The following is a 72,089-nucleotide window of genomic DNA, read 5'->3' on the forward strand; positions in this document are numbered from 1 at the left end:
TTTAAAAATAAGATACAAGATTTTATTTAATTGAAATAGTATAATTTTTTCGAATAAAACATGAATGAAATGATGCTCCTAATTCATCCAAGAATTTCTTTGATCAGTGTATCACATAATAATATTAGCAATTGAATGGTATTCTTTTTGTTTAATTGGCAGAATACGAAAGACAGCATAATCATTATAATGCAATGAAAAAATAATTCTCTTTTATAATAAGAGAAGTACACGTAGAAAATCGTTTATTGAGACTTGCAATAGAAAGAAATTACTTGTATTGGAAGGTTCCGTCTCTATTGATGCTGACTTGAGTATTGTTTCATTTATTTAGTCAAGCAGGCAGAGGACTTAGAAATAGTCATGTCCTCATTATTCAACATTTCACATTTCACTTCAAATACTATCTCTAATCTTAATTAAGATCTCCACAAGACATGTTTCTTTTACTTTTCGACACTGCAGACACTATAAATATCGTCTTTCTCTTCTTCCCTCAGACCATCCCAAGCAAACCAATATCTCTTTACAATAGAGATTATATATTCACACCCATAGACATGGTTTCTGCTAAAGCTTCTCTCTTGTTACTACCACTTTTGGTCATATCTTCCTTCATTGAGCAATCTTCGGCGGCCGGAATCGCCGTTTACTGGGGCCAAAACGGCAATGAAGGCTCCCTCGCCAACGCATGCAACACCGGCAACTACCAATTTATTAATGTTGCTTTCTTGGCTGCCTTCGGCAATTGGCCAATCATGACTAGCCATATAGGGAAATGGAGCTTGGCCTTGACAAAATTTTTTTTTTTAATATTTTTGTCTCAAAAATTAGTGAAGGGCCAAGCATTAGCAAACTTCTTGGCTGACCATCCCTCAGTCGAGCTCCCTGAAAATGAGCAAGAACTACTTGTGTTCTTAATAGATCTGGGGTCCTAAGTACTTAAGTTTGACGAATCTAGTACTGAACAGGCATTTAGGGTTGGTATAGTAAGAACCTCTCCTACGAGGATAAAAACAATATTATTTCTTCAATTAAGTTTTGAGTGCACTAACAACTAGGCGGAATATGAAGCACTACTCACAAAGCTTGAGATTCTTCAAGAAATAAAAGCCCATGATGTGGTTATAAAAGGGGATTCTCAGTTACCCATCAAACAATTAACTGGCCGGTACAAGTATACGAGCCCGACTCTAGTGATGTATTATGCTGGGGCTTGCCAAATTCTAGAAGGGTTTGAAACAGTAACACTGGCTCATGTTCCTCGAGCTCAAAATTGGGAAGCTAATGAACTGGCTCAAATAGCATTAAGGCTAAGGCTGTCACCTGAACTCACCAAAAAGGTAATTGTGGTGGAACAAAAAGAACATCCCTTAATCACTCAGCGTGGCTTGATAGTACAACACATGTGGTCTCACAAGGTTTAAGTAGGGATTGGCGAGATAATTTTAAAAGTTACTTACAAGATCCCAATCAATGATACCCTTACAGAACAAGGATACATGCTCAATACTTCATTTTATTTGGAGATAAGTTATATAGAAAGGGCCTTGATAGGTTATTACTTAGGTGTTTGGCCTTTATTGATTATGTGGAGGTTTTAAGACAGGTACATGAGGGAGTCTACGGGGTTCATTAGTCAGGGCCAAAGATGCAATGGCTAGTGCATAGGCATGGATACTATTGGCCATCGATGACAAGAGACTGTATCGAATATGCTAGGAGGTGCAAGAAATGTCAGACTTACGAGCCAACACAAGTGCCAACATCAGACATGCATCCGATCATCAAACCATGGTCTTTTTGAGGATGAGCTATAGATATAATAGGGAAAATCTATCCAACCTCATCCAAGAGCTACTCATTCATCTTAGTAGCCACAGATTATTTCACTAAGTGGGTCGAGGCCATCCTTATAAAGAAAGTAGAATAGGGTGATGTTATTAACTTCATCCATAAACAAATCGTGTTTTGGTTTGGAATTCCTCAAACAATTACAACAGACCAAGGGACAATGTTCACCAAAAGTGAATTCAAAGCCTTTGCTGAGGAAAGTAGGATTAAGTTATTGACATCCTCACCATATTACCCTTGTAACCTTCCTGAGGTTAAATTACACTTAACTCCAAATTATGGTAATCCAGAGCTTAACTCACAATAATTACCAAACTATAGGGTTTATAAATGAATTTCTCAAAATCTATTTTAAAGGAATCCTATTTGCCATTTCAAATCTCAAATATAATTTAAGGACTTTAAATCAGAGTTTTAAAAACAAAGCAAAAGTTTGAAAACCAATTGGGACCCAAAAAGTGAGTTTTAAAACTCAAAACAAATTTTCACACAAAATTTGATATGTGCACCGCGGTGTGTCTCCTCTGTGCCATGTGTTGTGGTGTGAGGTGCCATTCATCGTGATGCATTGCACAAAATTTGATAGATTAGTGCTATCATTTGACACACAGGTAGCAAACTTCTAATGCATCCCAAATCTCCATCCGACATCTGATTGAGGTAGTTTTAGTGTCTACACGGAGCTTTCTCCTAGCTCTAGCTAATGGTATTAGTTTCACACTTAAATTTATTTTCTATCAAAAGTTAGACACTAAAACCCATTTTGACACATTTTCATAAAATTTTCCCAAATAGGATGCCCAACTCAACCACACATGCCAATAGCCTACACCAACCCTCCGACCATACTCAATGGGCTCTTGTAGACTCGTGCAACACACCACACACAACCAAAAATGATTTTTTCACAAAATCACTACTCAACCTCAATTTTCATAAAATATAGAGGAGGAGCGTTCTCAAGGCAATACCAAGCGATGTGCCAAGCCTTGTGGAACTTGAAACATGTCTAACACTCCCTGATATTTGCTACACTACAAGGCTATAATCGGTCTAGTTACAATAGGAATAGAATCCTGTGTCGAAGCTTGACCCTCCCTACCCATACTCCTAGGGGCATTACTTTTCATCTAGGAACCTCTAGAATATGAACCCCTCTAGAAACTTCTCTTCTTACTACACTGCTACCCAATCCAGATGGTCCAAAGCTATAACTAGCTCTCTTACCAACACCTTTAATAGGACCCGTATATGTAGAGAAATGGCCCCTACCACTCTCCTCTGGCTATCCTCAGCCTCATGACCTCGCCTGGCCACTACTCTTAACTCATTGCACATGTTACTGTATGAGACAATATTGAAGGGTGCTAGGTACTGTTTGTAATCAAGCCGCATCTTTTCAAGTAATTGCTCTGCCTTCCAATACTCATCATCATGGTTCCTTAAGTAGGTTGAGTATTTGGATAACTAGTTGAACTTAGCTATGAATTCTTCTTTATTCATGTTCCCTTATTGCAACCGGTAGAACTCAACCTCTCTCTCAACTTTGAAGGAGATAGGAAAATAGTAGGAGAAGAATCTCCTCTTAAACTCATTTCATGATAATAGAGACCCATTCGTTGGTCTCACACTCTCCCACTACTACTTGGCAGCATCCTCAAGCAGGAATGTAGTAAGTAGTACTCGCTACTCAGATGTGCAAGTCATAACAGAAAAAATCATCTCCAACCGATCTATCCACCTCTTAGCCGCTTTATTCTTTATGAAACCCTCAAATGATGGAGGATTCAACCTTATGATCTTCTTTAAAGCTAAATCAATAAAGCTCTCTTACTCTCTTTCTCTAGGCTTTACTGGTTCAGACCTCCTCAATCCACTCTCTTCATAATAATCCTCTTCTTATCCCCTCTCAAGTCTTTCTCCACCATGACCGCTAACTCTCTCTACGGTCTTGCTTGACTCTTTTAGTCTTTTCTTTAAAATCTCATCATGTTCATCTATTCTCTGTTCAATTCTTTCCATCATGCTCTTCAACTCGAACAATATATTCTCATTGCCTGTTGTAGGCCTCGGTTGCTCTCTTGCTTGACCCGAGCCTTGTCCCATCTTAACATGCTCACTAGGGACAATATTCTTCTCTTGTACCAAGACTTCTTGTACTTGTCTAGATACATTTGCCAAAATGTTGCCGGCAGTATTTCATGTTTGCACCATTCTTCCCTCCTAAAGATGGAAGTTATCCCACAAAAGAAAAATAGTTAACACTAGATCAAAGGGAAAAACATGTATATTATGTCAATTGTCAACTTTCTATATGCAAATGTACCATTCACAAAACAAATTCTCACTTAGTTCACAAGTCCACGATCTAGTTCTCAAAACCAAAGAAACTGATACCAAACTGTAACCTCCCTGAGGTTAAATCACACTTAATTCTAAATTATGGTAATCTAGGGCTTAACTCACAAGAATTACCAAAATGTAGGGTTTGTAAATGAATTTCTCAAAATCTATTTCAAAGAAATCGCAATTTTTCATTTCAAATTTAAGGACTTTAAATCAAAGTTTTAAAAACAAAGCGAAAGCTTAGAAGCTAATTGGCACCCAAAAAGTGAGTTTTAAAACTCAAAACGAATTTTCACATAAAATTTGACATGTGCACTGCGGCGTGTCTCCTTTGTGCCATGCACCGTGGCGTATTGCACAAAATTTGACAGATCAGTGTTGTCATTTGACAGCACAGGGAGCAAACTTCTAACGCGTCCTAAATCTCCATCCAATGTTCAATTGAGGTGGTTTCGGTGTCTACACAGAGCTTTCTCCTAGCTCTACCTAATAGCATCGATATCATGCTCAAATTTATTTTCTATCAAAAGTCAGACACTAAAACCTATTTTGACACATTTTCATAAAATTTTCCCAAATTGGGTGTCCCAACTCAACCACACGTGCCAATAGCCTACACCAACCCTCCAACCATACTCAATGGGCTCTTGCAGACTCGTACAACACACCACACACAACCAAAAATGCTTGTTTTACAAAATCACTACTTAACCGCAATTTATACAAAATATAGAGGGGGAGGAAAAGTTGCACAAAATCAACCATTTCATTCATATTTCTCAAAAATACATATGTTCCTACTTGTACAAGTATTTTGGCCTTTTCCTCAAGTTCACAATAAAAACTCACTAACGCAGGGCACAAAATACACTAGTTAAACATAAAATCATACAAGTAGTATACCAATCATGACAATTAATCCTAGTTGGCAATTACATTAACAAATACACATGTAAACAACTAAAGAGAGACATAAAGAGGATTTACTCCATAAATCCTAAGTCTCTGTGTATTTTTCCCGACTTGGATCCAATGAGTTAGTCCCTAAAATTATTGAGAATTGAGGGGTGAGTACAACCACTCAATAACCAAGTTTCATTTAACCCTTACAGGACTACATCTTAATTGTAAATAGATGCAAATAGGCATATAACACATATATCACATAGTATTGGACCACGGTTTAAGAAACTAACAAGCATGTGATTGGGCTTGCCACAAAACACTATATCATGTTGTTTTCAAAACATAACTCAAGGTCACAAAAATAACAACCATACGCCCTTAACATGCGCCTGACCATAAAACTAACAACCATGTGGCTGGGACTTATATACATGATCATATGTCAACCTTATATCCTCCTGTTACCTCTGACACAAAATCGGTGGCTATCACGTGGCTACGTCCTTCACGAACTAACCTAACCTTCCACTTGTGAGGAGCTACCGGGCCAGAGTTAACTCACTCCCTTATATAATCCAGTTTCCCCTAATAATAACAACCATGGGGTGTCGTGCCCCTAATCTAGCCTCCTCATAAACTAGTAGAGACTAGTTAAGTTTGAGTCCCTTGTACAATAAGTGGGACAGTCCCGAATCAACCATGGGACAAGGGCTACCTCTCGATTCCAATGGTCGGTGCCAAGGCTAGTTCTCGATTCCAACGGTCATTACTAATACCACATGGATTTTAACTAATCTACTCTTCTCCCTAGGTAAACTCCCGTCAATGATCATGCTATGTATATTTCACACATAATATGCATTTCAACATTTATTACTCAACACATAATCTCACATAATATGTATGCTCCACATTTTAACACATAACTCATCACAATTCTCCACCCATAATAATAAATCACAAATTAATTTTATAAAACATCAAGGGTGGCATAATTAAGGTTTTTCTTTCTCAAAACCATTTCATACTCAAGCATTTGCCAATACGCATGATCAAATTAACCCACAAATCACATTTTACAACACAATCAATATTTAACTATAAAAATTAAGTTTCTCTCAGTTACCTCAAACCTTTAAAAGGTCAAAAGTTTACCCCTTGCTATATCAACTTTCAAAGCTTCAACAAGCTCGAAAGGTGTCAAGATGAACCTTTCTATAACCAAATCACAAGGATATCATCATCATCTAGCTCTTCAAGCTCTACAAATATAAAACTCCTCATACACTATTTTACCAACTTATAACCACTACCCATTCATACCCAATAGACTCATTAGATTTCATTAATGCACATTATCATTAATAACACCTCAAACCATCATTAATGCACATTAACCTCTCCCAACTACCTCGTAAATACTAATTTTCAGATATTAAATGCTCCTATGGACCAACCACTTCTAAAATCATCAATGTGGTGTTCCAATACATTAAATCACTCCCATTAATCTCATTTTAACTAATAAAATTGGACCTATACTGTTATGGACAAAAAATCCATCTCCCAACTCAAACCCTACCATAAATAATCATAAATAAGGGAGAGAAAGGAAGAAGAAAGCACCATGATCTTACCTTAGGTGTTTGGGAGCTCCAATCTATCAACAATGGGGCTAAATATTGTGCCCTAGCAGAGTCAAAACTAAGCTCTTTGTTTTCCTCCTCTTTCTCTCTTCTATTTTCACGCATCTCACGAGCTAATTTATCAGATTAGCGACGTATGGCACAAAGGAGGCCGTTACATTTAAATTATATCTATGCACCATGGTAGACTTACAGCGTGTGGCACAGAACACAACTCTGTACTTTTTCATCCTCTTCCTTGTTCGGGTAGCCCGCCATCAATCCGGACCTACTTTTAAAGCTGAAATCACAACAATTATGTCAAGTTAAGCCCATTTGGCCACACACCTCATTAACTCACTAACTACCTTAATTAAGTTAGTAAATCAGGGTTAAAATTTTTCAGATGTTACAACTCTCAGGAAAATGGACAGGCCAAAGCTTCCAACAAGATCATTCTCAAAATCTAAAAGAAAATAATTGAAGAGAATCCTTGAGATTGGCACATACGATTGCCCAAGACATTATAAGCATACTAAAAATCTAAGAGAGAAGCTATGGGCATGAGGCCATTTTGACTATAGAAATAGCAGTCCCTTTACTACGCGTTGCAAGTAGTCTAGGAAGACCATTTGATGACTATAACAAAGCCATAATGAACGAGTTAATTTAGTTAGATGAAATTTGCTTACAAGCACTCGACCACATGATCGCCCAGAAGAAGGAAGTTTTAAGAATATATAATAAGCGGATAAGAAGGAAACACTTTCGGGCGGGCGAGATCGTGTGAAAAATTGTGTTACCACCTGGTTCTAAAGATTGGACACTTGGTAAGTTTTCACTTAATTAGGAAGGAACATTCAAGGTAGAGGAAGTACTTAAAGGGAACACATACATGTTAACTAGCATCGACAGGATTCCACACAGACAGGCCATAAACTAGAAATATTTGAAGAAATATTGGCTATTATTATAATAAGAAAGCGATAAAGGACCTGAGGCCTAAAACGGGCTCCGGGCATACAAAAGTCGCATAATGAGAAAAATCGTTTATTCTTTATTATTATGTTTGAATCATGTTACAAAGAATAAACAATAAACAATAAAAAAAATGTGTGTATATATACATATATACATTATTTACACAGATTGCACATGATCTCCCACATCCCCAAAGCCAAGTCTAGATCCACAAAAAAGGTCTAATGGCACGTAAGGGCCATCTCGAACTCAATCATAGACTAAAGTTTAGCATCCAAAATGGCCCGTGCCTCGCCCAAAACCTTGGTGGTGACCTCTAGCTCAGGTTTAGCTGGACCATCTTTAGTTTCAACTCTCGCCAACTCTTTTTCAACTGTTATAAGCTGGCGCTTTAAGTCCACCACCTTAGCACATAGTACCTGGAGGTGATCCACGCGAGGGGCAATTTCTTGGACCTAATTAGTATCAGTAGTTGTTTGGGTCTTGGTGGCCAAATATTCATCCCTCACTAAAAAATTGTTCTTCAAATACTCTGATAGAAAGGGGAGTTCTTTACAGCATTGGCTGATAATGCCATAACATATCGAGACTTAAGCTCACAAGAGCGCCAACTCAGACATGAAGACCACCTTCTCCATAATTTTGAGAGCCCAGATTATCTCTTTAAAATTTTATTCAGGGATGAGGAATGGATCAGGCTGAGTTGGAACTGTATGACCCTCCAAGCATCCAACATAATGTCTGTTTTGGGGATGCAAATGTGAGATAGGAGGGCGTTAGTAGGCACCACCTCTAGTGCAGCTAGCTAAAGAAAATAAAATAACATTAGCAATAAAAGGCCAAGAAAAAACTAGAAGGACAAGAAAGAAAAAAGCAAAACAAGACTATACTTGAATTAGGTCCATGAGTGCTTGGTCTCTGCTTGTAAAAGGGGGAGGAGTGTGTGTAGCCTATGCCGCCGAGCACAGAGACTTCTCCATACAGCCTGTAAGAGTAGAGGAGTCAATTTGACCCTGTATTGAGCCACCTTGGGTAGGGACCAGAGCGGCCAAAGTGTTATTCACAGATGTCATCTGGAATCCCTCCAGGGATCTCTCAAAGCTCCTAACCTCTTGGATACTTGATGAGTGAGAGGGAAAGATCAAACTGATTGGGGAGACCATTAAGGGCCCTCAGTAGCAGTAGGACCTTGGACCCCAAACTGTAACTTATCACTCAGGGTTACAAAGAAAGCCTCTTCTTGATTAAGGGTAGCCCCAATGTCTTCTGGATTGCCTGGGGTTGCAGCAGACAAGGCAGTCTTTAGACCTTCATCACATTCTATCACCTCCAAGGTCACCTCCTGAGCGACTTTAATCGGGTCCATGGATGTTGGCTCAGGAGTAGCAGTGGTATGAAAAGTAACCATTTAGAGATCTAGAAGCTAGGTCTCTTTCTCCCTTTATTGGACAAGACTTACTCTACTATCATCAGAATCTACTGACAGGATCATTGTCCATTGGTGCTTATACGCGCATTCCTTTCTAAGGTATGGGGCCAGTCAATAGAGGGGTAGAAGAAGGTTGGTCGAGTAGGGGGCGTCGTCTTCTTCCTCTTCTTAACTTCAGGAGATGGAGATAGAGCCTGCTTTCTCTTGTCAGGAAGATCTCCTTTATTAGGATGATTGGAGGAGCTTTTCTTAGCCTCAAGTTTTCTAGAGACCGGGGGAGCAAAAACTTGGGAGGAAGTATTGTCTTATTCCATCCCCTGGACCACAGTCCTCAATGAGGGGGTCGTCTGGGTCTTAGAAATGGTGGGGGCATTAATATTTCCCCTCAAGAATGTCATCAGCACGTGAGATTGTGTCCAATCATAGCCTACAAAAAATAAAACAGGTTCAGTCTGAGGTATAAAATAAGAAGGATAAAACTAAGACAAATGCGGGAGATAATACTTATTGGTGTGGCTCTTTATTATATGCCTAAAGCACTGGGGCCACTATTTATTGAAATGGAGGCAGGCATCTCTATCTACAAGTTCCACCTTGCACTTCCTCTGAGTGGTGCGTGGAACGGCTATCTAGTCAATAGCCTCCCTGTCCAGCAGCTCCATGCTAATTTAAGGGGACAAGCCCGAGGGATGCATTGGCTCAGTCTAAACTAGCCCGCCACCAGTTGAGGATGGTAAGACTCCAATTATACCTTTAGAGACTTGGAGGAGGAGCCAATGTACAACAGCCACATCTTCCTGGGAATGGTGGCCGAAAGGAAGATTTCATTCCTTAGAGGATTGGCAAGCTTGCTCTTCTTCTCCACCATATACTTGTACTAGGTGGGACGGTAGCAGTTTGGGATGTTAAAAGCTTTTAAGGTCCTCTTTAAGGACCAGCTTTACTGATAGAAGAACTCAAAGAAGTTCTTCAACTCGGTCAGAGGGTGACCACCTAGGAGACAGGTGAAGGGGTGGTTGGCGAGGGAATCATCTAAAAATGGCTCCCACTGAAGATTTGAGAAGTAGGCTGTCGTCCATAACTTTAAAAACCAGACAGGCCCATGAAAGTTGCTGAAGGGCTTCTTGGTCAACGACTCCCTCATGCCGTCATAGAGACGACACAAAAACATAATCCCCAAGGCTATTTGGTTGCCACATAGTAGGGACTGGGCGATCCTTAAGTGCAGCTGCGTGGGCTTCCCTCCCCCTAGGGCCAGAATCCATTGGCTCAGTAGTATCTATATGAAGATGAGGTGCTCCATAGTAGTGACGGGCTCAGAGGCTGGCTTCTCAAAGAATAGCTCCATAATCTTCATGTAAGAGCCTACACTCCTGATCTTACTCTCCAAATCAGTAGGGAGGGTAGTGTAGGAGTCGTGTTTCTTGAGGATCATGTAAAAGTTCTCCTCCTTAGTGATGGGCAGCCCCAAGAACATAAAGACGTCCATAATGTGAGGGACATCAGGTTGAGCTCAATAATAAAGGCGTTGCAGCCTAAAACCCAGAAGCAGAGGAGGCAGTTAGAAGCTCCATGGGGATGTCGATATCAGCCAGAGATAACTAGATTAGGTCATATAGACCTATCTCTTTCCACTGAAGTATATGTTCTAACTTTAAATGCCTTACCTAGTTGACCCAAGCATGAGGAGACAGAGGCAGTTCCTGAGCTTTCTGCAAGATGATTCAGGGAAGGGCGAGGTCATCCAGGCTAAGACCAAGTTGCAAATAGAGGTCAGTGGCCATAGGTTTGGTTAAGTGGGAGAGATTAGAGATTTGGAAACTCCAAAGTGAAGTGCTAGAAAAAATGAAGCACAGTTAAAATATTTTTCAATAAAATAGAAGGGCTAAATGTGAGAAACGAGAAACTTAGCAAAAAGCCACTGATTCATGGAATAATGAATCCTCTTGAAAAGAAATGAACAACTAGTAGAATGGAAAACCAATCTAAAGGAAAAAAAAAAGATTTTTTCAAACCACTAAATGCATACTGTCACGAGCCCACCAACTAGGTTAACTGGATTCTGGATAGTCACTAGAGAATTTGGCAGACTACCAGCAAAAGTAGAAGAAGGAGTGACGGCAGAAGAAACGACAAGAGTGGAGGAAGCCATTTGAAAGTTGGGGTAAGAGAAATGCAGTAGACTAAAAACTTGAAGTTCAAGAAATGACAAAGAGTGCAAGAGAAGTAACTAGAATAAAGAAATGAGTTTACATCGGCAGAGGGTGCTCAGAAGCAAAGCAACATTTTAGTTTTTTCAAACGTGCCACATGCTTATGTTACCAGCCATTGGCACGTGGGGGGCATTGTTTGGGTTAAATATAAAATGTTACTCAAATAGGTCACAAGGCTAGTTAGGCTGAGTAATTGAAGAGTCAAGCCCAATATAAACAAAAGGAGCTAGCCTCAAAGCTAAATAAAGGCCACAATAAGTAAACATGCTGAAATCCCATCAGCTACAAATATTAGACCATTGGCACAAAAACACGATCCTAAGTAATGCCAAAATCTACACCTAAGTAGTTCGGTGAAATGGGCTGGTTATCAAAATGGAGAGATAGTGCCATAAGTTTTGCGGGTTCATAGTTCTTTGGCAAAATGTGCTAAGTTCTAAGGAAAAGGCTTCTGCTATTCTGACGCTATAAATGAAAAGAAGAAAATACAGAGGAGGCTAGTCAAAACTTCATCAAGGCTCACACATTTTACATTCTTTAGCCCTTTTCAGTTTTTAGTTTTTAGTCCATAATCTTTTTACACTTCAATAAAATCATACACTTGCTCTACCAAAGCCTTGTATCTTTTTACATTCAAGTGAACTGTGGTAAGGAAACTTAGGACCCTTTTCGTTATCTATTGAGACTCAGTGTTTCTGGCACGCCTGGTATTTATTATTCAACCACAAACAAATTATCATCATCTCATGTTCTCGATCTTTCCTTCCTCCTAATTTCTATTTCTTCTTAGCTAGCAATGCCAAATTTCAAGACTAAATCCGTTTCACAAGTGTTGCAGTGGAGATGTTCCTGATTCTCTTTGAACGTAGAGAAATAATAGCAAGATTCTACTCTTAATTGAATTCTTTGTTGCATAATTACCAGTCATGGTGATATGGGTGAGTACTTTTTTACTTAACAATGTGTTTTTTATGTTAATCATAATTGCTTTCAGCACCTTTTTATAATCTCTCTCTCTCTATTTATTTTTTTGGGCTTCATAACCAATCTTGGCATTTACTTTCAAAGAATTTACACATGTTTGTTTATATGGCTTCTGGCCAACATTTACTCACAATTTTAATCATCATGGTCATATTATTATTTTAGCAATTATGCCAAGACAATTTTTTTCAATAGCAGTGACAAAATATTATTGACTTTGAGCTGTTAATTTCCACAATACAATATGATCATACTCATTCTCGCTCTCATAGACTTATCCCTTGCTTTCAATAGTACGTCATCTATTTCTCCATATACTGGTCTTCAAGACCATGTAAGAAATTTCTCAAAACCACAAGCTCTTTTGTGTGATTTGATGTTTGAACCAATAGCCTTCAAAACTTTGATATTGTAACCAATTGGATGATCAAAATGCTGCAAATTTAATTAGTCTTCAAGACTATTACTTTTCGTTGATATGATTCTTTGTATGTTATTAGTCTTCAAGACTGTAACAAAAATATTTTTCAATGCTATTTTTTTTCTTAATCCCATGAAATGTTCCAATCATGAGCCTTCATGGCTATGGTGTTTATAGCAATAGACCTTCTATGGCCCTGCCATTTATGGGTATCGGACCCACAAATTGTTCTTTTACAGAACTATACAACAAAGGTGATATAACTTGTCATTTAATCACAAAACATAATCAGGAGCATTATGGTTAAAAACTTATCAATAAAATATCAATAGATATCCAATTGAATATTATAGACATAAAAGTAATAGAACTTTAGCTATTAATAAATGGAAAAAGTAGAAATATAAATATAGGATAAAATATAAGCATAACATAAAGTATAAGGATAAAAGGTAAATTCTTATACCTCAATTTGATGAATATGAATATTCAATTACCCATTAATCAACAAAATAGATACTCTCTCTGTTAAAAAATATAAAGCATTTTTAATCGAATCTCACTTCTCAATAAAGTAGTTTCCTACTTTTAAACTAATCCTATCTTTTCATATTTACCACTATTAAACATCCTTTAAAAGATATAAAGTCATTATCAATAAGGGCACATTTGAAAAAAAAAAAAGGCAATGATTACACTTCGAAAGATTAAAAATGCCTTATATTTTTTAATATTTAACTTTTAAAAAAATATCTTACATTTTTTAACAGAGGAAGTACCTTCTTAGGAATCACAAGGCCGTCATTTCCTCTAGACAAATTGGGAAAACTTTACTACGCCATTTGGATTAAACTATCTTCATGCAATGAACAAAACTCAACAAGCATCGAGAAGATGCCATGAACTCATTTGGTTAGAGTATCATGCTAATAATATGTTATGAAAATGAGAAGAAAGAGAATAGGAAAAGAGAAATAGCAAGACAAGAAAAATTTGAAGAGAAAAAAAGGGAATATATTTTATTCATTTGGATGTATAATGCTTTGTATATGGCCTCTATTTACTGACTTTCAACCATTAAAGTCTAACCTTAATGTTGCAAAGGAATAAAAAAGGACATAATACCACAGCATGTAACATTTAAAGGTTATAAGATATTAACCATGAGAAACTTCTTTTAAGTTATTTATTGAGAGGTTTTTGGGGATGAAGAATCCTAAGCATTGGGATTTAGGAGTACGCACGTCCACTCATATAACATAATATTTATAATATTTAGCATGATATCGTTCACTAAAAATTAATGATTTTTCTTCGTATGCTAAAATCTAAAAAAAATTGTTTTAACATTGGCATTCATTAAATTATATTTAATAATGATTGAAATTAAATAATAATGTTCAAAATTTAGAGACCTTTATAATTAAAGGTCATACCAATTTTAATAATTATATTCTCATAAAAAAATGATATATGAAACAGATTTAATTCTTTTCAAATTACTTATTAAAAAAATCATGAATATTTATAAGCATCGCTTGAAATCAAAATTACTTCAAAAATCTCAATTATTCAAAATCACAATTGCCTAACTCTAACTCAAATGATGGGCACTTAGAAGTCGTCCCAAGTGAATTTGAATACAACGACTCAATGAGAAAAGAATCAACGGAGGAGGCTTCTAAATATTGGAGGAAGAAGACTTCGTGGTCAAACAACTATCTCTCCCCACATGTTACGCCTGAATTTATGACAATGCTTATTTCAATGGTGGCTCCAATTCAGCTTTCATCAATTTAAAAATTGTTGCATGTATTCAGTGTATCATGTCATTTGTATATTATTAAAAAAATTTATATACTTAAGATATTTGTTTCCAATTAAACATAGACATATCAATCTTTTATGCATTATTTGTGCTATAAAAAATTCTTATTATTAATACTATCAATATATTAAAATCCACTCATATCTTGACTTAATTAGATAAAAGACATTAAATATATAAGGTTAAATGTATAAGTCTTACTTGTAAAAGTATACCATGTTAAATTTATTTAATATTATATATTAGGATAGAAGAGCAAATTGATTCCTAAATCATATGTCAAGGAGTGTCTAAAACCTAAACTCATTTTTAATGCAATATTCTTTTTTAACTTTTGAAAATGGTGCAATATGATATCTACCATTAATAAAAGTTAACTTTCATAGTTAATTAATTGATAAGAAAAAACATAAAATAACACTTAATATTACTGAAGAGGAAAAAATCACAATAAATTAAGTGACCTAAAAATTACATACAAAGGCCAAAAATTTAAAAAAAAACCAGAGACCAAGAAAATTTTATTGTGCCCTATTAATTTTTTGTAATTTTTGATGGTCTTTTTTTTTATTTTCTATTAAGTAATGGTCAAAGTTAAGTAGTTAACTTTTGTTAACAGTAAAAGTTACATTGTATCATTTTCAAAATTTGAAAGAAAATATTTTATTAAAAATGAGTTTAGGGTCAATTTAGGGACAAATTTGCTCTTTTACTCTACTCCCTCTGGTCCAAATTATAAGCAATTTCCCTTAGCTAATCTTGGTTCAAAAATATAAGCAACCTAGTACATGTAAAATAATTTTTTCCATTTTACTACTTGTGTTTATTAATGTAGATCTTTGTGTAAATATATCTCTCACTTATTATAGAGTACATTGGTAATTGGGATTAGAAGTAAAACAGAAAAACAATATATATTTTTATGGGAATGGAAACTTTATTGGTATGCAATTTTTTTCCTTTTAAAAAAGCTGCTTATATTTTGAACTAGAAGGAGTATATTTTATTCCACATTTATGTCACTTTAAATTATTTTAAATTTTTTTCCTTTTCTCCTTCCCCTCAATTATAATAATGGTAAAAAGAAAAAATGTAAGAAGTTAAAGATGCATTTTATTCTAGGAAAAAAATTAAAAATAATAAAACATAAAATTTTATTTGATTGAAAAAGTGCAGTTTTACTGAATAGAGTATAGATGAGATGATACTCCTAATCATGCAAGAATTTTCTTTGATCAGTGTATCACATAATAATATGAATAATTGAATGTTATTCTTTCTGTATAATAGACAGAATAAGAAAGACAACATAATCATTGTAATGTAATGAAAAAATAATTCTCACTTATAATAATAGAGAAGCACACATATAATTTCACATAATCACTTTTTTCTTACAAAACTTCGTTCTCCCTTAAGCAAGCTGTGATTGCTTGTAATAATCAACTATCACATTTGGCTCCATTACTATTTGTTAGGCTTTTCAATATACCAACGATGCCCTTGATGCTCCGGTAAAGGATGCCGCATTCCATGTTACCAAAGACAGTGACGTTCAAACAATCTTCCCAGGACTTTCGCTTGCAAGATAAGTTTGCAAATATTTTGGGATCTTGAAATGGAAATACAGCGGATAATGATAAAATAATATTATAACATAATATAATTTAAATTCTTATATATAATCAGTATATATATGTTAAATAATTATATACATATTAAATGGATCATTGTTATACATATTTTATCTATCAAATAGAGTTCGAAATTTTTAATAATATTATCTATAATTTTGTTAATATATATTTTAAAAAGTATACCTTAAATTTATATAATTAATCAGGTATAAAATTTAAATAATATATTTTACTTGTTAAATAAGTTGAACAAATTTAATAACATTATATACAACTTTATTAATATTTTAATTTTTAAAAGAAATGTCCTTTATAGTAATTTATACATTTAAAATTGATTCTAACAAAATCATCTAAATATTTTCAATTCTATCAAAATTAATTTCGGAAAAAAACATCCAAACATCATCACATTATAACACAATCAATTATACTCAAAATCAATTATATTAATAAATTATTTTCATAATTAATTATATCAATTGAAATCTAAATAGACCAAAATCCTTGCACTAGAAAGAAATTACTTGTATTGCAAGGCTCCATCTCTATTGATGTTGACTAGAGTATCGTTTTATCTAAGGAGAATTTCAATTATGGACCATTGTAGAAAATTAATTTCATGTGAGTTCAAAAAAATTCTAAAATTTTAGTTTAGTTTAAAAAAAATTTTGATAGTGAAATGATTAAAATGCCTTTAACTTATTTGCGAAATTACTAGTTGTTAATTTTATTAATTTACTTATTAATTTATGAATATGAGATGCAAATTACATGAATTGACATGTCAATAATTATATAAGACTTGACATCATTTTTTTAATTGTAAGCAGTAGTATAAGTTGTTAAATTATTAATTTTACTTATTAATTTACTAATATCAGTTATAAATTATTGACAAGTTTTGTAATTTATTAACATCAATTATAAATTATTAACAAGTCTTGTAATTTATAACTAATGTCAATAAATTAATAAATAAAATTAATAAATTAATAATTAATATTATTAATGATAAATTAACAAGCAGAGTAAAAAAAATTAAAAATTAAATAATTTTGTATGAGAGGTAAAAGGTATTTTAATTTCTTTATGGTTGAAACTAATTATCTGCTGTGGTCCATAATTGGAATTCTCCCTTTTATTTATTTATAGTCAAGCAGACCAAAGACTTGGAAATAGTCATGTGTCATCATTATTCAACAATTCACTTCAAATGCTATCTCTAATCTTAAACATTAAGATCTCCAGAAGACACGTTTCTTTTACTTTTCCACACTGCAAACACTATAAATATCGCCTCTCTCTTCTTCCTCTAACCACCCAAGCAAACCAATATCTCATTACAATAGAGATTAAGGGTGTTCACGGGATAGGACAGGATAGGATCGAAACACTACCATCCTGTGTCCCGTCTCCAAAAAAAAAACATTGAGACTGAATTTTGGTCCCGTATCTCATCCCGTCTCGAAAGTCGTCCCGTCCCATTAAGAGTCGATACGGGATCAAAACAAGATCAGAACATCCCGCCGTCTCGATAAATGAAATAATATTGAAAAAAGATCTGGATAATAACGTTCATTAAAATTTTAAATTATATAATTTATTAAGTTTAAAATCAAAAAAACACAAGTACATAACTAGCAATAATTTAAAATCAATTATTGAATTATATTAATCACAACTACATATTATAATAAAAAATATAAGTGATCTTTATACTACAAGATTAGCAACAACAGGCAAGTCAAATACAATATCAAATAATTATTCTTCTACTTTAGTGAAGATGTACTAAGTTAATTACTCTTCTAAAAATAAGCAAGAAATATGTTATAAATAAAAGTTATTAAATATATAGATATAAGAATAAATTATATTAATATAATTAATTATTATAAAAAAGATATTACCATGTTTACTCCATGTCATTAAAATTATCAATATAAAAACACTTTATTTTTAAATAAGAATTGTAAGTATTAAAATTATAATTGATATAATTAATATAAGTATAAATTATATTAATATAATTAATGTATTTAAAATAAAAAATAATATATATAATATTCGGGACGGGACGGGACGTCCCGATGGTAATACCGTGTCCCGTCCCGTCCGAACCCCTTTCTTGTCTCGTCCCGTAAAGTCTCGTTCTGATTATTTTTGGGCCGGGACAAGACCCGTCCCGATATGATCGGGATAATACCGGGCCAATCGAAATGGGTCCAGATTGAACACCCCTAATAGAGATTATATTCACACATTCAAACATGGTTTCTGTTAAAGCTTCTCTTTTGTTACTACCTCTCTTGGTCATATCTTCCTTCATTGAGCGATCCTCGGTGGCCGGAATCTCCGTTTACTGGGGCCAAAACGGCAACGAAGGCTCCCTCGCCGACGCATGCAACACCGGCAACTACCAATTTATTAACGTTGCTTTCTTGGCTGTCTTTGGCAATGGCCAAACCCCACAACTGAACCTCGCCGGCCACTGTGACGGCACAGCGAGCACCTGCTCCGGCATAGGCAATGACGTCAAAACTTGCCAATCCAAAGACATCAAAGTGCTTCTTTCCCTCGGCGGCGGCTCCGGCGGCTACTCTCTTACTTCTGCCGACGACGCCAACCAGGTCGCCAACTATATCTGGAACAACTTCCTCGGAGGAAGTTCCAACTCACGGCCATTGGGCGACGCCGTTTTGGACGGTGTTGACTTCGACATCGAGGCCGGCGACGGGCAGCACTGGGACGAGCTTGCCAAAGCTCTGAAAGGGTTAAACCAGCAATTGATCCTCTCCGCCGCGCCGCAATGTCCATTCCCAGATGCTCACCTGAGTACTGCGATCAACCCAGGCTTGTTCAATTATGTTTGGGTTCAATTCTATAACAACCCTCCATGCATGTACACCAGTGGGAACATTAACAATCTTTTGAGTTCATGGAATCAATGGAACACTGTGCAAGCTGGTCAGGTGTTCTTGGGAGTTCCGGCATCTTCGGCGGCGGCTCCAAGTGGTGGGTTTATTCCGGCCGACGTGATGACTTCTCAAGTTCTTCCGGCGATCAAGGGCGCCGCTAAGTACGGCGGAGTCATGATCTGGGATAGGTTCAACGATCTCCAAAATAAATATAGCGACGCCATTAAGGGTTTTATCTAGAGAACTCGTTATAAGTTTTAAGTCTTTTGAATAAGTACCAGCAGTTTGATAGGCTTGTTCTCATGCAATGATGCTACATGAGTGAAATAAAAATTTCGTCATGTAATGGATGAATTTGGAATTTGAAATAAAGTATTTTGGTTCAATTTATATGAAACAAAGTACATGTAAAAAAATTGTCTCCATTTTATTTCTTATATTTATTAACCTAAGTATTTGTATAAACATATCTCTGACTCACCATAAAATGCATTAGTAATTGAAAATAAGGGTAAAAAGAAAAAATAATATATATTTTTATGAAAATGAAGACATTATTTGTTTGTGATTTTTTTAAAAAAATTACTTATATTTTGAATTGAAGGAAGTATTTTAAATAAAGTTGTCATTTACTTCGAAAAAAAAGTTAGTGTATATTATTATTATTATTATTATTATTATTATTATTATTATTATTGTGTGTGTGTATGTGAAGCTGTACAAAAGAGTTCTGCTATTTTTCCGCACTAGTTACAGTTCGCTTCTGGTACTGATTACTGGCCCGAAAATATCTATGGGCACTTAATTTGAAATAAACTAAGTGAAACTTAATTAGGTGATATCAAATATATTTTATTTCATCCATTAAGTGTGGGTTTTTCTTCTCTAAAAAACTTTAGGAATCTGGCCTTTCATAGTGAATTCTCATTGGATCCTCTTTACCATGACTTCCATAGCTTCAATAATTGATTGTGATGAAAGATTGTGGTTAGGAAAGAGTGGGAAAGTGGAAGAAAATGAGAGAAAATTTCGATGAAGATGTGCTGAAAATTTTAGAAAAGTAAAAGAAGATATATGTGAATTGTAATATAAAAAATAAGTGAATCAATTATGTGCACGACCCAAAACCCCCTGTATTCAATTTGTGATGGTGTAAAATGAGTAGAATAGGATGAATTTTAGATAATCAACATGATAAAATATCTGAAACAGCTTAACAAACTTGGTTAGGATGTTCAAGAATGAATGTAGCCACCATTCAAGTTAGGTTAATTACTTGGATGTATATGTAGCTCTTGTAGGATACTCCATACTTGATTAGAACTTACTAAACACTTCTAAAAGGATAATCAAAGAATGATTAAGGGCTGCTTGATTGAAATTAAATCCTCAATGCTTAAAGTCATTAAAAGCTCTTTGAATCATCAACTCTTGCACATGTATCATTTTAGGATCTTCTTGCTTTATAGTTTGTCTTGTAATTCAATATTTTGGCCATTTAATCTACTTGTAATTATTTGTTTGCACCTAAAATTATTCACACAATAAAGATCAAAGTATGTATGCAAAATTTCAAATCAAAATTCAAAGCCAATTGCAAGATACAATGCTATTTCTAAGCTCTTAAGTTATAAAACATAATAACTTAGTATTAATGTCTTTATCTTAGAACATTCTATGACTTGTGTCTTTTAATATTTTTTTTCCAACTTAGAATGAGTTTGAAACTACAACTTGTTTCATTGTACTTAGGAAGACGAAAAACATAAACTAGGTTAATGTTTCAAAATGTTCCCAAAATTGCTAAAATGACCAAAATATTTCTAGACTGAGAATGAATACTAATTGATTCTAAAGGCCTAGAAATGCTTAAATAAGAATTGAATTCTCAGGAATACAACTAAAGGCTTAGAAATGCTTAAATGAGAATTGAATTCCCAGGAATACGATAATGCAAGGAAATCATCCTAAAATATATGTAAATAAGTAACATGTCAATGGTAGAATAGAGTTAAATTAAATTTTAGAACTACCATGGTTATAAAGATTTTCTCATAATTGAAACCTAACCATGGTAGAAAAAAAAAATTAACTAACTAAAAGATCACCAAGGTTATAAATGTTCACTATAATAAAAATGAGATTTAGTAACATGCATTTTGTAGTAATAAAAAATAAAACATCATTAATATTAAAGCCAAGTAAAAAGGTCACATTTCTTATATCAAATGCCAACATTAGTAAATTATTTTTTATTTATAATTTTAGTAAATAATAAGAAGTGGCATTTTAAGAGTAGCAAAATGCTACCTCTTTTTTTTTTTTTTACATTAATATTTTGTTAACAACCAAAAGCAGAGAGGTGTCATTTTCAAATTAGTAACCCCATCTCTGCACTCCATTAATAATTCAAAATTTTTTGATTAGATTAAATAATTATTTTATTATAATTTATTTAATTAGTAATTTTAATTAGTAAATCAAATTATTTAATAAATAAAAGTAGAGGCATGGCATGTTCTAAGATTGAAAATAGAACCTCTGAATTTTTTATTAATTTAGTATTTTTTTATCATATTAAACAATTAATATAATATAATTTATTTAATTAACATTTATAATTAATATATATTAATAAATAAATGAAGAGAGGTGGTGTTTTCAAAGCTTGGAAATGTCACCTTTCTTATTTTTTATTATTTAAATACTTTTTATATGATAAAATAATTATTTAATTATAATTTATTTAATTAATATTAATTATGAATATATATTATTATTTAATAATTAAAAAGTAGAGATATGGCATTTTCTGAGCTTGAAAACACCACATATTTATTCTGTTATTCATTTATTATTTTATTTTATCAGGTTAAATAATTATTTTATTATAATTTTTTTAATTAATAATTTTAATTAGTAAATCAAATTATTTAATAAATAAAAGCAGAGACACGGCATGTGCTTAGCTTGAAAACAATACCTCTATACTTTTTTATTGATTTAATATTTTGTTTTATCACATTAAACCATTAATATATTGTAACTAATTTAATTATTATTTATAATTAATATATAATAATAATTATTAATAAGTAAATGAAGAGAGGTGGAATTTCTCGATAATGCCACCTTTATTTTTTTATTATTTAAGTACTTTTTATAAGATAACATAATTCTTTAATTATATTTTATTTAATCAATGTTAATTATTAATATATATTATAATTTAATAATTAAAAATTAGAGAAGTGGCATTTTCTGAGGTTGAAAACGCCACCTCTCTATTTTTTTTATTAATTTATTATTTTATTTTATCATATTAAATAATTATTTTATTATAATTTATTTAATTAATAATTTTAATTAATTTTAACTAATATATATCATATTATTTAATAAATAAAAATAGAGAAGTGGCATTTGTTGAGCTTAAGAACATTACTTTTATACTTTGTTATTAATTTAGTGTTTTACTTTACCAAATTAAATAATTAAATAATTATTATTTATTTAATTAGAATTGAAAATATATATTATAATATTTAATTAATATATATATATATATATTTGGAAACACCACTTCTCCAATGTTTTAGTATTTTAGTATTTTAAAGGTAAAATTATTATTTTATTATAATTTATTTAATTAGTAATACTTACTATTATAAATTATTATTTAATAATTAAAAAAGAGGTGGATTTTTCAAACTCAAAAATGTCATCTCTCTATTATATTATCGATTTATTTTTTTGTTTTATATGAATAAATAATTATTTTATTATAACTTATTTAAGAAAAAATGACAATAAAATTCATTTGAAATATGTAAATAATAATTTAATTTCTTAAAATGTCATAATTTTTCTAAAGTTCATAGGAACTTTTCTATCATTGATGAATTTAAATAAATTACTAAATTATCTTTGTTCAAAATAAATGATTCACAACTTTTCTTTTTATATTCAAATAATGAAATAGTAAATCACTACTTCACATGTTAAATTCTTTATTTACTGTTGTATTATTGCGAATATAAGAAAGAAAGTTATGAATTATTTATTTTTAACAAAGAAAATTTAATAATTTATATAAATTTATCAACGATGAAAATGTCCCTAGATACTTTAGGGGACTTTTACCATTTTGAAGGGCCAAATTATTATTTATATATTTTAAATAAATTTTATTACCATTTTTCCTTTATTTAATTAGTATTTTTTATTAGTATATCATATTATTTAACAAATAAAAGGAAAGAGATAACGTTTGCTGAGCTTGAAAATGCCATCTCTATACTCCATTATTAATTTAACATTTTTATCAGATTAAATAATTAATTTATTATAATTTATTTAATTAACATTTATAATTAATATATGTCAATATTTACCAAAAAATAAAGAAAGGTGGCATTTCCAACGCTTGGAAATGGCATCTCTCTCTCTCTCTCTCTCTCTCTCTTTTTTACTATTTAAGTATTTTCTATAAGATAAAATAATTATTTAATTATAATTCATTTAATTAATATTAATTATAAATATATATTATTTTTTATAATTAAAAAGCAAAGATACGGCATTTTTGAAACCATTAATTCTTTACTTTATTATGGATTTATTATTTTATTTTACCTTATGAAATAATTATTTTATTATAATTTATTTAAGTAATACTTTTAATTAGTATATCACATTTTTTAACAAATAAAAGCAGAGAAGTGGCATTTTTTGTGCTTAAAAAATCACCTTTTTACTTTTTTATTAATTTAGTATTTTGTTTTACTAGATTAAATTATTATTTGATTATTATTTATTTAATTAGAATTTATAATTAATATATTACAATATTTAATAAATAAATATATGAAGAGAGTTGGCATCTCCAAACTTTAGATACACTACCTCTCTTGTTCTTTTTATAATTTTAATATTTTTGTAAGATAAAATAATTAGTTTATTACAATTTATTTAATTTGGTTTAATTATTATTATTATAGATTATTATTTAATAATTAAAAAGCAGAGAAATGGTGTTTTCAAGCTCAGAAAATTCCACAATCTATTCTATTATTAATTTATTATTTTATTTTATCATATTAAATCATTATTTTTATAATTTATTTAATTACTAATATATCACATTATTTAATAAATAAAAGCAAAGAAGTGATGTTTGCTAAGTTTAAATACATCACCTTTATACTATATTATTAAATTAATATTTTCTTTTATCATATTAAATAATTATTTATTATACTTTGTTTAATTAGAATTTATAATTGATGTATAATAATATTTAAGAAATAAATGAAGAGAGTCAACTCTCTTGTTTTTTATTATTTAAGTATTTTTTATAAGATAAATAATTATTATATTATAATTTAATTAATTAATATTAATTATTAATATATATCTATATATATATAATAGAAAAATAACAAGCACATCTCTATGAATGACAAGTGTCATTTTCTTTAAATACTTCAATTTTAAAAAGCCACCTAAAGTTTTATTTATAAAATTATTTTTAATTCATGAATATAATTTATTTTTATTCCCTTATTTCAGTAACTTTTTAACCCATGATCTAACAATTTCCTAATCTCACAATTCCTCTTTTAGATATAGTTAATTATTTAATATTCTATCATTTTAAAAACTTCCTTGCTCTACAATTTATTTTTTTATTTTTTTAAGTCATGCATATAATTAAATTTAAATATAGATAGTTATTTAGATTATTCATTACAATAACTTCTTAACCCATGATCTAATAATTTCCTAACTCCATGATTCTTTTTTTAGATATGGTTAGCTATTCATTATTCTATCATTCTAATAACTTCCTTGCTCAACGATTTAATTTGTGATTTTTTTAATTTATGCATATAATTAAATTCAACTATGGATAATTGTTTAGGTTATTTTATCATTCTAATAACTTCTTAGATCCATGATTTACATAAAATTTGGTGAGAATATATATATATATATATATATATAATAGATAAATAAGAAATACTTTTTCAAGTTTGACATGTATGAACTTTTTTTTTAAATATTACAATTCTATGCTATTTACATCATTATTAATTTTTAAAAATATTTTTTATAATTTATAAGATTATAATTTAAAAATGTAATTAACTTCTCTTTTATGATTTCAAAATCTAAAATATAATTTTTCAACTATTTCACAATTTAAAATTTTATTTTTAAAAATTTTATCTTTAATATTCTCTCTTATAATCTCAAATATAACTTTTTGAGTATTGTCATTTTATGAATAATTTTGAATTAGTATGATAATTTTATGAATAATAATTTAAATAATTTTTTACAAATTAAATCATATAAATTAAAAAATAAAAACTAAATGACAAATATATGAATTAATAAAATATTTATAAGCTATCCATGTCAACATTAATTTCTAAAAATAATTTTTTTACATAATAATAAATTTTTTTATAGATGATAATAATATTATCTTAAATTGTAAAAACCACTTTCTTTTATCCCTAAATTTTCTCTCCAATGATTTTATCTATTATCATAATTTTCAACTTCTTCACCACCTAAAATATACAATTTCAGCATGCACATTAGATTTTCTATCAAATCTTCTTAAATATTAAAAAAGTATTATATTTAAAATTAAATGAGTTATTTTAATTCCTATTTTCCCTCATTTCTCTCCTACTCTCCTATCATCATAACTTCCCATAATTTTTTTCTTATTTTTATTTTTAAAATTTTAATTATACAAATATACGATCACATTGAGTTGTTATAAAGCACACGAGATTTTCTTTTAATCCTGATGTCATGCAATTGCTCCATTCCCTTATCAAGACAAGTAGAATCACAAAATCTCATTATTTCTAGCTTCTCCCTTCGTCACCAATGCCCTCTCACCACTTGTGTTATTTTTTATGATGATTTTTCATTCATAATTAATGGTGTGAAGAGGTTGTTATGTGCTTGTAGATTATCAAAAGAGCAATTTAACTTCTGATATATCTCATATTCTATGACTTCTGGCCAACATTTACTCACAATTTTAATCATCATGGTCATACTATTATTTTAGCAATTATGGCAAGACAATTTCTTTCAAAAGCAGTGACAAAATATTATTGATTTTCAGCTGTTAATTTCCACAATACAATATGATCATACTCATTTTCACTCTCACAGACAAATTCCATGCTTTCAATAGTACGTCATCTATTTCTCCATATACTGGTCTTCAAGATCATGTAAGAAATTTCTCAACACCACAAGCTCTTTTGTGTCATTTGATGTTTGAACCAATAGCCTTCAAAACTTTGATATTGTAACCAATCGGATGATCAAAATGCTGCAAATTTAATTAGTCTTCAAGACTGCTACTTTTCGGTGACATGATTCTTTATAAGTCTTCAAGGCCATAACAAAAATATTTTTCAATGCTATTTTTTTTCTTAATCCCATGAAATGTTCCAGTCATGAGCCTTCATGGCTATGGTGTTTATAGCAATAGACCTTTTATGGCCCTGTCATTTATGGGCATCGGACCCACAAATTCTTCTTTTACAGAACTATACAACAAAAGTGATATAACTTGTCATTTAATCACAAAACATTATCAGGAGCATTATGGTTGAAAATTATCAATAAAATATCAATAGATATCCAATTGAATATTATAGACATAAAAGAATAGAACTTTAGCTATTAATAAATGGAAAAAGTAGAAATATAGATATAGGATAAAATATAAGCATAACATAAAGTATAAGGATAAAAGGTAAATTCTTATACCTCAATTTGATGAATATGAATATTCAATTACCCATTAATTAACAAAATAGATACTCCCTCTGTTAAAAAATATAAGGTATTTTTAATTAAATCTCACCCCCAATAATGTAGTTACTTACTTTTAAACTAATCATATTTTTTCATATTTACTTCTATTAAACACTATAAAAAATATAAAGTCACTATCAATAAGGGCACTTTTGAAAAAAAAAAGGTAATAATTATACTTCAAAAGACTAAAAATGCTTTATATTTTTGAACCTCTAACTATTCAAAAAATGTCTTATATTTTTGAACGGAAGGAGTACCTTCTTAGGAATTGCAAGGCCATCATTCCCTCTTGACAAATTGGGAAAACTTTATTACACCATTTGGATTAAAATATCTTCATGCAATGAACAAAACTCAACAAGTATGAGCAAGATGCCATGAACTCAATTGGTTAGAATATCATATTGATAATGTGTTATGAAAATAAGAAGAGAGTAGGAAAAGAGAAATAGCAAGACAAGAAAAATTGGGAGAGAAAAAAAGGAAAGATGTATAATGCTTTGTATATGGCCTCTATTTACTTGCTTTCAACCATTAAAGTCTAACCTTAATATAATGTTGCAAAGGAATAAAAAAGGGCATAATAGTACAACATGTAACCTTTAAAGGTTATATCACATTAATCATGAGAAACTTCTTCTAAGTCATTTATTGAGAGGTTTTTGGAGATGAAGAATCCTAAGCATTAGGATTTAGGAGCATGCACATCCACTCATATAACATAATATTTATAATATTTAGCATAATATCGTTAACTAAAAATTAATGATTTTTCTTCATATGCTAAAATCTAAAAAAAAATGTTTTAACATTGGCAATCATTAAATTATATTTAATAATGATTGAAATTAAATAATAATGTTCAAAATTTAGAGACCTTTATAATTAAAGGTCATACCAATTTTAATAATTATATTCTCATAAAAAAATGATATATGAAACAGATTTAATTCTTTTCAAATTACTTATTAAAAAAATCATGAATATTTATAAGCATCGCTTGAAATCAAAATTACTTCAAAAATCTCAATTATTCAAAATCACAATTGCCTAACTCTAACTCAAATGATGGGCACTTAGAAGTCGTCCCAAGTGAATTTGAATACAACGACTCAATGAGAAAAGAATCAACGACGAGGCTTCTAAATATTGGAGGAAGAAGACTTCGTGGTCAAACAGCCATCTCTCCCCACATGTTACGCCTGAATTTATGCCAATACTTATTTCAATGGCGGCTCCAATTCAGCTTTCATCAATTTAAAAATTGTTGCATGTATTCAGTGTATCATGTCATTTGTATATTATTAAAAAAAATTTTACATACTTAAGATATTTGTTTGCAATTAAACCTAGAAATATGAATCCTTTATGCTATAAAAAAATTCTTATTATTAATATCAATATATTAAAATCCACTCATATCTTGATTTAATTAGATAAAAAATGTTAAATATATAAGGTTAAATACATAAGTCTTACATGTCAAAGTATATATACCATGTCAAATTTATTTAATATTATATATTAGGATAAAAGAGAAAATTGATCTCTAAATATTATGTCAAGAGGTGTCTAAAACCTAAACTCATTTTTAATGCAATGTTCTTCCTTAACTTTTAAAAATAGTGCAATATGATATTTACTGTTAACAAAAGTTAACTTTCATAGTTAATTAGTTGAGAAGAAAATAACATAAAATAACACTAAAAATTACTGAAGAGGAAAAACTCACAATAAATTAAATGACCTAAAAATTACATATAAAGGCTAAAAAATTACAGAAAAAAAAGAGACCAAGAAAATTTTACCATGCCTTTTTATTTTTATTTTTGTAATTTTTGATGGTTTTTTTTATTTTCTATTAAGTAACAGTCAAAGTTAAGTAGTTAATTTTTGTTAACAATAAAAGCTAGATTGCATCATTTTCAAAAGTTAAAAGGAAATATTTCACTAAAAATCAGTTTGGGGTCAATTTAGGGACCAATTTACTCTTTTACTCTACTCCCTCTAGTCCAAATTATAAGCAATTTTCCTTAGCTAATCTTGGTTCAAAAATACAAGCAACTAAGTACATGTAAAATAATTTTTCCCATTTTACACTTTGTATTTATTAATGTAGATTTTTGTGTAAATATATCTCTCACTTATTATAAAGTATATTGGTAATCAGGATTAGAAGTAAAAGAGAAAAAAATATATTTTTATGGGAATGGAAACTTTATTGGTATACAATTTTTTTTTCTTTTTAAAAAAGTTGTTTATATTTTGGACAAGAGGGAGTATATTTTATTCCACATTTATGTCACTTTAAATTATTTTAATTTTTTTCCCTTTTCCCCTTCCCCTCAATTATAATAATGGTAACAAGAAAAAATGTAAGAAGTTAAAGAAACATTTTATTCTAGGAAAAAAATTAAAAATAATAAAACATAAAAATTTATTTGATTGAAAAAGTGCAGTTTTACTGAATAGAGTATAGATGAGATGATATTCCTAATCATGCAAGAATTTTCTTTGATCAGTGTATCACATAATAATATGAATAATTGAATGTTATTCTTTCTGTATAATAGACAGAATAAGAAAGACAACATAATCATTGTAATGTAATGAAAAAATAATTCTCACTTATAATAATAGAGAAGCACACATATAATTTCACATAATCACTTTTTTCTTACAAAACTTCGTTCTCCCTTAAGCAAGCTGTGATTGCTTGTAATAATCAACTATCACATTTGGCTCCATTACTATTTGTTAGGCTTTTCAATATACCAACGATGCCCTTGATGCTCCGGTAAATGATGCCGCATTCCATGTTACCAAAGACAGTGCTGTTCAAACAATCTTCCCAGAACTTTCGCTTGCAAGATAAGTTTGCAAATATTTTGGGATCTTGGAAATGGAAATACAGCGGAAAATGATAAATAATATTATAACATAATATAATTTAAATTCTTATATATAATCAGTATATATATGTTAAATAATTATATAAATATTAAATGGATCATTGTTATACATATTTTATCTATCAAATAGAGTTCGAAATTTTTAATAATATTGTCTATAATTTTATTAATATATATTTTAAAAAGGATGCCTTAAATTTATATAATTAATCAAGTATAAAATTTAAATAATATATTTTACTTGTTAAATAAGTTGAACAAATTTAATAACATTATATACAACTTTATTAATATTTTAATTTTTAAAAGAAATGTCCTTTATAGTAATTTATACATTTAAAATTAATTCTAACAAAATCATCTAAATATTTTTAATTCTATTAAAATTAATTTTGAAAAAATAACATTCAACCATCATCACATTATAACACAATCAATTACACTCAAAATCAATTATATTAATAAATTATGTTCATAATTAATTATATCAATTGAAATCTACACAGACCCAAACTTCTTACTCTAGAAAGAAATTACTTGTATTGCAAGGCTTCATCTTTGTTGATGTTGACTAGAGTATCGTTTTATCTGAGGAGAATTTCAATAATGGACCAATTTAGAAAATTAATTTCATGTGAGTTCAAAAAAATTCTAAAATTTTAGTTTAGTTTAAGGGAGAAAAATTAAATGAATTTCGATAGTGAAATGATCAAAATGCCCTTAGCAAAATCACTAGTTGTAATTTTATTACTTCACTTATTAATTTATGAATATAATATGCAAATTACATGAGCTGACATGTCAATAATTATATAAAATTTAATATCAATTTTTCAATTGTAAGCAGTAATATAAGTTGTTAAATTGCTGATTTTACTTGTTAATTTACTAACATCAGTTGTAAATTATTGACAAGTTTTGTAATTTACTAACATCAATTATAAATTATTAATAAGTCTTGTAATTTATAACTGATGTAAATAAATTAACAAGTTAGTAAATTAATAACTAATATTACTAATGATAAATTAATAAGTAGAATAAAAAAATTAATAATTAATAATTTTGTATGACAAGTAAAAGGTGTTTTAGTTTTTTAACTATTGAAATTAATTTTTTGTCGTGGTCCACAATTGGAATGCTTCCTTTTATTTATTTATGGTCAAGCAGACCTAAGACTTTGAAGTAGTCATGTGTCATCATTATTCAACAATTCACTTCAAATGCTATCTCTAATCTTAAACATTAAGATCTCCACAAGACACGTTTCTTTTACTTTTCCACACTGCAAACACCATAAATATCGTCTTTCTCTTCTTCCCTCCAACCCCCCCCCCAAGCAAACCAATACCTCTTTACAATAGAGATTATATATTCACACCCATAAACATGGTTTCTGTTACAGCTTCTCTCTTGTTACTACCTCTCTTGCTTATTTCTTCTTTCATTGAACAATCCTCAGCGGCCGGAATCGCCGTTTACTGGGGCCAAAACGGTAACGAAGGCTCCCTCGCCGACGCATGCAACACCGGCAACTACCAATTTATTAACGTTGCTTTCTTGGCTGTCTTTGGCAATGGCCAAACCCCACAACTGAACCTCGCCGGCCACTGTGACGGCACAGCGAGCACCTGCTCCGGTATAGGCAATGACGTCAAAACTTGCCAATCCAAAGGCATCAAAGTGCTTCTTTCCCTCGGCGGCGGCTCCGGCGGCTACTCTCTTACTTCTGCCGACGACGCCAACCAGGTCGCCAACTATATCTGGAACAACTTCCTCGGAGGAAGTTCCAACTCACGGCCATTGGGAGACGCCGTTTTGGACGGTGTTGACTTCGACATCGAGGCCGGCGACGGGCAGCACTGGGACGAGCTTGCCAAAGCTCTGAAAGGGTTAAACCAGCAATTGATCCTCTCCGCCGCGCCGCAATGTCCATTCCCAGATGCTCACCTGAGTACTGCGATCAACACAGGCTTGTTCAATTATGTTTGGGTTCAATTCTATAACAACCCTCCATGCATGTACACCAGTGGGAACATTAACAATCTTTTGAGTTCATGGAACCAATGGAACACTGTGCAAGCTGGTCAGGTGTTCTTGGGAGTTCCGGCATCTTCGGCGGCGGCTCCAAGTGGTGGGTTTATTCCGGCCGACGTGATGACTTCTCAAGTTCTTCCGGCGATCAAGGGCGCCGCTAAGTACGGCGGAGTCATGATCTGGGACAGGTTCAACGATCTCCAAAATAAATATAGCGACGCCATTAAGGGTTCTATCTAAAGAACTCATTGTTATAAGTCCTTTGAATAAGTAGCAGCTGGTTGATAGGCTTGTTCCTATGTAATGATGCTACATGAGTGAAATAAAAATTTCTTTATGTAATGGATGAATTTGGAATTTGGAATTAATAATGAAATACGTAAACTATTACAACATTCATGTGGATCTGAGTTCTGATATTACAGTTTACTTCCTCCAATCTAAAATGTAAGTATTTTCTCTCAACTAATTTTAATTTAAAATATAAGTAACAAAGTACATGTAAAGAAATTGTTTTCATTTTATCCCTTATATTTATTAACCTAAATATTTGTGTAAACATATCTTTGACTTATCATAATTGAAAATAAAGAAAAAAAGGAAAAAAAGAAAAAATAATATATATATATATATATATATTTATGAGAATGAAAACTTTATTGGTATGCAAATTTTTCTTCAAAAACTACTTATATTTTGAAATGGAGGAAGTATTTTAAATAAAGTTGTCCTTTATTTAAAATATCTGTGTGTGAAGCCATACAAAATGTTTTGCTATTTTTCCGCACTAGTTACAGTTCATTTCTACCACTGATTAATTACTTGCCCAAAAATATATGAGCATTTAATTGGACATAAACTGAATGAAACTTAATTAGGTCATACCAAATATTTTATTTCATTCATGAAGTTCAAGATCTTTTCTTTCTTTTTTCTTTTTCTGTTTCTTTTGGTGAAAAGAAGTCCATTTTTTTTAAAACCTTATTGTTCATGGAGTATATATTAAGGGAGCACATTCGGTCCTCATTACTTCTGAAACGATTTGGACCGTATAGTTAAATTAGGATGGTCTAGATTTAAATATTTTCATTTTCATTTTTTATTTTTATTAAAATAAAAATTTTTAAAATTTTTAATAAATATCTTATTTATCAACATGTACAGTTCATATTTAATCAAGTCAGTCCAAATTTAATATTAATTTTTTATATTTTTATAAATTGACCATACAGATTTATTTTGGATAGTTCAAGTTCAAAACTATTAGCTTAAAAAAGTTTAAAAAATTGGGAATAGTCAATTAGGAGATATCTTTATTTAATATTTTATTTATCAAAACAAAATTTTATAAAAATTAAAAAAATTAATATTAAATCTAGGCTATTTAGGATAAATTTGGATAGTTAATTTATAAAAATTATAAAAAAAATTAATATGAAAATTGAATAATCTAAATAATCCAGATGAGTAATGAACAAACATATTTATATATTAACAATTTTATTTTAATAAATATAAAATAAAAACTAAAATATAGGGGCAATAGGAAGGGGTAGGAATAGGCCAGGCCCTATGCCCTTACCTACTTTAAGCACAGGTTAGCCTATTTACTAAATAAACTCATGCTAGTTTCAAGCCTTTAACTAAGCCTATTTAGTTAAATAGGTCATGCTTAGTCTACAAGCTTAACAGGCTGGCCTATTTACATACACACACATTATGTAATATATCGCGCGCGCACATTAGTTTCATCATTTAATTTTTAATTAATCTATTCTTTTTTATTTCTAGTATGTTTTCAATTAGATTGGATTGATATATATATATATACTATATTATATTATTACTTTATTATTGTATTATATTGTAGTTAATAAGTCCTTTTAATTATTATTTATTGTAATTAATAAATCAAGCTATACATTTATACTAATAGTCATAAAGTATACTTGAGATGTTTAAAATTAAAATGTGAGCTTATTTAAAATAATTACTTTTAAATAGGCTTTTAGGTCAGGCCAAACTTTAGGTAAGCTTAAGCCTAAGCCATAAAAAAAGCCTTATACAAGTTTCTAGTCATGCTTAGGCTTCTAACTTACTACACAAGTTCAAGTATATTTGGCCAAAGTTTAACTCAGCTTAGTTTATTTTCACTCCTAGGTCTCTTTACTTCCCTTATCTCCTTTTCCCCTCTATTTCTTCAAAACAATGTTGTTTAGGTTAGTAGTGAAATCTTCATCATCCATTTTGAGCTACAATCTTGGCCGTCTGTGTCGTTTTCTCATCTCACGACTCCGTCTCTCTATCATTGCTTCGCTCTCCTCCTCTTCCCCGCTCTCCTTCTCTACCGACTCAATATTCGGTTGTTCGTGTGCTTAATCATTAGAGGGAGGATCCGGTCACCTTCGAAGATTGGCTGTCATGGCCCATATTTGGGATTTTCTGTTGAAGGCGATTTCATTACTGTAAGGACTGAACAATCTAAAGCTTCTACTTCTTTTTCCCCATTTTCTCTTTCATTATCAGTTAATCTTGCCTAGGCTATTTTTGTGTTTTCTGTTCTATTATATTTATGCGTGTGAAGTAAGAATTAGATTTGACTAATATTTTTTATTTCATTTCATCATGTTCTTTCTTTTTTTCCTAAAATCATTTCTCTGTCCCTTTATATCGGATTTATATAAGGAGGGTATCTAATTCAAACATGTGGATAGTTTGTCATGTTTCTTGCATTGTTTTACAATTGACTTGTATGTCATCTTTTTCCTTTCTCATATAACTTTATAGAAAAGTTTAGAGTCTGGATCCACTTGCTTGATTTCATCATTTACAGAAAAATGGGGTCATTTACCATTTATTTATTAGGAGTAATATACCTGTTTGGGTCTAGGGATGTGTAACCCTGAAGTAGTTACTAGGATTCTTTCTTATGACATTGATATTAAATTATTGGTTTTTGTTTGAAGTGTTTTTAGTCATTTCCCTGGGATTTTGTTATTGCACCACATCACCAAGTTTACATAAATAGACTGTCCCGACCATAGTGATTGTAGTTCGCATCAATGGCTCTAGGTAGGTCATTAGTGTAAAAACCTCCACTTCTTAAACATATAATTAGCGCATTCTTAATCTTAAAGTAAAGTTACCATGATATTTATAACTAATTTAATAATAATAGATGTCATAGCATAAAAGGATCAACCTTGACTGTTTGAAAACTCAAGGTTAAGTAAGAAAATTTTGTATAAATGAAGTCATATAAATCATTTAATCTCAAAATCAAAATTAGAATGTCATTTAACCAATATAAACACTACTACAAAAAAAGGAATAAATGATGATTATTTTAGTCCATAAATGGCGGTTGATAAGTATCATTTATTCTGCTGACATTTAATGACTACCAATAAATGACAGTTATAAAAACCGTCATTTAAAATAAAAATTTTACAGAGGGAGAAGCAAAATGAGATTTTAAATGATGGGTAAATAAGATATCCATCATTTAAATGATATAAACGACGAGTATATAACTTACCCGTCATCTAAAGTCACTTCATTTAAATGACGGGTATCTTATTTACCCGTCATTTAAAGTATGATAATATTTTGAACTAGACTTTAAATGACGGGTAAATAAGATACCCATCATTTAAAGTCAGTATAAATGATGGGTATATTTGTTACCCGTCATTTATTTTAGTATAAATAACGGTTATTTATATAACCATTATCTTTTGTGTGGTTTTTTTTAAATACATGATCTGTTTTTATACCAACCTCCTGCAAAAAGAAATCAAAATAGCAGCAGCCAATCATTTTAGATTTGAATATCAATGAAATTTATTGTATTCAATTTCAAAATTATTCAATAAACAAATATAATTACATAAAGTAAACTTTTTTCAAAAACAAACTACCTATTAAAAAAAATTCCTAGCTACTTCTTTAAAGTAGTTCTATTGATCTTCTTTGTATGAGGTCCACACTTGAAAAATGTATTGACACCATTCTTCAATTACCTCATTTATTTCTGCATCCTTAAATTCTTCAACATAAGAATCATCATAGTACTGCAATATATAAATGATTCACCATATATTAATATAATTTTAATACATTAAATATTTTTATAATTTAAAAGTTAATATTTTTGACATACTATCTCGAGAATTATGCTCTCGTTATGGATAATGATGTCTTTCATGAACTCATGATGTAATAACCACAATCCAAGCTATTTTTCTTTTGTCTTGGACACTAAAAGTTAAAAAATATATGAATATAAATTAATGCATTAAATTTTAATTTAATAAATGATTTCAATTACCTTAATTATATTTCAAGCGTAGGCCGCATCAAAATTTGTAAAGGACCTTGGAATTGATTGTTTTGTGTTAGTGCGGTATAACACAATCGCCCTAATGAAATAATAAAAAATATGTTAGTATAAAATTTAAATAATTAAATGAATATGTAAAATACTTTATGTACTTACATATTAATTAACTTCAATAAAATTTATCTCTTCCCTAGTCCCCTTCAAGAGAATCGAGATAATATATCTTTAGAGTGTTGTCGAATGGTTTGGTAGTGATCAACATTCAATTGTCCCTAAAAGTATTACCAAGTGTCATAAAATTATAATTAATCCATTAAATTAAAAATAAAAAAATTATTAAGATAAATGAGAATTTCGTTACCTTTGACAGTATGGTATTATAAATAATGTTCCCTTTCGAGCCCTTGCTTTGAAATTTTTACTTAATGCCTTTGCTTGTTCTAAAATTTTGTCGCTTTTAATTAAGGCATGTGCACCCACTTCATGAGGACTAACGAAGATGAACTTCATTTATAGATCGAAAGGGACAGCAAATTTGTCATTCAAGCACCTATTATAAATACAAGAAATGGATTAGTTTATATTTAAAATATTAACTATTCATATATGGAAAAAAATTACTGTATGTAGAAGTTGAGAATAGTGAGACTGGTCATATCATGTTGAAGTACTGTATCAATAACATCAAGCGAAAGCATATCATATCGGTCTTTACCATATATACTAGTCTCGAATGCAATTTGCAGGACTAAAGGATTAGACCTATGTACCGTTGCATATGCTTGGAGCAAATTTTTGTGTTGGCTTGGCAATTAAGGCTCTTGTTCAGGCACAGCTTTATGGGAGACTGCCTTTTTAGAGGAGAGCCTAGATCGAGGTATCATCTTTTTTTTTTTGAATGTACATCTTTACTAGCCTTTTTTAGACTTGGCATCCTAACTTGACTAGCTTGCCATCCAACAAAATTACCCATAGCCTTTTTTGTTGTTTAATTCATGCATATCCTATGCGGCCTTTCTTGTAAGGGTATAGATCTTTCTCATGCAACTCTTTCTTTTTATGGCTCAACTCCCGTGCAAAACACATAGAATCATATCAATAAAATTTAATATATCAACAATAATAAAAAATTAATTCATCTCATTATTCTTACTTGAAATTGTCCCTCGAGACATTGAGCAACAAATTCATTCCACTATTCTTGTGAAACTAATGGCCTCATCAAGTCGGGGACCTTAGCACTAATGTTTCCTCTTGATTTTTTAATTTATTGTGCTCCCACGAAATATTGAAATATTCGCATTGCCTTTCTAGCTTGTTGGATGACAAATTTCATCCGACTAGTATCAATTGCAAACGCTGATTGTAAACAAAGACAATTAATTAGATTTTCAGTCAAGTAATTTCAATTAATTACAATGATGTGAGTAAAGTATTTTACCTCTACTTGCTCCCAAATATAATTTTTCGTAGCTGGACTAACATCGTTTTAGTGCCTAATTGTAATCGGCACATTCACTTTTGCCATAACCCCTATATAACTAATGAATTTATTTCTGTTGGTCTTGATAGGCTGACCTTTGAAATTTCATTCAACTTCATATTTCTATCCAGTAGCCCTTCTTCTATTCACCTCAGTTATCAATGTCAATCCTCTAGTTATTTTATTTGCTTCTTGCTAAATTTGCTGGTCATTCATCTCAACGCTAGGATCAGCACTACTAGGTCCACTGAGACCAGTACTCCTTTGAGAAGCCATTTACCTACAAAAGTAGAAAATCAAAATAAATAATAAATAACAATATAAAAAAATAAAGCACATAATAAGTAATTTACAGGTTTAATGTAAATCACACATTACAAAACAAATATAACACATAATAAATAACAATAAATTTTTAAATCACACAAAACAACTACCCTGCAGGTTTAAATTGTTCTTTTTCTTTTTCTTATACGTTCCTTATCTTTGCTCTCCTTCTTTGCTCGAATGCTTTTACCTCTTTTCTTTGAAATCCAAATACCTTTATTGTGAGCATTTCTTATATAAAAGGCTTCATTCTCAATGAAGTAACTTTCAAATGATATCCTAATAAAGGGATCATTTTTAACTATAGAATCATTCATATCTTCATTTATTTTACTGCTCAATAAAATGATAGACCAATTTACTTTAGTTGGATTAGGAACAAAGAAAACTTGGTGAGCTTGTGAAGCCAAAATAAAAGGCTCATCTTTATAACCTTCTCTATTAAGATCCATTATGAAGAACCCTAAGTCATCAACTTTAAGACCATTTTTTTGATCAACCTACTTACAATCAAAAATTGAAACTTGAAATTTAATGTAATCTAACTCCTAAATGTGCTCAATTATCCTAAAGTATGACATTTTTGCGTATGAGAAATTTTTGTCTTTAGTACTAAATATATGCATTGCTTGGGCTATAAGAGTTGTACCACTATTTTGTATTATGCTTTGATTATCTTGCTCTTTGGTTTAAAATGTATACCCATTAATGAGATAGCTAGTGAAGGAAAGAACTTGTTTATCTGGACCTCTTACTAACCATTTTAATTTTTCAAAAACTAAATTAGGATTGACAGTCAACTTCTCAAGAATGTGCTGTTTCAACCAAACTGTTAAACTCTTATTATGCTTGTTTGCATACCAAATCTCCAATCTATTAGGGTTATCCCGCTTAAACTCGGCCATGTGTATCTCTACATATTCCTCAACCTCTATAGAGTTGTGTAGTACATATAAATGTACTTGTTCCTATTGTAAGTTGGAGATTGTAACTACTTTATTGTCCATAATTCCTTCTCCATCAGTTCTACTATCATATCGAGAAGTCAGAAGGCCAATATGGTTGACATTTGATAAGTACTCAGTATAAAATTCAACTGCCTCCTCACAAATGTATCGTTCAATTATACAACCTTCGGGTCAACTCTAATTTTTCACATATCCTTTTAGTATCTTCATATAATGCTCAAATGGATATGTCCATCTCAAGAAAACTGGGCCACACATTTGTACCTCTCTAACTAGATGAATAGTAAGGTGCACTATTATATCGAAGAATGCAGGCGAAAAATACATTTCAAGTTCACACAAGATTAACATAATTCGACTTTGCAATCTTGGCAATTTTATTGGGTCAATCACTTTACTACATATAGACTTAAAGAAGAAACATAATTTTATAATCATGGCTCGAGCCGTATCAAGTAAAATAGAACATATAGCCACTGGAATAAAATTTTCCATCAACATATGGCAACCATGCGATTTTAAATCCTTCAACTTCAAATCCTTCAATGACACAAGGCCCTTAATATTTGAAGAGTATCCCTTTGGAACTTTAACAGTAGCAAGTGACTCATAAAAAGTCTTCTTTTCTCTTCTAGATAATGTATGAGCTGTTGCACGAAGAAATATGTGACTTCCCTTCTTTTGCTGAGCCAACTCTTCCCTTATCCCTATAGAAATCATATCAAGTCTTACCTTGATACCATCTTTGGTTTTTCCTGGAATATGAAGTAATGTACTAATCAAATTGTCACACACATTTTTCTCAATATGCATCACATCAAAAAAATGTCTCACATATAAAGATTGCCAATATGGTAGGTAAATAAAAATAGACCTTTTCTTCCACCCACATGTCCCAAGATGCTTTGCAAAAAGTTTGCCAAACTCGATATTCAAATTCTTCACCTTGTCAAAATGTTGCTCACCTATTAGTAGCAAAGGTGCCTTACTTTCTTCTGAATTCTTATTGAAATCTTTTGTTAGGCATCGATAATAATGATCAAGATGCAACCATTTACGATGTCTGAGATAGACATTCTTCATCCCATGTTCTAATCTCATTGAATGTGTGCCATCTTCACAAATAGGTCATTCGAGTTTTCCTTTGATACTATACCCTGACAAATTACCATATGGTGGAAAATCATTGATTGTACCAAACAACAATGCTCTTAAATTGAACCTTTCCTCTCTATGCCCATCATATACCTCAACACCGTACTCCCACAATAATTTTTGCTTCGTACATAACCATAGAGGTAAGTTGTAAATTACCAAAATAACTAGCCACATACTGTGACTGCTACTTTGAAGCCCATGTGGATTCATTCCATCAGTAGATAATATAATGCGAAGGTTTCTATCTCCTGCTCCAAAATCAGGGTAATCGAGATCAATTTTTTTCTATTGAGAAGAGTCAACTGGATGTCAAAGCTTCCCATCTTTGATCCGTTCATCTGCATGTCATGTCAAATTTTTTGCATCCTTTACACTATTGTACAGTCGTCTAAATCCAGGTACAATGGGAAAATACCATAATGACTTCTTTAAACTTTTCCCATTCTCTTTGTAGCGCAAGGCATTACATTTTAGACATTTTATTAATGATGCATATTCATTTTCTAAATAATATGCAATCATTAGGACAGGTATGTATTTTCTCATAACTCATGCCAATTGAATGTAGCATTTGTTTCTCATACATAGTATTTGGAAGCTTGTTGTTTATAGGTAGAAGTTGTTTTATAAGTGTAAGATTTTCTGTAAAGCTCTTATCACTCCATCCCTTGCTCACTTTCTAGTTGTACAATTTCAACATTGCTAACAACTTTATGAATTCAGTGCAACCAGCATACAGGGGCTTCTTTGCATTGCTTTTAAATATCTCTAACATTTCAGGACAATCCTTACGTTCCTTTTCAATTGCATTGGCCATCTCTTCAAGATAGTCACCCTTATAAGTATCTGTGTCATGATCATCTGATTCAAAGTTTCCTTTATACTCCCATTTACTAGTAGACTTATCCCCTCTTGTCTCTCTATGCTTATGCCAACACTTGTAATTTTCATCAATTCCATAGCACACTAAATGGTCTTCCATATCAGATGTACTAATTTGCTTCAAAAGACCACATCTTATACAAGGGCATACTATTCTTCTAGGGTCATTTACAAGCTCAACAGTAAACCTCATAAACTCTTTCACATCATTCAAATATTATTTACTTAATTGATTGGAAGACATCCATTCTTTATCCATAACTTTTTAATCTAAAAGACAATTTATTCAAGAAAATGTGATCAGTGACTCATGAATATGAAGAGGAAAGGAATGATAGAAAGATTATCAATAAAGAAATTGACTACTCTACATATAATATAGAATAATTAATGAATCATGAATCACAATGCATGAGAATTCACATACTCCTTCAACCGTCGATAAAAATTTGGCAGCATAACAGCATAAAGAAAGTATTTCTCGGGCTAAAACCCTCATTTCAATCTTGGCATCTCACTCAACAAACTAATTCCAATCATATACAATCACAAAACCAATAAAATTCTCACAAAATAGCATTTTTAAATTAACTCTAATTATTATAAAATTATATATAAAATTCGTTCAAAAATCATAGAAAAAAGAAAAACACTATGAACATCATTTTGAATCAATGTTTTCTATCTCATTGATCATTCTAAGATTGTAATGTAAAAATATCAATAAAATAGCCATGATTTTTACAGAAATCGCACGTCAGTTTTCGTCACTTAAATGGACTCCAATTGTAATGAAAATTGGTACAGTAGTACATTTCAATATATAGTTTTGAACGATAAAACTACTCTGATCAAACAATGCACAAAATTTAAATTAAAAATTATTAAAATAAATCAGTCAAAATTCATAGACAAATACAATCATTACAAATATCCTATTTTGATCACTAATTTTCATCTTAATAATCATCCTAAGACTAAGAATGTCATCTACAATCATTCTCAAGTCAATAAAATACCAAACATTAGCAATTTTCGACACCCCAAAATATTAAAATGGGTAAAAAATGAGGAGAAATTTAAACAACAAAAATCAACTAATAAAACATCCATAATATTAAATAAATCAATCCCATAATCTAGAAATCTAAGCATATTGGAAGAAAATAAAGAAAAACCATAGAAATCACAAGCTCATGTACCTTGGAGAAGAGAGGATGAAACACAAAGAGGAAGCAAATGAGAGAGGCAACGGACGGCATAGGAGGAGCAATTTCACATCAGCGAGGGACTAAGGTGGTCGACAGCAACAATGGAGGTAAATTGAGAGATTTCTACCAATTTCATATAAAAGGGGAGAAGAGAGAAAATAGAGACGAGGAACGGGCGGGAATGAAAAAGTGAGCCTAGAAACTGAATAAAAATGAGAATAAATGATGGGTATTTTAATACTCGTCATTTATTCAAGAATATATGACGAGTGTTTTCATATATTCTTGAATAAATGACGAGGCCTAATTTTTTTTTCAAGAAATTGAAACGTTGGCCTCGAATATATGATGAGTGTTTAACAAACCTATCAAATGTTATTTCAGACTTTAAATGACGGATGTTTAAAACAATTGTCATTTAAATTTTTTAAATTTTTTATTTTTTTAATTTAAGAATCTAAAACGGCGGGCACTAATATATGACGGTTGTTAGTATAACCATCATATATTGTTTAAACTTTATATGATGGGTAAAATACCCATCATATAAAGTTTAAATTTATTTTTTATTTTTTCCTTCTAGTAAATGAAATGTTGGGTTGAAATAAATGATGAATTTTTTATTACCCATCATTTAAAGTCTAACAAGATATAACGGTTGTTTGAAAACCCATCATTTATTTTCTTACCGTCACCTGCCTATCTCATATATGACATGTTTTTATTTGACTGTTATTTTTCATGGCGTCTTATACTTATGTTTTTGTAGTAGTGAAATCAAAGTAAAAAGTATTTGGAAAGCATGGAGTTGAAAACAAATCAAGACAAGGTTAAAAAGGTCATTTTTGCTTAATAGAGGTACTTAGCCACAGCCAACACTTCCAGAGAATATTTGGCTATGGCCAATTCCCTTTTGGCTATAGCCAAATGGTCTCAACCACTCCTTTGGCTGCGGCCAATGATCCATAAGCCACAGCCAAAAATATGACAGCACCTATCATGACAGCTACCAACTACTAACTTCCGACGCACATATCTTTTGACTCAGATCTTTGATTGAGATAATTCAAGCACCTACATGCAATAATTTCATAATCCAGCTAATGGTTTTGGTTTCATGTCAATCTGATATCAGATGAAGAATTTAGACAGTTGGGACCATAATTTCACATTTTCACCTCTAAACTATCAACTAAGTATCTAAATCTCAAGCCATAAGCCATTAACCCATGTAAGGGCTTGAACCACACTCAATAAGTCCTAATATACTTATAGCCAATCCAGGGTTATAATTCACATTTCAAATACCACATAACACCTATATAAACATAATCAACAAGCATTTCATCACAAATATGCATACTTTTCACAACTCTTCAAATATCATCAGTTACAATCACTCATCATGCTAACACATTCATCTTATAGGCAATCTAAGCTTAACTTCTTATATTACAATATCACACAGCATCTATATAAATATAATCACTAAATATTTCATCACAATGAGTCATTTTTCATATTTGGGTAATAATTTAAAATCAACATATTTTTCCATAAGCTCATTTCAAGCCATCCATAATAATGCTTAAAGTGTAAATGAAAACATAATGATATACTATACTTAAATTTTTGGTTACCTCAGCTCTTGGTTTACCAACCAAGAGCACTCATGAATATCAAATGAAGCCTCCAATAAGCTCAATAGTACTAACAAAGGTCAATTTACAATCAAGCACATCAATAGTTATTGATGACTAATTATCTTTAATTAACTCTAATCAAAGCCTAAACCCAAAAATCCCATTATAGCCATTTACCCACAACCAAATCTATTTTTAGGTTCTATTAGTTCATTTAGACTCTTATTAGTCTAATCAAAACCACTAACAACTCATAACCTCCTTAGCTTGATTAATTACCTCTAGGATTTATATAATATCTGCCTTAACATTACCAGGACAATACTCTAACATGCTGTTGTAATAACTACGATTAGAAACAATCCCAAGAAGAAGTTATCACAACCTAAGGATTTAAAAGATAATTAGTTAAAACAATGGAATCCCAAGAAAACCCTAACCATAGTTTACAGTCAATTAAGATAAAAAAAGTATGGAAATTAAATCACTTCATATTAGGCTGAAACAAGCCATTTTTCAAAGATCTGGCCTGTTCGCCATAGCGGATGGCACAGAGGGACAAGTCCCTTGAAGACCACTTGTACTGCAACACAACTATCATACAGTAGAGCATACCTCCTGTCATGATGAGTAGATTGCTGTCATGACAATTCTCCAAACTTTCAGTGTGCGCCGTTTCACCATCCAATGTCTAATTTGGGTGGTTCAAGTGTCCACAAGAAGCTCTTCGAGCCCTCTAACTAATGGCACTGATCTCATACTCAAACAATCATCTATTAAAGAGATGGACACCTCAATCCAAATAGTATGTTTTTACATCAAAATACACACAAAGGTGTCTAACTCACAATGCCAAATGCTATTAATCCTATAGACACTTTGACCACCTCAAATAGACCACACACAATATGACAATTTATTTATATCACACAAATAAGAAATCACACTCAAAATGACCGCCAAAACCCCATTTGAAAATCATATAAAGGGGTGGATTAAATTTAACACACATGTCAATTGGTTATTTTGGCACATAAATCACTTCAAATATATCACTTGTAATTGTAACTTGGCTAAGCACACACATTTAATTTACTATATCAACCTTAGACCAAGATACACACACTTATTACAAATTCATACAAGTAACAACAAAAATAATATCATGTTCCTAAGTTGACATTATAACATAGCATATTCATTACAAAACCAAAAAGGAAAAAGGAAGAGCTATACATCTATTTCTCTTTACTCTTTAGTTGCCCCTTCCTTCCCTTTGCCCCTACTGAAACCCTCACTTATAAAATGTAGCCATAAGATGAGATAAACATCTCAATAACATAATAATTTGCTACTATTAATTAATATGCACAACTATAAGAGAGTAAAGTTATAAAACTCCAAAATATACTTTTAGCATATTACAACATATTCCTTTCCATGAATACAAGTCATTTATTACTAGCATGATCATTCTACCATCTGAGCTTCCATATCACCCCAATTAAAATCATAGGCTCCTGGATCAAGTGTACATTCACAATGGTCCAAGCTCACCTTCAGTGGTAGGATCACCCAACCAAAGGTGTCTTATCCTACTTTCGAACTTTGATCTCCCCTTATGGTACATGAATCAGGGTGTCATTACTCTAACACCACATAACTGATATTAAAGAGTGTCACTCTCTATCACCATATCACGCATGAATATTAAGGAGAAAATCTCCAACATTATGTCTTACTAGACACTAAGGAGAAACATGCCATATAGACTTCTACTACTCCCTCCTACAGGTAAAGTCCCACCTCCTAACATGATCATGCTCATACATAATATATGTAACACATATACGTTTCACATTTCTCAACCAGTCCATATAAAATTTTCATCATGTCAATTATTGCATCCTTTAACATGCACAAAAAATCACATTTTTCTATATGCAAGATTATCAAATCTCAAGTTCAAATCAACATATCTACTCACAAACAGTTTAGCAATATAATCAAATAGTATAAATTATTTCATTACCTTAATCCTTTATCACACAAAAGGGTTATTGTGGGTCAACGTTAGCTCCACATATTCTATATGTACAAGGTAGCTTGAGCAACACTCAATCTACACAATGAGTTAATAATGATCAATTATCACTCCAGATAAACCCTAAATTTTCTAGGTTTTAAGTGCCCATAACACTTAATTTCTTTATCTAATCACACCAATCATTTTTAAACACTTTAACCATCCTATCAAACATCCTAACACACTAAATCCACTATCCAATTTCTCACATTATCTCTAAATCTTTAAATTATACCTAGGATTCGTCCAAACCCTCAATAAAAATTTTCAATAACCATAAAACTCATAAACTTTGAGTTAGAGGATTAATTTAACTCTCCAACACCTTAAATAATCCAATGGGTTCTGTCTAAACCTAAAGGAACTAAAATTAAAGCTCTTATTGCCTTAAAAGTTAGAAATCTTCACACAAAGATGAACGAGAGGGAATGTGAAACTTACTTATAGATGATTCAAGCTTCAAATGCTCCTAATAAGGCCTAAGAATCGTGCCCTAGTAATACATGAGCTCCTCTCCGTCGCTCTCTCGTTATCTCTCTTTTTTCTTCTATTTTAGTATGTTTTCATGTCTAATAAGTGTTGATTTTTACACGTGCACCACATTGCATTGACATGCCCCTCCATTGTGCATGGCATAGAAAATCCCACCAAAATATAAACTCCTTTTTGTGCCATAGCCCGCTCAAGCATCGACCTAGCCTTCTTCTAAGGCTGCTTAAGCATCTAAAAACCCTATTACTCCCATATAAACATCATTAATCAATAATTTACTCAAATTGACCAAATTACCCTTATAAATACTAAAAATTCCTAATTGAGAAATTTAGGATGTTATAGTTTACTCCAAACCCTACTTTAAAATCCTAAAACATCAATAGCATCATAATCTAAAGGTTACACACTTAAATAAACTTTCATTAATCCCATTAAAGTCAAAATTTTAAGCAAGCTCATAACTCATTTTCGGATTCCTAAAGAAGTACCCAAAAATAATGATGAAAATGCACAAAAGAGGAAGAAAAGAGGTTATAGGAACTTATCCAAGTGATTAGAAGTTTCAAATAGACTTAGTTGGATGCCCTAACAAACTCTAGCAGAGCTTTCCTCGTTCACCTTCAAACTCCTACCTAACTCTCTAATTTTTTTAGTTGAAATGTGGGTCTAGAGGCTTAAAAATTGAGTTTTGGCTACAGCCAATAAACCTTTAACTATGGCCAAATATCAAAATTTTAGATTTCAAATACTGTCCATCTAATTGGGCCTAAATGTGGCCTAATACCTTCTAGGGTCCAATTCTAAGCCCTAATTAGGGTCCGATAAACCTATTAGCTTTCTGTACATTATCTTTTAATCTAAGTTAACTCTCAATTGTTTAATTTATCCTTAATTAACCTATTAACCTTAAATTAAATTTTCTAGGATGTTATAATTAGCATCTATAACCTACTACATTTTGAAAGATATTGTTAACATAGCATTTATTGCACAAATCAAATAGAAGCGGCATAGAAAAGGAATTAGATAGATGTCTTCTAAAGTTTGTTACCTCTATTACTCAGTGAACAATTAGAATATCACATCCTTGTGTAATGTACATTTATTAGCAAAAACATCTGGTAAAGACATAATGCATAAACACACTAATTGACAGATGTTATTACTTTTCATAGGATAAAAATAAATTAATAGCTCTGGCAAAATCTGAGATGAAGTCAGTCCACAAGCATCAACATTAAAGTCTAGTTAGATTATGTTAATGAATATTTTGTTCTTCAACATTCTTGACAAGTACATGAAGTCTCAAGGAGAAAAATTCAAAGAAAGGGAAGATCTCAATTCCATAAGGTGAGTGCATTAATGTACTTTATTTATCATCTCAAAACTTAAAAAAATTACACAATCCATGTTATTTACTCTATAAAAAATCACAGTATGTAGGATCTCTATTGTTTTAGCATGTTATTTTTATAACCAATAATAACCATTGGATCTAGGACTTCTTCCTTCCATCTATAAATGAGGAAGCAATAGAATTTCATAATGCAATGCATGATTGCATTTGTGATAATAGGAGATTATAGAAGGCTAGCTAAAATCTAGGAAATACAAGCCAAAGAGTTAAGTTTGTCTAAGCAGGGTATATCCCCTGTCTTTATTGAGAAAATATATTAGAACAACTAATGGGTAATTCATGTAAAAGAGATAAATGGTTAGGCACTTCTTGAGCAAACTTGGCCAAAAAATCAGCATAAAGGTTGGCTTTACATGAAATATCACGCAGCTTTAAATTCTACTTTTCACAAATAAAAGTTTGTACTTCCATAATATTTGAATAAAATGGTTAGTTGTTGTCCCTCTACAGATCAGATCAAGGGCTTCTATAGAGATAAAAAACAACATTTTCAGCATGCACATATTTGCAAACTTCCAAACCATACTTGATTGCTTTAATTTCATGCACGGCATCTTGATTGCCTAAAACCATATTATTTATTATTGATATTTATTGAGAGCCATTCCTTCAAGCAACTTGATAAGATATTCTATCTTATACATAATAGATTATGTAGGTTACAGATATAGAAATGTGTATAGGATTTATAAAGTTGGAAGAAGCAAGCTTACAAGCATATACTAAAGCAAGGCTATAAGAATACAAAATGTGTCAAGGCAGCATTATAACAAAATAACAACCACTAGAGCAAGGAGCTAGCATGTAACATCCTGAATTTTTAATCCTGCCTTAATGATTGATTATGTAATGAATTAGTGATTTAATGTGGAATTAGGATTCTAGATAGTGATACGTTGTGTTGGCTTATTAGAATATTACATGCACAGATATGAGCAGAAGAGAGAAGTTCCAAAGCACAATGTGTGAGCATAGTAAGGATTACCCTCACTGTGTCACACACTGTGATAAAAAGTGCCTTCATGTCTAGCTCATGAAAAATAAAAGGAGAGATAAAGTTAGAGGGGTCAAGCATGGAAAAGGAATCAGTCTCTGTTAAGGCAAGCAATTTTGGGTGAAAGTGTGACGTTTTCGACCTATTACCTATCAAGTAAGTCTCGCACTATCTTAACTTCTGATCCTACCATATTTTTTCTTAGTTTTAACTATTGAGAAATTGAATTCAAAAGTTTTAAGGAGATGATTTCTTACCTTATAGTAATAAAAAGGTTCTTTGAAAGTAAACTAGTACTTTGAGACTAGTTTGAGTTAGAAAAATAAGGCTTTAAAGCTATAAGCACAATTTAACCTAATCTAAAGGGAGAGTAGTGAGAGAGAATGTGTTTATGAGGTATTTAATGCTTGTTTTGAGTGGTAATTAGTTGTGATATGTGTGAATGAGTGTGAATTATGGAAGTGATAGCGATTAGATGTTTAATTGTGGTAATTGGCACTTTTTTCAATGTTAAGATTAACTTTGGTTTGTCAAGTTTGTGTAGATTCTAGCATGTGATGTGTGAATAGAAAAAAGAAACTCAAATAGGGTTGTCTAACACAGGTAACCCTTTCTATTGAATAGAAGGTTTGAAGTAACTATATAGTTTATTATATTTATTAACTATTATAACTATGTAAAAGTAATTGTATAATTATGATTTTATTGTTTTTTATGCATGATTTGGTATTGCAAACAATTTTAGCATGAAATTGATTTATGAAAAGAAAGTTTGAGGATCTCTAGCTTTGAATGAATAAATGAATGTATGAATGTATGTATGTATGTATGTATGTATGTTATGAATAAAAGTATATGGTATGCAAATATGAAAGAGTAATGAATTGTGTAAAATGGCATGATCATAAAGGGTGGGAGTGCACCTAGGATATGTGGGGGCGTGTGTGTGGAGATGTGAGTAAAAAATTCATATAGTTAGGCTATCACTATAAAACATCCGATGTAACATGATATGAGCTGTTACCATAGGTAATCCAGTACATCATATTATGAGACTGTTACTATAGAGCATTTGGGCAGTCTGGCAACTCCCTAGTGCCCATTAAGATGTAGTTAGGAGTTAACGATGCCTTTATCACAAGTGTGTGAAATGAAGAAAGCTATAGTTCATAGATGGGTTAGATTACCTTTAGCCAGGTATTTTTACCACTGAAAGTGTGCTTGCATCAATAAGTGATTGATCCAATAGAGCTTATAGTTTCATGTTAAGGAGTTTTAGAGGATTAGTGGATAGATGATCATGCTAAGGTGTAAAAGTGTGTGAAAATGATTTATATGTGAAAGCGATGATTTAAGCTATGTTATGATACATATGTATGCTATACTTTTGGTTTTGTTGCTTTGACATGGTTATGATTTAAGCTATGTTATGATACATATATATACTATACTATTAGTTTTGTTACTTTGATGTGGTTATATGTGGTAATAGACATTTAATAAACTATATTGGTTACTGGGATTTTTTTTCTAACCTATGGTTATTTATATTTTTTAGGTTTTGATAGTGGTAGTACAAACGAAAAAGACACAGGCTGGGTTAACATCTCTTGCTAAAGCCTTTTGTAAGAATTGGTGTAATGAATCTGTAAATTATTAGTTATGAACTTATGTATAAGTTGCCACAGGAATTGGGTACATGTGCATCATGTTGTGAATATTGTGTTTGGTGGTTTTGGTTCCCTAGCCTTCTGTATAGATTTATATAATGATATGATAAAGTAGGCTAACGAATAAATTTGGATATGTGTGGATGAGGTATATTTTATGTGCATGTGGAAATTTGGCCTTGGTTATGAGTTAAATGAAAACGTGAATTTCACCTAAATATGTGGTATAGGTGGTTTACATGCTAATTGTGTATATGTGTGTTATATTATTGATTAGTCAATTAGGTGTGTATTGTCTTTTGAGATGTGATCAAGGCCTTAAAAGCAGCTAATGACATACGATTTTAATTAGTAATGCCCAAGTGGCAAATTTTGACATAAAAATAGTCAAAATACACTTGGGTGTTCAATTTTCAATTAGGATATTAGATTGAAATAAAGCCAGTGTCATTAGTTAAATTATAAAATAAGCTTTGTGTGGGTGCTTGAACCACCCCAATAGGATATCAAATACAGAAACGGCATGTAGATGAAGTTGGCACTAGAAACTACTATATGACAGTAGATTCAGGTGTGTGCACCACAGCGCATGGCACAAAGTATAATGTCATCCTTGATATTACCAGGACAATACTCTTACACGCTGTTGTGATAATTAGGATTAAATAAAATTCCAAGTAAAAGTTATCACAACCTAAGTATTTAAAAGATAATAAGTTAAAATAATGGGATCCCTAACAAAACCTTTTTAAAATATTGTTTGAGCTTAAACCATGGTTAAAAATCAATTAAATATAAATACAAAAGCATGAAAATCAAATAGCCTTCAAAATAAGTTGAAACAAGCCATTTCTCAAAAATCTGGTCTGTCCGTCGCGGCACAAGCCACGCTCGCTGTGGTGGATGACACAAAGGGATGAATCCCTCATGAGGCACTTGCACCACAATGCAACTACCATGTGCCATAGCACGCACCTACTATCATGACAGCACTCTAAATTTTTAGAGTGTGCCGTTTTGCCACCCAATATCCGATTTGGGCAGTTCAAGTATCCACATGAAGCTCTTTGAGCCTTCTAGCTAATAGCACCAATCTCACACTCAAATGATCATTCATTAAAAAGATGGACACCCAAACCAAAATAGTTTGTTTTCACTTCAAAACACATTCAGATGTGTCCAACTCACAAAATCAAATGCCATTAGCACTAAAGACACCTTAACCACATCAAACGAAACACACACAACATGACAGATCATTTTTATCACATAAATAAGAATTCACACTCAAAATAACCACCAAACCCCCATTTGACAATAACACAAAGGGTGGATAAAATTTTGCACACGTATTAATTTGGTCATTTTTGCATATAAATCACTTCAAATATATCACTTGTGTTTGTAACTTGGCCAAGCACAAAATTAATTCACAACATCAACCTTAGACCAAGATACACACACTTAACATAATTTCATATAAGCAATAACCAAAATAATGTCATGCTCCTAAGTTGGCATAATAACATAGCATATTCATTACAAACCAATAAAAAGAAAGGGAAGAGCTATACAACAATGCTCTTCACTCTTCAATTACTCCTTCCTTTCCCTTGCCCTTATTAGAGCCCTTACCTGTAAAATATAACTATAGGATGAGATAAACATCTCAGTAACAAAATAATTTACTACTATTAATTAATATGTGTAACTATAAGGAAGCAAAGCTAATAATCATCAAAATATACTTTAGCATATCATAACATACTCTTTTTTATAAATACAAATCATTTACCACTAGCATGATTATTCTACCATTCAAGCCTCCATATCACCCCGACCAAAATCTTAAGCTCTTAGACTTAGTGCACATCTACAATAATCTAAACTCACCTTCAATGGTAGGATCACCCGATCAAAGGCATCCTATCTTACTTTCAGACTATAGTTTCCCTTATCGCACACGAATTAGAGTGTCATTACTCTAACACTGCATCACTGATGTTAAGGAGTGTCACTCTTAACACCATATCCTACTTAGATGCTAAGGAGAAAATCTCCAACACTGTGCCTTACTAGATATTAAGGAGATACATGCCATATGGACTTTCACTACTTCTTCTTACAGGTGAATTCTCACCTCCTACTATGATCATGCTCACAGTCATATATATAAAACATATACATTTCAAATTTATCAACCCATTCATATAAAACTTTCATCATTCTCATCATTTACAAATCAATTTTTCATACACAAAATCACATTTTGCAATATGTAAGGTTATCAAATATCAAGTAATAAATTTAATATATCTACTCATAGAAAATCAAGCAATATAATTGAATAGTGTAAATCATTCCATTACTTCAACCCTTTGTCATACAAAAGGGTTACCATGGCTTAACATTAGCTCCAAACATTCTATATACATGGCGTAGCTCGAGCAACACTCAATCTACATAATCAAGTGATAATTGTCAATTATTACTCCTGATAAACCTCAAATTCTCTAGGTTCTAAGTACTTAAATTTCTTATTTAACTACACCAACTATTTTCAAATACTCTGACCATCTTATTATACCTAGGGTTCATCCAAACCCTCAATAAAAATTCTCAATCACCATAAAATTCATAAACTTAGGGTTAGAGGCTTGATTTAACTCCCAAAGACCTTAAATAAACTAATGGGTTTGGTCTATACCTAAATAAATCATAATCAAAGCCCCCATTACCCTAAAAGTTAGAAATTTTCCCATAAAGAGGGAGAAGAGGGAATATGAAACTTACCCAAGGACGATTCAAGCTTTAAATGCTCCCAATGTAGCCTAGGGATCATGCCATATGAGTACACGAGCTCATCTCAATCTCTCTTTTGTTTTCCTTCTTTCTTTCTTCTACTTCCAGTCTGTTTTTTGTGTCTGATAAATGTTAATTTTGCATGTGTGCTATGGCACATTGACATGCCTGCTGTAGCACATAGCACAAAAAGTCCTACCAAAATTTAAACTCTCTTTCATGTCATGGCCCAATCAAATATTGATTTAGCCCTCTTCTAAGGCTGTCCAAGAATTCAAGAATCATATTAATCTCCCATAAACCTTATTAATCAATAATTTACCTAAATTGACCAAATTACCTTTAGAACTATTGAAAATTTCTAGTTCAAAAAACTAGGATGTTGCATAGAGCAGGCAATTATGGTTTTCGTGCCATATGACACAGTGTATGTGGCACGAGCCACAGTGCATGGTCCTAGTTTTTACTTGATTTGGGTTAAATTACACATGTTTTCTTATAAATTTAGAGATGCTTCTACTGTGTATTATTTTATAACTCGAATATATATTATTAAATGATTTTGGAAATGTTTTCTTTAGGATCCCAAAACTTTCAAATTAAATGATTTTGAATTAATTAGTAATGAGTAGAGGCTTGTATGGTAATTTTAGTGAGAGCATTACATAGCATGATAAAAAAAAAAGGACAAACCCACAAGTATATACTATTAATAACAAAATAGAGATCGAAGCTAGAGCTGAAATGAAGATTTCAAAGCAAAGGATTTGTATATATAACACTGTAACAAGTTATATTTACGCAATATAATGTTTCTTTATTGCAATAGAAGTTTCAATATATTTAGACAATGATTTAACTTTTTTAAATACTTGACTAAATTCTATTACTTCAAGTGACTTCACATTATTGTTTAATAGATCATACAAATATAATGTCTGCCTTGATATTACTAGAACATAGAACACGAACACATGATGTTGTTGTGATAACCAAGATTAAAATGGATTGTACAAATGTAATTAACTCCTTATATAAGATTATTATAACACTGGGTTTAAAATCAAGTTTAAAAGATTTGGGATCTCAAGAAGCCCTTTTAGGAAATATGTTTGAGCTTAAACCATAATTTAAAACAAGCTTAACAAAGTAACTGAAGCATGGGAATATAAATTAAGTTATATAATGAATAAAGAAGAGTAATTTAGACACCTAAATTGCACTGTCTTCTATGGCGGATGGCACAAAAAGGGCATTCTTCTTGCAGTGCAATGTGCTGCAGTATACGCTTGCTGTTATGACAGCACTTCAAGATAAATTTTTAAAGTGCATCAATTTGCCATTCAATATTTAATTTGAGCAATTTAAATGTCTACACATAGCTTTCCAAGTCATTTAGCTATTGGCACTGGTCTCATAACCAAACACTTTACCATTTAAAAGTTAGACCTTGGATACAAAATTGTCCTTTTCCTTTCAAAACAACCCAAGGGTATCCAAATCCACCAACTAAGTGCTCATAACTTTAGGACCTTTTAAACCAACTTAATTAGACCCCAATATACCTAATTGAATAATCACATATAATCACATACAATTTAAACATAATTTGGCTACTAAAAACCCAATATTACAATAATAAAGAGATGTGCACAAAATTTATCATAAACATCCCATAGCTAATTAAACATATACAACCATCACAATCACGTCAATTAGACTAGTATCTTGATGTCTTACAAAAATTTCATTATAATTACATTTTTCCTAGGCTAAAATACCTATAATTCATATATTCTTATGCAAGTGATCCTTAAAAATATATATGATCCTAAGTTGGCATAAATTCATAAATCATTTAATACATCATATTGAAAGGAGAGAAAGAGCTATACAAACACAAGCCTCTTAGGCCTTATTTGGTAGGAAGGATTGGGAGTATGGGATTTGTATTGGGATTGAATAATCCCACCTTTTTATGTTTGGTATGAGGGAGTGAAAAATTTAATTCCAATCCCAATCCCACCAAGGTGGGATTACCCAATACCACCATCCCTTATGGTATTAAAAAATTAATCCTGGGTTTGATTATTTTCAGACCAAATTACCCTCACCTCTCACCCTCGTCTCTCTCCCTCAGCTATCACTTACTCAATGCAATTTCAGACTAAGCAACACTGACGCTGATGCCCCTTTCATTCACCAATGCTAATGTAGTCTTCTATCAATGCCAACACCATCCTCTACCAATGCCATCGCTAGATTTGAAGGGAGAAGGAGATCGAAGATGAGAGAAGAAGGAGAATGATCGAAGACCTAAGCCTCTCCTCAATTAGTGGCAACTTTGGTGAGATTTAATCCACCAGGTAAAGTCACTGCAGTTACCCTTGAAGTGTGATGTGCTCCAATACGTCGTGGACTTGGTGGCCGTGGTGGTGGAGGCATCAATAAGGCAAGTAAAAGGAAAACCTAGCTTTTTCCTTGTGAGGGAGAGGCGAGAGACTATCACGCATGAAGAAGAACAAAAATCTGCCATGAAGTGGAACAGCAAGAAGCTTAAGAATTAACAAAAAGAGGTCACACATGAAGAACATCCGAAATTGCTTCAGAACCAGTGACTTCTTGAAAGGGCTTCTAATCATTTTTTTAATTTCAAGGGGTATTATAGTCTTTCATAATTTATATGTAATTATAAAATAAAATAAAAGGAAGTATTCCTCACAAGTATTACTACCAAACATGATTTTAAGGGCTCATTCCCACTCCCAATCCCAGTTCCAATCTCACTCCCAATCCCTCTAAATTAAGACCTACATACCAAACAAGGCCTTAATTCTCAATAGTACCTTCCTTTGTTTTGCCCTTATCAGAGCCTTCACTTATAAAATATAACTATGGGGTAGGTTGAAGACTTAATAACTAAATAATATAATCTATCCACAAGCATACAAGAATAACATATGAGTTTGTGAAGTGGCAAGTAAAACATTTATCGGATGCATACAAATACATGATTATCATATATTAATCCATACAATGCATGATTAACATTCTCCACCTTATATCTTCCTTATTTCCTCTGACTGAATCTATGGGTTAATAACATATTAGGACCAAGATAATGTGACTGGACTAGCCTAAGCTCACCAATTATAGGAGGCAGCCACAGCTAAAGGTGCCTTGACCCATTATAGACCATAAATTTTCTCTTTCTTAAAATATACAAGGTATCGTATGCCCAATCTATCTCAAATAGTATTGAGATTTCCAAACAAGAAATAGAGTAGGCACTGGGGCCTTCACAGTCCATCTTCATATAAATATCCCTTGATAACTCTAGAATGAACTCTCATCCTTTGATAATGAATATGGTCATGCCAATCAATTATACACATATTTTTGGTCATGGATAATCACATAATATTTTCTAACATTTCAAATAACATTTCATTCCATAATTGTTTACAAATACAAGTAAAAAGGGGTTTTAGCATAGAATAATACTCTAAATCATAATTGCTTCACATAAATTTCCCAAAGTGTAGAATAAACAATGTATAATTCAAAACTTTTCATAATAGAATGTAAACATATATTTTTGCAAACCCATAACCACTCAAATACATAAGTAAAATGATTAGATTATCTAGTTACTTTAACCTTTTTGTCACAAAAAGGGTTATCGTAGCAATTTTTCAACTTCACAAAGGTCCATTAGTTCAACAAGGCTCAATTAATATTTAATCTACAAGATTAAACACTAATAAATAATTATCACTCTAATTAAACATCCTTTTTCACCGAATTTTGGGTACCCACTTTATCTAAATTTCCTCTTTAAATTAATTAACACTTCCATTAATTTCATCTGTCACCCAACCACTTAGATAACACAAATTCTTTACCCACATTACTTCTAGTATATCAAATTTTCCTTACGGTTCATCAAAACCCTAACAAAAAATTAAAAATCATTATAAAATCCTCAACCTAAGGTTTAGAAGTTTGATTTAATTCCCTAATGCCCTAACTAAGCTAATGAGTTCAGTCAAAACCTAAGAAAAATTGAAATCAACCCTCAACAACATCCAAACTCATATAATTTTCACATAGAGAGAAAAGGAGAGAGATAGGAAGCTCACCCAATTTTGTGGTTAGCTTAAATTGCCTCCTAAAATGCTCAAAAAGTAAATCTCTAAAAGACCTCCAACCCTCCTTTGTCATCTCTCTTGTGTTCTCCTATTTTTTCCCTCTGGTTTATCACATACAACTATTTGATATATTAAGATTTTTGCTCTATATCATAGTGAGTTCATAACATTTTTAAGCCTCACTCCATACCTTATCCATATAAACTTCAATCTAGCATTCTTCTAAAGTTATCCAATGATTTAATAAACTCATAAGTCATCAAAAACATCATTAATTAGTTAATCACTCAATTTACCAATTTACCCCATTTTAAACACTAAAAGCTCAAAGTTGAAAATTGGGAATGTTAGAACAAACACACAAAATAAAAAGACAATAGCATTTAATATGTTGTGAATGACATTTGACTTAGTTGAGAACTTAAAATATAATATCCTCACCATTGTCAATGTTGTGAATGACATTTGACTTTATTGAGGTGGATCATGTTGCATTGTTATTGATGTACTTGACAAAAGTTGACTATGTTGTTCTTGCACAGCATATTTAACATCAAGGGGCCATATTGCCTTTGCTAGCATGTTTGACATATTTGACACAAGGGGAATATATTGCCCTTGAATTAGCATATTTGACATAGGGGATCATATTGTACTTGTATAGAAGGGCCATGTTATACTTGCACTAGCATGTTTGACACATGAGAACTATGTTGCACTAAAGTTGATGATCTAGCCACTTCCAATGTATTTTTGGTGTCCTACAACAATAAAATGTCATAAAAAATTATGTTGTTAAAAAATATAGAGTAAAAAAAATTATACCTTTGAGCATTATGAAGGCTTTTTAGATTTTTTTTTTTATTTTAAACTTTTTTCATTTTTTGACTTGAGTCATTGACCCAACTTACTCTCTTTTTGGATTTGATTCTTAAACAATCATTCTTACCATCATCATCATCAACACCCCCTCACTATTAACACTATCCAATTAGTGGTTAATGAGAAGTTGAGACACTTTCTTACTAAGTTCTAGCACCGCTTGATGAACTTTAGAGAATGCGTTTGGACATTTAAATGCATTGCTAGCTAATTTTATGAGCATGGGGCACAATTGCCTATATTGATTTGAGCATTCTAGTTTAGGATCAGCTTCAATTTCTTTTCATTATTATCATGTACTACACCATACCTTGCTTCTTTTGTCCACGTCTTTAAAACATATTTTTTTGAAAGTAGCTTCACATATTGGTCAAACAATATCCTCAATGCATGACAGTACAATACTCCCCATTTTTCAAAACTTTTTACAACTACAAATAATGGCAGCCTCTATAACATCCCGAGTTTTAATTCCTTAATTAATTAAACCTAATTAGGGTAATTAAGTAAGTTGAAATGGTGTATGGTCAGAGAAGTCTAATAATTATATTTAATGGTATTTCAACCATAGTTAGGGGTTCGATATCGGGGCAGGCCACCCGGGCATCGAAAAGAGAAGAAAGGAAGAGTTGATGTTGCTGTGCCATACATCATGGCACACAGTAATTTTTGAGTGAAGGAGGACCTCTCTGTGCCATGCACTGTAGTGTATTGTGCGTCTGTCACGGCACATGGCCATTTTCTACAGTTTATCAAACGTGAAATGAGACAAAAATAAAAAGAAGAGAAAAGAAAGAAAAAAGAGACGTGCTAAAGCTCTACTAGGGTTTACTTGGGGATGACTTTGAGAGTATTTTGAAGGCTACAAACACCCAAGGTAAGCATCATACTCATTAATCTCCCCATCTCTTCCACATTTATGAGTTTATGGTTAAGGTTTAATAGTAGAAGTGGGATTTCGGTCTATCTGGGTTATGGGTCCAAATTTATTGACTCAAATACAGTTAATGAGGGTAGATTAGAGTATTTAAACCTAGGTATTTTGAGTTTTAGTGTCTTAGATTGTTAGGCAGCATTAATACCCAAAAATCTCATTTATTATGGGTGGTTGAAAGTTTGTGATGCTATTAATGGGTATTTAATGGCTCATTAATACTATTAGGGGCTAAAGGTAACTATTAAACCTAATGGTTAGGCTCCACCTCTTGTAGAATGAAGGTTGGCCAATTGTTGAATTTGTTATGTTGATGGAATTCAACTTGGTTGATTATAGATTTAGCTCTTGATCACTGTTTGATTGAAATTTCAAGCTTGAAAGCTAGTTGATTGAGGGGTAAACCTTTAACCTCTCAAAGGTTTGAGATAACCAAGGAAAAACTCTACTTTGGATAGTTGTATGTTAATTGATTGTTGAATGCAAATTGTGAATATTACATGCATGGGATTGATGGTTATAGTAAAAACTGCATATTAGTTTCATTGAGTGTATGAAAAAGCTACTTTTGACTTGAAAATTCAAAATGCAAAATCAAGAGAATTTTAACTATAAGCATGCTTTTGTTGTTAAAAAATGAATGGGATGGCATGTAAAGGTAATTGTTTGTCAATAAGAAATGAATTTTGAGAGATGATGAGAATACACACTTGGGTAGCGCAAGGTCGTAAGCCCAACGTGGTTGTTGTAAAAGTGAGTATATGAAAGCAAAAAAGTGAAAACAAGTAAGTAATGATTATGGCATAATCAGTGGCAGGAGTTCACTTAAGGATTAGAAGTAGAGAAAAATTCATATGGCATTTAGGCTGCCCTCTGGTGCACAAGGATATAGCCTTGTCCTACTGTTTGTCGGGGGACTATCCCATAGTTTGTCAAGGGACTAAAACCTAGTTATTTCCACTAGTTCAATGAGGAGAATAGCTTAGGGTATGAGACACCCAAGGGATTCGAGAATAAGGGAAGCCGTGGTCTGAGAGTGAGTCTTGTGATTTTTGGCCAAGTCACACCTTACGATTAGTGAGCTTGGATAGTCCAGTCACATAATCAGTTTAAGAAAATAAGGAGGATACAAGGTTGGTTGATCATTGTCTAAGTAAATATATAACGTGTCACACGTATCAAGTGATGGCAAGTCGCATGAGCATGAGTCATGTCACATATTTGAGAATTTGGTGACAATGCACCTTAGTTATGAGAGTTAAAGAAGTTATAGAATGATAAATTGTGATATATGTGGACTTGTTTTGCATACTTGACTTCCTTGTGTATATATATTTGTTTTATAATTGATATATATAACTGCATAGAGTATGTTTAACCTTAATTACTGAGTGGCTAGACTCACCCTTTTCCTTTAACATTTTTCAGGCTCTAGCTCTGGTGTTGAGAGGGAGAAGATTAAAGAGGTGGGGAACTAGCATATTCCTACTATATGCCTTTAGTTTATCTTTAATTGTGTAATAGTACATGACTTGCTAATTCTAGGATGCATATCTTCACACTTGCACTATTTCATTGTTGGAAGTGTTAGAATTGTATTTTAGGCCCTTAGTCTTTATGTATGTTGATATATATGTTTACATGACTAAAATACTAGTTCAAGTATAGAAAGGAAGATTTGATCATGTTTTAAATGATTTGAGTGAAATGCAATGCTAATATACCTCCCCTTTAGTTTTTAGTAAAATGAGGTCGAGGACTGAATTTTTATTATACTATTATTTCGGTGCTTATAATGTGTTATACTGGTAGTCCTAGATTTATTGGACATGGTCTAGGTGTTAAGAAAAGCTTTTGGCACTTGTTGAGGGTTTTAGACACCCATTTTGTGTAAAAGTGTTAAAAAGTGGTTAAAATGTGTTTGGATTTCTAAATTCCTAGTGTAACTTGTTTTGGAAGTGAAACCCATGCCATTGGCTAGTTTATGTAAAGAGCTTTCTGTAGACACCTAGATCACGTCATTCGGACGTCGGACAGAGAATCAAGGCGAGCCAGAAGTTCCCTAATTTTGCTATCAAATGACAGTAGATCTGTAGAAATTTCGTGCAAAACGCTGTGGCATATGGCTCCTAAGCCGTGATGCATGGCATAGAGAGCAACACGCCATGGCACAGAGTACACGAGCTACGGTGCATTTCTCTATATCACAGCATATGTGTCGCTTTTCAAACATTTTTAACTTCTTTCACTCCTCTAAAGTATCTCATGCTTCCAAAACTTATTTTTACTCTGATATGAAATATTTTGATCAATTTTAAATTTTCTTTTAGAAAACCCTGGGATCCCTTATTTTTAAATTGAACCTTGGTAATTAAGTTGTTGAGCTAAGTCTCTGATTATTATGAGTTTTATTTGTTAGTGGTGTGAGAATGTTTTAGCCTCCTTCTCTTCTCTTGATGGCTCAAATATCAATTTCCATTCTCCTTTTTGTTCAACCATTGTGATTACATAATCAATTACAATAGCATCATCATCTTTGGCTATTTTTCTTTCTTTCTTCTCTTTTATAGATATAGCATCACATAAGTCATACTTATGTTAGAACACATCAAAAATTGGTGGAGTGTAAACTTGAGAAAGTTATTGAAGCATAAGTAAACTCTTCAAAATCAACCTTGGTAACTTTTGACATAAGTTGAAATCACTCTACAATTCATTATACTACTTGTCCACAATAATTTGTTAAAAGACATTGAATAATTGATTGATATTCAAATAAGGATTGGTGCATCTTTTTAAAATGAATTGAAACTTTCATTTAGGTTGGTACTTCTCATATCAAGAGTCTTTGAGTCCTTCATATAACATGCTACCCATTTTTCTTTTAACTTGTAAATAGACATCAACTATGGATTATCTACTACATTATATTTTGATAATATTGCTTTCTATGATTCCTTAAGCACTATTTGTTCCTTACAATGATACATGCACTAATTAACTCACCTAAAAAACAAGAGTCATCTTTCATTAAGTTCCCAAGATGTTTCACCCCATTTCTGTTGATATGGAATGTACATAAGCCATACTTTACATTTGGCATTACCTCTTCCAAGGCTTTTGCCATTGCTTTATCTTGGTTAGTAAACATGATAAATGGCATTTTTTACTTATATGCTTGCAAAAAATTTTCAAAAATATTACTACTACAATAGCACCACATATTAATACTTCTCTATAATGGCTGAAACATGAGAAAATGGAAAGTGGTCTATTGTCACGATTTGTAAAGTATGTTGTATCAAATGAGCATCAGCCTAAAACACATTTGTTATTTATTTTTTGAGTCCATTTGATAAGCATGAAAAAATAAAAGATTTTCTATTAATTTTTATTGAAAATAATGAAGTAAAAAATTGGCTTCACCATATATCATGTCCCGTTGCCTCTTTGATCTTTGATAAATTTTTACCTCCTCTTTGATATAGCCTAAATTAGCCCTTCCTCCTGCATATCTACTCATTAAATTGAAAATGATCTTTTCCTTAATCCCAATATAACCAGCAGCCTCTAAAGCATAACCTTGTGCTTTACGTAATCTCCTTTATAATGCAAACATATGAACAATTTCTTGAAGATCCAAAGCAAGATTATGGTCCAAAAATAGTTCACTAACTATCTTCCATTCACTTGTTTAACTATCATTTTTACTTCACACCTTGTTCTTGTTTCCTTTTGAGGCCTCTTGGTTTGATAATCTCTTTTATCTAGTTTTTTCACTTCCTCCTTACAACAAACATATTTGCAATATATGATAGAACCATCCTTTTTTCTCCCATTCTAGTTTTGTTTTCTAATACCAAATCCTATTCTTCTACCATAGCTAATCCAATATTACCATGTCTCTTCTAGATCATCAAATTCAAGATTGAGTGTTGGAGTCATGCTTGTATCTATTACTAGTTATCGAGAAAATTAAAGCTGAAAAAAAAACTAAAACAAAAAGTAAGAAAATGAAAAATGGTAATAAAAGACAATTAATAAATTTCAAAATAAAATCTAAAAATTTAACCATCTTCCTTTTCTTTTATGAAACAGTAACAATCCTCCTCCTCTTATAAAGCAATGGAATGACTAAAAAAATTACAAAGCAACAAAAGAAATACCCTCCTATAATCAAAATATACAAAATACAACATGAGTAAAAGTAATGAAATGACATAAAAGAAATATAAAGCAGCATACAATCAAAATAATTAACTTAAGGGGAAAAGATATGGCAATTGAAGTTAGATTAGAAGATGGAGCAAGAGAGAGAATGGATACTACATTGAGCAAGCATTATGTTTAATATAGGGGAGGAAAATGATCAATGCAAGGGAAGAAATAGAGTCATATCAAATTACAATAAAAATCCCTCCTTGATCAAATTTTTTCCTTGATTGAAACTTTTTCCTTGCTGTGAGATGTGAAACATAGACTGTAGGGAAAAATATGAAGACACTACTAAGTTCTTATGTTTGGAGAAATAATAAAACCTCTATTTTTTTAATATTTTTGCACTAATCTAGATGGTGTTGTTTTTAGGGAAGTAGAGGGAAATGCACCAAAAAGAATTTGAGAGGCCCTTTGGCCAAAATATAAGGCATTAGGTAACTTTATAATTATTTTTTCAACTATACCCCTGCTTTATTTATTACTCTTCTTGAAAAAATAATGCATTAGAATTTTAATTATCATTATTAAAGCACTTATGTGGGGTATTTAATAGGGATAAAATTAAAAATATTTATTTTGAAAAAATTAAAATTTCAACTAACAATTTCTAGAATCGTGAATTAGTTACTAATGCTCTATATTTTGGTCTGGAGGGAGTATATCAAAGGTGATGAGCACCATATGCTCATTATCACCTATGATAAGAACCAAATGCTCATCACCTCTAATGAGCACCAAATGTCTTTTAGATATCAATAGTTTGATCTTTTGATGTCAATAGATTTTTAGTTTCTAGAATTTTTTTTTTAATATAGAAGGCAAGCAAACACTTAAGTAGTTATATCAAAAGTGTATTAAGAGACTAAAAACAATAAAAAACAAGCATTAATAACTAGAATTGCAGTCTTTTAACAATAGATCCCTATAGCCTTCAAGAGCTTTGTGCACTATCAATAAGTGATCGCTTGCTCCAATTGCATGCTTTGCAAGATAATCTACAATATTAATGTTTTCTCTATATGCACGATAAATGTTGACCTCTAATTCCAAAAACAAAAAGCTTTCTAAAATTTGCAACATCTATATCTTTCACCTCCATCTCTCATTAAAATGTTAATGGCTTTTGGAGAATTCGGTAATAATTGAATCTTAGAAAAACCAAATAGCTCACAAGCATCCATTCCTGTTTTCATGGCATGCAGCTTAGTCATATTAACGTTCATCAGCCAAATGTCCTTCTCAAGGCCTTTAATCTACTTTGCTTGTGAGTTTATGATTATTTATGCTGATTCTATTGAGTTGAGGCATCTATATCAACTCAAACACATTAGTTAACGAGGGATACTATATCAATTATGAGTCTCTAGCTTTATGAAATAGTTTGTTTCTAAATTTCCCATTGAAAGCATCTTCCATAAGCCATGCAAGGAATGAATTAGGGGTATTCACGGGACGGGATGGGATCGAGACACCTTCGTCTTGTGTCCCGTCCTGAAAAAAAGATCAAGATTGAATTTTAGTCTCGTGTCCCATCTTGTCCCAAAAGTCTTCTCGTCTCATTAAGAGTCGAGATGGGACCAAGACAAGATTGGGACATCCTGCCATCCCGATAAATCAAATAATATCAAAAAAAGATCTAGATAATAGCATTCATTAAAATTTTAAATCATATAATTTATTAAGTTTAAAATCAAAATAACAAAAGTACATAAATCACAACAATTTAAAGTCAATTTTTGAATTACATTAATCACAACTACATATTATAATAGCAAATACAAGTGATCTTTAGGCTATAAGAGTAGTAACAACAGGAAAGTCAAGCACAATATCAAATCATTGTTCTTTTACTTTACTGGAGATATACTAAGTTAATTACTCTTTTAAAAATAAAGCAAGAAATACATTATAAATAAAAGTTATTAAATAAATAGATAGAAGAATAAATTATATTAATATAATTAATATATTATAAAGAAAGATGTCACTATATTTACTCAATGTCATTAAAATTATCAATATAAAAAACTTTAGTTTTAAATAAGAATTGCAAGTATTGAAATTATAATATATAATTAATATACTTAAAATAAAAAATAATATACATATATGTATATATATAATATTCAAGACGGGACAAGACGTCTCGATGGTAATCCTGTGTCCCGTCCTCTCCTGAACCCTTTCCTATCCCATCCCATAAAGTCTCATCTCGATTATTTTTAGATCAGGACATGACCAGTCCCAATATGATCAAGATAATATTTGGCCAATTAGGACGGGTTCAAGCTAAACACCCCTAACATGAATGAGGGACTTCCACAACTAATGTAGAACTGCTATCCAAAATTTTTTTTCATCTTGTAGTCTACATATTCCAACAAACAATGCTAAAGATTTTAGTCCATGGCCACCTGAAAATTACCAAAAAAAGAAAACATGTAACATGTTAGGTTTATAAAAATATTGCAGACTTCTTGAGTATGAAGGCACTCTAAAAAAATGTCTATGATATTTTCCTTACTATTTCACTTAAAAGGACATAAACTACTATAAGAAAAACTTGATCTCTTAGGAAACTTATCACATAAACATTTTAACTTTCTCAAGAATCGATCATCTCTAAAACTTTGCCTACTTTGGTTTAGGTTGGTTGTTCTCCAATCTCACAGTGAACTCATAAGTAGATTAAATGGAGAAATTTTCATCTAGAGATCTAGTCCAACTAAAAAGTATCCATCCCATCAATTCTAGGAATGGGAATAATGCATAAGAGATTTATACTTGGGGTAAACAATCTCCCCATTTTAAGATATCCTAGGTGCCCTTATTGGAAACAAAATCCTTGACCGTAGCTCTAAGATTCCCAATGCACTGATGATTAGTAGTATAGGATATGAAAGGTTGACCTAAGTTAGACCACTTGTCCCACCAGAAATTGGTTTTTCTATATCCTACAACATTCCTCTTAACACTTGTAAGGAAATTGATTCACATAATCACTATACTTCTTCAAGTATAAGAAGAATTCCTCTTTTTTTTTGTTCACATTTGTAATGTGATTCCCACAATCACATTTGTACTTTACTTTAAGATATTAGGCCCAAAGACATTCAAACTTACAAAGAATCCCCCAATAAAGTTCAAACATGAAAGCTTTATTCTAAATGCAAAGATCTTTGAAGCCAAGCCCACATTCTTTTCCCACCAATTTTATGTTATTCCAAGCAATAAGATAGAGTTTCCTATAATCCTCAAACTAATTCCACAAAAAATTCCTACTCACATTTTCCACTTCATTTAATATGCCTTTGGGAAGAAGCAGAGATTGTATGGAATAGCTAGGAATGGTAAACAAAATAGATTTAAGAAGGATAAAGTGACAAGCCATACTCAAAAAGTTACCTTTCCAAAAGAGGAGAATTTTTTCTTCACTTTTTGGATAAGAAGGTCAAAAGCAAGCTTAGTAACTCTAGTATGAAGGAGGGGAACCCCCTATGTACTTACCTAGATTGCTAGTAAAACTCTCCCTAACCTACTAGCTGAACTCCATGGCTCTATTAAGATGAATTTTGGCCAAGCAGCAAAGCTTAGACTTGTTTATAACCATGACTTTCTTTATGACATTCATTTGGTCTAGATAAGTTTATGCAAAAAAGAAAATGGCCATCAACAAAGAAAATATGAGAGATTTAAGGGCCCTTACCAAAAATCTTGAAAGGTCTCTAGCATTTAGCCTTATACTCCCTCTCAATGATGTGCCTAAGTAGCTACATGCAAAGAACAAAATGGTACAAGTTTAGAGGATCCCCCTGCCTAATACCCCTTATGGGATAATTCCTAAAAATTGTTGCCAATTACTACTGTATGCCTTTAGTTTATGTTTATTTTGTATAATAGAATATTGTTGTCAATTCTAGATTGCATTTCATTTATACTTGTATTAATTGGTTGTTTTAAGTATTTGGATTGTATTTTGAGCCCTGAGTGGTTGTATATGTTAAGTTATATATGTTGATAGGGCCAAAATATTGATGCAAGTCTAAAAATGTTGTTTTGTTCAGAGAACAAATGATTTTTGAGGCAATGCAAATAGATTACCTTTCCCTTCTATTTTTCATGAAAAAGGGATTGAGAAGTGATTTTGTATTATATTAATAATTGGGTGTGTATAATGTGTTGTATTGATAATCCTAGTCCAATGGACATAGTCCGAGTATTAGAAAAGACTTTTACTACTTCTTTTGGGTTTTGGGCACCCTTTGTTGGTGAAAAATTATGAAAATGGTGAAATTATATTAGGGTGTCCAACTTCTTAGCGTGACTTATTTTGGAATTGAAACTCATGCCATTAGTTAGTTTATAAAAATAGACTTTCGTAGACACTTAGATTATGTTATTTGGTATTAAGGGTTGAAAATGAAAAGTATATGGGATACGAGTATTGTGGTGTGTTGTATAGGAATTGTCTCGAGCCTATTAAGTAAGATTTAGGTATTAGTTTGAGCTTTTGGCACATTGTTGGGGTCTGGGACATCCAAGTTGTTATTAAATGTGAAAATGTAATTTAAATTTGTTTGGATGTCCAGCTTCTCAATATGAAATTATTTGAGAATTAAACTCATGTCATTACCTAGTTCATTGAAAGAGCCTTTTGTAATCACTTATATTTCCTCAATTAGACATCAAATGAAGAATTATCAAAAGTTTGGTCCCAATCTATCATTTGATAGCATTTTGTTGTTTAGTTCTATGCAATGCCATGGTATATAGCATAGAGAGGACATGTGCCACTACCCTTCTCTGTTTTGTATTTTCTCAATGTTTCAATCTAATTTTCTATGTATAAATTATGATGTGGTAGTACATTTAGGTTAGTACATGATTACCATGATGGTTCTGATTGAGTAACCGAGGTAATAAGGGTGATAATACAATAACCATGACATACATACATTATTTGATTTGGGTACTACATACTTATTTATATATGAAATTTGTGTACAAAATTTTAATTTTCTTGTGTGTTTTGTGTCTTATGACATGAACATGTTAAAATCAATTGGTGCATTTGTGAGGACTAATAAGGCTTGTTTGAACCTAAGATCAAGTTTGAGAAACAAAAGACCACTATTGATCCTTATTGTCTTGCCACTTTAATGTATGGATGTGATTGTAGGTATGAACTGGATGTCCACTAATGGTGCAATCTTAGATTGTCAAAAGAAGAGTATATCGCTATCAACTATGGTTGTGTCCCTTGTGGAACCTCAAGATTCTATGTTGTTATCAGCAACTCAAGCGGACAAGTATGTCAAAAAGTGATGTCAAGCATACATGGTATCTTTCTCTATTCAATTAGAGATAGATAAATGAGTAACAAACATCCCTGTGGTGAAAGACTTTACTAATGTCTTTCTAGATTAAGTGTCTTACTTTTAGAATGCAAGATAGAATTCTCAATTCTTGTTACTTTGTACAATGCACCATAATAAATGATACAAAGATCATTGCCTGTAACACATGGTGCCATAAGCTATAGCATGTCTTTTGTGTCACCTACCACAACACATGACATTTTGGTCATGACAAATGTGTCACTTTTTTAGACAAAAGCCTTGCTGGAACTTTTATTTCCTATTTAATACTTCTTAGTCATTGTTACCCCTATTTAACAATGTTTTGGGATTATTTTACCTTGGGAACCTTATTTTACTATAATTTGTAATTTATGGAGATATTTCAATTAATAAATACTTACTTAGATTTAAGATCCCAATTTTGGTACCCTTTTTTTACCTAGAAAATTTATAATTACTATGATAGGTCTTATTTATTAGAAAGATAAATTCTCTCTAACATGATAAAATTTTTCCTATTATGATTGTCGATCTAAAAATTATTTTAATAATTAAGAAACATTGTTTTCTATCTTGATAATGATTCACAAACTTGGTTTTGTTCTTTCTATCATGGTAAACAATTTTTTACCATGATAGAGTTTTAAAAAAAAAGATATTACTATTCTTAATTATCATGATAGATTCATTTCTACAATGGCAATGTTTCAGATGTTTGGTTTTATTTTTAATTATCATAGTAGGCACATTTCTACTATAGTAGAATTAAATAATTGTGATTTTAAAAGTAAAGTGTTACAAGCATGATGAAGTGTGTGACATCCTAAAGATTTTAAGACTCAAATTTATTTTAAAAATAAAATAAAATATCTATAATTAAATTACAATTAAGAGTAATTTGATAGAGGTCTAGAGTTTGAATTTTACTAAGCAAAAGTTGGGTTTTATTTTATTTTTAACTATGGAAAAATTACCAAAGTTGACTCGGACTTTTGTGTTATAATAAAAAAATGTTGGGCCTTTTATTGTAATTTTTCTCAAAGTCTAATATTAGCAATTTAAAGAGCAAAAGAATGCAGAAACTGAAAAGAAAAAAAGAAAAGAAACGCATAAACGAACAGGAGAGAGGAAGAAGAGAAGAGAAAGAGAGGGAGTTAGGCTTCGATCTAGGAGTCTTTGTGACCGTCGCGAGCTCAACTACATAATAGGTAAAATCTCTACTTCAATCCTCTTCCCTTCCTCTTGATTTTCTTCAATTTTTGAAAGAGAAAATTTCTAAATTTTAATCCTAAAGGCTTTATTCTTATAAGCTTTTGTTTCTTTAGATCCTAAGGAGGATGTTTTGAGTTTCTATATGGTATTCTAATGTTTTGAGTAGATAATTGGATGAAAAGAGGTGTTTTGGGCACAAATCAAACCCCAAGAGGTTGGGTTTTGCTCTTCAATGATTTAAGTCTATTAATTTAGTTATAATTTTACCATTTGAGCCCAATAAGATTTAAATTAAGATTTGGTTTTCATTATAAAGGCTAATGGTGAAAGTTGGTGACACTATGTGAAGGTTTTTAATTGATTAAAAATTATATAAATTGAAAATTAGCCTAGTGATGGCTAATAAATGATTTTCGTGGTTAAGTGATACTATGTGAATGGTTGGTTTAATATATGGACCATTAGAATGGATTATAACTCATTGACCCAAGTTATGTGGTATGCGTTATAATCTTCATTAATGCTATTTGTCATGATAAGTGATGTGAATCACTTATATGTTGTAGGGATTATTGGTGGAATTTTTTCAAAAGTTAAGCAACAAGCCAAGTCCTATTTTGTACAAGAGGAACCCTTTTGGTACTAAAGGGTTAAGATAACAAGGGAATTTATATTTCTTATTACTTTGTTTTAGCTATTTTTGAATAAATATTACTAGCTATCATGCATTACATGTTTTAAAAGATTAAATGTGCTTTATAAGGGGTTATGGGGTACTCCTTTGATTACAGTGCAAATATGTTTTCTAATTGTTTAACAACAATATTTTTATGAAAATGAGATTTGTTTACATGTATTTTAATCATAAGGAATAGAAGTTACACTTAAGGAAGTATAACTAAGTAAGGTACCTTAGAGAAGTTAAGGAATCATTCAAGGAAGATTTATAAATGTTATACTACTTTAGAGTGTTGAAGTGGTCAATACTTGAAAAGATAGACACGAATAACAGGCATGATCTCGGTAGGAGTTCACCAATGAGAAGGTGTGGACTTTTGATACTCTATGGTACACTGCTAGTACTCAGTATTGCCTTACGTATTGTGGGCTTAGTGCACTAAAGTGGTTAGTGTATTGAGTGTTCGACACCTCTCTGTGGGGGAAGGAATCCGACATATGAAGTGTGAGGTTAAGTGCCTAGGCCAAGGTAGCCCTCATATGAAGAGTAAGTTGGGTTGGCTCTAGAAGGGAGTTAGCTTTGATTGCTCAAGATTCACATCGAAGGGGCATAGGCGGTTCGGTGGATTAAATCATGCCTTAGATTATGTTTTGTGCCTGTGGAGGTACAAATAAGTATAAGGTTTACCTGCGAGTTAAAGAGTGCCAGGGGGCATTTTGTTGGTCATGAAAGGCCATATCGGCCTAGGTCATGCATTCATGTATTTTAAATGGCTAAATTATACTATATTGAATTTATTATTCGTTTATTTGATTATGGCTTGCTTTGTAATAATCAATGTAGATTTCTCTGTTACTGAGACTGTGGTTGTCTCACCCCTTTCTTTTTAATATTTTCAGGTCTAGACGAAGGAACCAGTGGAGGATGGGGAAAGGAGCAGAGCTAGAGTTTGTTTGTGAATTGTAAAAAACTACAACCCCTTTCTTTTAAGCAAATCTATTATAATATATTTAAGATTAGGATGTCAGTAGGATATAATTATGTATATATGTGTGAGTATGTGTGGATTGTATGGCTTGTGTATGAATTTTTGTTTGCTTGTAGACTTATGGCTAGGAAACTTGGCTATAGTGTATGGTTTTGATGGATTTATTTAGTAGACTAAGTTTTCACTACAAGCAAATATTTATTTTGGTATATATGTGATTTCACAAGCAAATA

The 72,089-nt window shown here is 31.5% G+C and overlaps 2 protein-coding genes across 2 annotated transcripts; both read left to right on the forward strand.

The window, feature by feature from the left end:
• The first annotated feature begins 18,497 nt into the window (after window positions 1-18,497).
• On the forward strand, window positions 18,498-19,400 carry LOC129291227 (acidic endochitinase-like). The gene has a single exon (XM_054928490.1). It carries the CDS (start codon window positions 18,498-18,500, stop codon window positions 19,383-19,385), a length of 888 nt encoding a protein of 295 aa, XP_054784465.1. The 3' UTR covers window positions 19,386-19,400.
• An 11,830-nt stretch (window positions 19,401-31,230) lies between these two features.
• Window positions 31,231-32,351, forward strand: LOC129322661 (acidic endochitinase-like). The gene has a single exon (XM_054968984.1). The coding sequence runs from the start codon at window positions 31,307-31,309 to the stop codon at window positions 32,192-32,194; it is 888 nt and encodes a 295-aa protein (XP_054824959.1). The 5' UTR covers window positions 31,231-31,306; the 3' UTR covers window positions 32,195-32,351.
• Window positions 32,352-72,089: the final 39,738 nt, after the last annotated feature.

The sequence above is a fragment of the Prosopis cineraria genome, unplaced genomic scaffold (genome assembly GCF_029017545.1).
Source record: "Prosopis cineraria cultivar Desert tree isolate PC_DT_omini unplaced genomic scaffold, ASM2901754v1 PC1, whole genome shotgun sequence".
Classification (NCBI taxonomy): domain Eukaryota; kingdom Viridiplantae; phylum Streptophyta; class Magnoliopsida; order Fabales; family Fabaceae; genus Prosopis; species Prosopis cineraria.

Coding starts and splice junctions, on each gene's coding strand:
- LOC129291227 (XM_054928490.1), top strand. CDS start 18,498: ATGGTTTCTGTTAAAGCTTCTCTTTTGTTACTACCTCTCTTGGTCATA.
- LOC129322661 (XM_054968984.1), top strand. CDS start 31,307: ATGGTTTCTGTTACAGCTTCTCTCTTGTTACTACCTCTCTTGCTTATT.